This window comes from Hippopotamus amphibius, chromosome 8, assembly GCF_030028045.1.
Source record: "Hippopotamus amphibius kiboko isolate mHipAmp2 chromosome 8, mHipAmp2.hap2, whole genome shotgun sequence".
Classification (NCBI taxonomy): Eukaryota; Metazoa; Chordata; class Mammalia; order Artiodactyla; family Hippopotamidae; genus Hippopotamus; species Hippopotamus amphibius.
In genome coordinates, this window is record NC_080193.1 from 37108964 (window position 1) to 37181052 (window position 72089).

The 72089-nt window shown below is 41.7% G+C and overlaps 1 long non-coding RNA gene across 1 annotated transcript; it reads left to right on the plus strand.

Annotated features, from left to right (window-relative positions):
• Positions 1 to 8988: 8988 nt before the first annotated feature.
• On the plus strand, positions 8989 to 52053 carry LOC130859506 (uncharacterized). The gene is made up of 4 exons (XR_009055215.1): positions 8989 to 9234; positions 13296 to 13335; positions 13439 to 13573; positions 51790 to 52053. It is a non-coding gene; the product is annotated as an uncharacterized LOC130859506 (long non-coding RNA).
• The last annotated feature ends 20036 nt before the right edge of the window (positions 52054 to 72089 follow it).

Consider the following 72089-nt stretch of genomic DNA (forward strand, 5'->3'; position numbering starts at 1 on the left):
TTATTGGCTCTGTAAGTCCAGAGGCAGATCTGCTGCCATCCACCTGGTGAACTGCTTGACGGGCGACACTGCCCAGTTCCACTTGAGGGGGAGGGAGATTGATGGACGCTTCATCCATTTTCCAATGTTGATAGATTTCCTGATTCACTCACTTGGGCCAGACATGCATCTCCTGCTAGGCAGTAAAAATGTCAATAACCACTCTCTTTTTACTCTTCTTCTTTCCAAGCTGGAGACAAGCTTCCATTAAATCCTTAACCCGTGCTTCTTTGATTAAATCAAATTTACAGCCACTGGAGAGGGACAGGATTTCAGCCATATTCACCTTGCCCTCAGTGAAGTGCTCTGGACTTGGCTTTTCAACAACTCTCAGTATTTTCTGCCTCACATATCAGTTTCCATGCAAGGCCAAGGGCAGGTCCTTGGCTAAACTTTGGACAAGGCAAAGCTTTTTCACCTTCTCTGTGAGCCCTGGGTCCCCAAGACACAGGAGGGGGTGGTGGCGTTCCAGTGAAGATGACTCATTTGGAGGGAAGGCGGGTGGCATCTGCCTGAGAGTGGGTGACATTGGAGAGAAGGTGGGTGACAACTGGGGGAGGCCAGAATCACTGACTTTTTGGTCATTGAATTTAAAATCAACCATATCTAAATTTCTGAAATCCTCTAAGAAACAGAGCTGGTAGACTAATTTATACTTGAATATTAAGGACTAATGATAGTTACTGTTATTTATTCATTGCTTACTCCATGTCAGTCACTATGCTAACCAACTTACGCATGACCTCATCTAATACTTCCTATAAGCCTATGAAGAAAGTACTATGATTATCCTCATTTTACAGAGGAGGAAATGCAGCTTAAGAAGAGGATAAGTAACCTTCCCGAGGTCACACACCAGTGAGTGCTGGAGCCAGGACTTGAATCCCTAAACCTGACTCCACAGCTCGTTCTCTTGCCCTCTGTCCTGTGGTGTAATTGTAAGTACTTTGGGAAAGAATATTTGTATACACACACACACACACACACACACACACACACACAGTAAAACCTTGGATTGTGAGTAACTCTTGATAAATGAGTGATGTCTTCCAATACGAGTAGTACGTGTTGCCGAACGTCACATGATCACAAGTGAGCCAATGGTTCTTCTCTCCTACTTGCTGCAAGATTTCTCCAATTCTGCTTAGAGGAAACTGTGGCCTGACTGCATTTTTGGACAGACTTAGAGGGGCTAGCTTGTGAACAGGCGCTGCCAGTGGTGGATGAAATTGTGTCCTTGGGGGAGACCATGGGACTGGAGGTGAACGAGGTCGACATTCAAGAACTGGTGGAGGAACATGGCCAGGAGCTGACCACCGACGAACTGATGGATGTGCATCGTGAGCAACAGCAAGAGGTTACGGAGATCTTGTCTGCAGAGGAGGAGGAGAAAAAGGCCGAGGAATCCCTCACTTCAAATGGGATTAGGGAGATGTGTAAAATGTGGGAAACAGTGCAAAATTTTGTAGAAAACACCACCCGAATAAGGCTGTAGCAGTGCGAGTCACGAATCTGTTTAACAACAAGGCAATGTCACATTTCCGCAAAATCCTCAAAAGGAGGCAAAAGCAAGTGTCATTGGAAAGATTCCTTGTTAAAGTTGCACGAAAAGAAAAAGATTCCATTGAGTCAATGGGTCGCAGTGATTCTGTTAGTGAAAGTTGTCCTGTACAATAACCCTCCTTTCTCTTATCTCCCTCACACCAGCCACGAAGGTTTTAAAAGGTAAGTGCAGGTTAATTTATTTTTCTTTATATTTTGTATTTTCCTTATTATTTTGTATTATATTACTGTATTGTAATCATTTTTATATGAATATTTTTGGGTTGTGGAACGAATCATCTGAGTTTTCATTATTTCTTATGGGGAAATTTGCTTTGATACACAAGTGCTTTGGATTACAAGCATGTTTCCGGAATGAATCACGCTCGCAAACCAAGGTTTTACTGTATATACATATCTCTATATATCTCTATATATCTATATACCTAAGTTATTCAGTTTTATACATATATAATATTATATATAAAATATAAAATACATTTATAAATATATATAAATATAAAACTGAATAACTTAGCCCTACATCTGAAATTACTACAACGCTGTAAATCAACTATACTTCAATTAAAAAAAAGTGAACTGAAAAAAAAAAAGAGCTTTTTATATCATTGCTCCAAGAAATGGTTGCATATTTTTTTATTGGAATATAATTGCTTTACACTCTTGTACCAGTTTTTGAGGTACACCAAATTCAATCAGCTGTATTTATACACATATCCCCATATTCCCTCCCTCCCTCGACTCCCCCCACCCTCCCCGTCCCAGCCCTCTAAGGCATCATCCATCATCGAGTTGATCTCCCTTTGTTATGCAGCAACTTCCCACTAACTATCTATTTTACAGTTGGTGGTATATATATGTCTATGCTACTCTCTCACTTCGTCCCAGCTTCCCCTTCACCCCACGCCCCCCCAACCTCGTGTCCTCCAGTCCATTCTCTGCATCTGCATCCTATTCTTGTCTTGTCACTGGGTTCATCAATACCATTTTTTGTTTTTTTTCTTTATTAGATTCCATATATATGAGTTAACATACGATATTTGTTTTTCTCCTTCTGGCTAACTTCACTCTGTATGACAGACTATAGGTCTATCCACCTCATTACATATAGCTCCATTTCATTCCTTTTTATAGCTGAGTAATATTCCATTGTATATATATGCCATATCTTCTTTATCCATTCATTTGTTGATGGGCATTTAGGTTGCTTCCATGTCCTGGCTATTGTAAACAGTGCTGTAATAAACATTATGGTACATGTTTCTTTTGGGATTATGGTTTTCTCTGGGTATATGCCCAGGAGTGGGATTACTGGATCATATGGTAGTTCCATTTTTAGTTTTTTAAGGAACCTCCAAACTGCTTTCCATAGTGGCTGTACCAATTTACAGTCCCACCAACAGTGCAGGAGAGTTCCCTTTGCTCCACACCCTCTCCAACATTTGTTGTTTCCAGATTTTGTGATGATGGCCATTCTGATCGGTGTGAGGTGATACCTCACTGTGGCTTTGACTTGCATTTCTCTGATGATGAGTGATGTGGAGCATCTTTTCATGTGTTTGTTGGCCATCTGTATGTCTTCTTTGGAGAAATGTCTATTTAGGTCTTCTGCCCATTTGTGGATTGGGTTATTTGCTTTTTTGGTATGAAGCTGCATGAGCTGTTTGTATACTTTGGAGATTAATCCTTTGTCTGATGCTTCTTTGGCAAGTATTTTCTCCCATTCTGAGGGCTGCCTTCTTGTCTTGTTTATGGTTTCTTTTGCTGTGCAAAAACTTTTAAGTTTCATGAGGTCCCATTTGTTTATTCTTGATTTTATTTCCTTTATTCTAGGAGGTGGGTCAAAAAGGAATCTTGCTTTGGCTTATATCATAGAGTGTTCTGCCTATGTTTTCCCCTAGGAGTTTGATAGTGTCTGGCCTTCCATGTAGGTCTTTAATCCATTTGGAGTTTATTTTTGTGTATGGTGTTAGGAAGTGTTCTAATTTCATTCTTTGACATGTAGCTGTCCAATTTTCCCAGCACCACTTATTGAAGAGGCTGTCTTTTCTCCATTGCATATTCTTGTCTCCTTTGTCAAAGATAAGGTGCCCATATGTGCTTGGACTTACCTCTGGGTTCTCTATTCTGTTCCATTGATCTTCCTTTCTATGTTTGTGCCAGTATCATACTGTCTTGATCACTATGGCCTTGTAGTATAGTTTGAAGTCAGGAAGCCTAATTCCACCAACTCCATTTTTCCTTCTCAAGATTGCTTTGGCTATTTGGGGTCTTTTGCGTTTCCATACAAATCATAAGATTTCTTGTTCTAGTTCTGTGAAAAATGCCATTGGTAATTTGATAGGGATTGTGTTGAATCTGTAAATTGCTTTAGGTAGTACAGTCACTTTCACTATGTTGATTCTTCCAATCCAAGAACATGTATGTCCCTCCATCTGTTTGTGTTGTCTTTGATTTCTTTCATCAGTGTCTTAAAGTTTTCTGCATACAGATCTTTTGCCTCCTTAGGCAGGTTTATTCCTAGGTATTTTATTCTTTTTGTTGCACTGGTCAATGGGAGAGTTTCCTTAATTTCTCTTTCTGCTCTATATACCAACAACAAAAGAGCAGAAGGAGAAATTATGGTTGCATTTTAAAAGGGTCAAGAATAAGGCTAAGGAGTAAAGCAATAGTAGTAGCTCTGTGATGGGGGGTGATCAAGACCTTTTTAGCTGGAAGGTCTTTACACACCTGTCTTTCAAATCACACCAAACTTTTGATGCAGTTTGCTGTCTATTGATAAGCCCCAGTCTATGATCACATCCAAGGTGGAGTATGCCACCTTCATTCTTTTTTTTTGTTTGTTTTCTAAGTTGAACTATAGTTGATTTACAATGTTGTTTTATTTTCAGGTGTACAGCAAAGTGATTCAGATGTGTGTGTGTATATATATATATATATATATATATATATATACACACACCTACACATACCCTCTCCAGCACTTTTTATTTGCAGACTTTTGATGTTTTTAAAAATTTTATTTATTGGCTGCATTGGGTCTTCCTTGCTGCATGTGGGCTTTCTCTAGTTGCGGCGAACAGGGACATACTCTTCGTTGTGGTGTGCGAGCTTCCCATTGAGGTGGCTTCTCTTGTTGCAGAGCATGGGCTGTAGGCGCGTGAGCTTCAGTAGTTGTGGCACATGGGCTCAATAGTTGTGGCTCATGGGCTTAGTTGCTCTGTGGCGGCATGTGGGATCTTCAGGGACCAGGATTGATCCCATGTCCCCTGAGTTGCCAGGCGGATTCTTAACCACTGCACCACCAGGGAAGTCCCCAGACTTTTGGATGATGGTATCATCCTCAATCTTGGTTCTCAGATGTGGAATCAGAGGAGCTAAGATTCGCTTTAAACAGGTCATGAACAGGGTGAAAGGAATGAGGAGAGATGAAGAGGAGCCCGGTCACCAGCCTTCATTCTCTGAATTTGCATTTCCCCCACCACAGTGTTGGTGCATTTTCATACTTTTAAAAAATCAGCATTGAGCCAGATTCTTCAATGTGTGATTATATGAACATCCTTCCAAATGGGTGTGACCACTAGGGTAAGAGTAGGATGTTAGCTTTGCACAGGTGGCCCTTTCTGGGAGGGCATTTAGAGCCCTTGCTTGTGCAAAGAGCCTTGCACAAAGGGGAGCCACTGGGCAGTGGTGATGGCCCTCCCCCTTCCCAACCACCCTGGCAACCTCATAGTGGGGAGTCTCTACCAGCAAGAATTAGGAAACAGATAACCTAAGAAGCTCCCTCCTAAGTACCTCTGGGTGCATTAAGTCATTTGCCCCTGCAGGATGATAAAGGCCCAGGTGGTGAAAATGCAGAAAGGATCAAAGGAGGACCCAGACTTAGTCTAGGCTGAGATGCCGGGGCAGGTGGTGAGTGTGGGACTAGGGCTGCATCTGGTGGCAGGGACCGAGGGAGAGGAACCCAGATGTTGACTGTCCCTGTGTCTACATCTGCTGCCACCTTACCCTTGAAGCAGCCCTGGCCTGAGGTGAGCAGCCAGCCATGGAGCAGGGGGGTCAAGGGTTTGGAGTGGACCTTGCAGACGGCCATCTCTCTCTGTGTCCTGACATGTCCTTTCCTCCAAGTATGTACACTGTGGCATCTCTCCGTCTTCTTATAAGGACCCTGGTCCTATTGGATTAGGACCCCACACTGCATGCATGATGCATTATGCACTTGCATTATGCACTTGCATTATGACCGGCATAGGGTTGTGCACAAGGACCTCAGGCCAAGCAGTGTGGTGGGGGGGACTCTGCTGGCCTAGCCTTGCATCCTGGCATAGGGCTGAGCCTGCACAGAGGAAGGGAACGCCTTTTCTGATTTTCCTACAAGTCTTGTGTCCTCACCCTGCTATGCCCCACCCAGAATGGCCTTGACTCAGAGGAGGGGCCTTGATCTAATTTACCCAAAGATTTCTACCTAGGCTAGCTCTGATCCTGGGTTTGGGCATCCCAGACACCCTCCCTTTGGTATGGGATCCCAAGAAGTGGTGGGAGGCAAGCAAGGGGTGTGTCCACAGCTGATGTTGGTCCCTAGGTGGAATGGTCGTTCCTGAAAAGGAAGGAAGATGTGTGTGGAATTGAAAAATGTGAACTGCATGGGTCGTAGTCTGCTAGGGCTGCCATAACAGAACACCACAGACGGGGGTGGGGGTGGGGGGCTTAAATGACAGGAATTTATTTTCTTACAATTCTGGAAGCTGCAAGTCCAAGATCTGCTTGCTGACCGGGTTGGTTTCTGGGGAGAGCTCTGTCCTCACCGGGCAGATGGGCGGCTCTCTCTGTGTCCTGACATGGCCTCTCCTCCGTGTATGTACATTTTGGCATCTCTTCCTCTTCTCGTAAGGACACAGGTGCTGTTGGATCAGGACCCCACCCTTACAGCCTCATTAACCTTGATAATCTCCTTGAAGGACTGATCTCCAAATGAAATCATGTGGGGGAAAGGGCTTCAACATATGATTTGGTTTGGGCAGGGGTGGAGGGAAGAGGGTGGGGGGTACACAGTTCAGTCCACAACAGCGGAGAATGCCTACAATTCTGTTAGTGTTTTCCTAGTATCGGGGGTGTGTGTGTGTGTGTGATTCCAACTAGATTGCAATCTTTCAAAGCAATGCCTGCGTTTGAAAAGTAATTTTTAAAAATTTTATCCCTGTCCTCCTAGAACCCCAACTTTTCACCAGAGGGCCAAACACAAGAGGCACTAGATAAATGTGTGTGAACCAACCCCCAGTGAAGCTTCCTGGTAGATACATGTTGCCAAGGCCAACCCTGACCGTTCATCCGTGACTTGCTCAGTAAGAGACAGGGGAGGACCAGGCTGGAGAGAGGCTCTGATTGGTTCACTCCTTTTTTTTTTTTTTTTAATTTTTATTGGAGTATAGTTGTTTCACAATGTTGTGTTAGTTTCAGGTGTACAGCAAAGTGATTCAGTTCTACATATACAAATATCCACTTTTTTTAAAGATTCCTTTCCCATATGGGTCATTACAGAGTATTAAGCATCGTTCTGTGTGCTCTACAGCAGGTTCTTATTAGTTATCTATTTTATATATAGATTGGTTCACTCTTTGAAGGAAGGGATGGAACTTTCAGAAGGGAAATGAACTCTCATTTCAGTCAATTCACACTCCAATCTCACTTTGTGAAATAACATTATTTATTCAATAGCCTTTGGAATTCGCATGCTGCGTATTTAATGGGTCCAATTATGCTCTTTATGGCATGCCCGTGAAACATGCCATTTTCACCACTTGAATGTTGCTTTGACATGCTCTCTGATGCTATCGTACTCCACAGGGGACTGGGTCTTCCCAGCCCCCAGACTCCAGTAACGAGAAGGATGAGCAGAGTGGGAAGCTTTCACCCATCTGCCCAATTGTAGAATCGCCACCTACAAGAGGTACTGAAGGCTGTGGACCTTTTGCCGAGTCAAAGACTGTTCATTTTTCATTTTGCTAAAAATGAAAGCTTATTTTTCCTGATGGTAAAAAAAATTGATACTGCTTAAAACGTGCAAACAATGAAGAATGGTGTAAAAACTAGTAAGATGACTTGTAATTCTGCCACCCAGGGACAGCTTCTAGAAGTTTAATGTTACCATTTGATTTTCTTCCCAAGATCATGCATATACATGGGTGTGTCCACCCCATTTTTTCCTAATAGAATTGTTTTATATATGTTCTAAATGGTTTCCCTCCCCTCACTTTAAAAAATCCTTTTATTGTGCAAAATTTCAAAGATAGACCTAAAATGGACTGCATAATGTATTGAATCTCCCCTCACGACTAATCTTTTTTAAAAACTTTAAAGTATCATGGATTTACAATATTATATCAGTCTCAGGTAAATGACACAGTGATTCAATATTTATAGATGATATTCTATTTAAATTTATTGCAAAACAATGGCTATATTTCCCTGTACAATATATCCTCATTGCTTTTCTATTTTATACATGGTGGTTTGTACCTCTTAATCTTATACCCCTAACTTGCCCATCTCTGTTTCCTCTCCCCACTGGTAATCACTAGTTTGTTTTCTATATCTGTGAGTCTGTTTCTGTTTTGTATGTACATTCATTTGTATTATTTTTTAGATTCCACATATAAGTGATGTCATACGGTATATGCCTGTCTCTTTCTGACATTTCACTAAGCATAATATTCTCTAAGTCCATCTATGTTGCTGCAGATAGCAGAATTTAATTCTTTTCTATAGTTGAGTAATATTTATTTGGCTAATCTTGTTTCATCTGTATTTCAATTTACCCCCACCCAAGATTATTTTGAAGCAAATCCTAGCCATCGTATCATTTAATCAGTAACTATTTCCCCCTAAAAGATATAACGATACCCTTCAGAAATAACAATATCCTTATCACACCTAAATAATTAACAGCAGTATCTGAAAATCCTCAAATATCCAGTCACTGTTAAAATGTCTCTAATTGTCTTATAATGATTGTTTGAATCAGGATCAAGGTGCATACTTGCAATTGGTTGCTTTGGTTATGTCTCCTCAATCTTTTTCATGCATAGTTTCCACCTCGATTTTTTTCTCCTTACAGTGTTCTTGTTGAAGAAACTTGTTCATCTGTTCTATAGAGTTTCTCAGTCTGGATTTTGCTGATTTCTTCCCTGTGGTGTCATTTATAATGTTCCCCTCAATTGCTAGTTAGATCTCAAAACTTGATCAGATTCAGATTCCATTCTTATTAGTCAAGCCTACTTCACAGATGTTATTGTGTACACCCCTCAGGAGGCTTGTAAATTCTGGTGTGTCTCATTTTGTAATGTGACCCAGATCTATTATTAGGGACTGAATTACGTCTCTTCCTGCTCGTGTTCATAGGTTGAAGTTCTAACCCACCGTACCTCAGAATGAGGTTGTATTTGGAGACAAGGTGGTTAAGTTGAAATGCAGTCAGGTGTCCTTATACAAAGAGGAGGTATGGACACAGACACATACAGAGGGATGACCACGTCAGGACACGAGGAGAAGACGGCCATCTACAAGCCAAGAAGAGAGACCTCAGAAGAAACCAGCTCTGCTGATGGCTTGATCTTACTTCCAGCCTCCAGAATTGTGAGTAAATAAATTTCTCTTGTTTTAGCCACCCAGTCTGTGGTACATTGTCAGGGCAGCCCTAGCAAACTCATACATCTATAAATACATTAGACAATATGAAATGGTAATACTCTAATCCTACCGTATCTTTTTTGTTTATCAACTAAATATCAGCTAAATACTTCTGTAAAAATAAATTTCCCCTCAACCACTACCACAGGCGTAATCAGCACCGGAAGAGCGAGATAAATGCTTGACTCTCTTCCTTTATGTCCCAGTTTTCAAAATAATGGGTTGGTTTCCTGTCATCTCCTCCAAGTGATTTTTTTTCTTTTTTGTTTTTAGTATCAAATAGATTAAAAAATATTTGATGTGTTTCAGTGTACCTTTTTGGAACATAATGTATTATAAACATCTGTCTATGTCAATATAATTCTAAATTATTAGTTTTAGTGACTGCATGGTTTTCCCCTTACATGAATATACTGGGATTTATATAACCATTTCTTACTGTTGGACATTTACATTATAACCCTTTTGATTTAGCATTTCATTCAAGTTTAGTCTTGCTCTCACAAATAAATATATTTTTCCCTGAAGCAAGGTAGTACTTTCCCTAATTTATTTGAAAAGGTGAAATTAGTAGATTAATTTTTAATGATGACCATGCTATGAAAGGCAGTCTGGTTAGTTGAGTGGCCTTTTTATTGAAGCTTGAAAGATCTTTTCTAGTCTGTCTATTTAAAATATTCATACCATGGGTGAGGGGAAAACCTCTTTTTTTTTTCCTCGAGGTTTGAAGTTCTTCATCAAGGACGAAAGATAAAACAAAAGTGGCAATTAAGCTCAAATAGTAATTAAGAGTAAAAAATGATGGTGGCAAGTTACCTTTTGATATTTCTATATTTGCTTGAATGTTTTCATTTTTGAAAATCAGTGTTCTAGCTTTAAAAGAAATCATTGCTTCCTTTGCTAATCCTCCCTAGTGGTAGGAGCCATCAAGTTCATGGCCAACTTTGTCCATCAATGTGCGGGTGAGGGCAGCTCTGGGTCAGGTGGCCGTCCATCCTGTTGTGCCTGGATTGTTCTCTTCATACCTGTTCTGAAGTAAATCCTCATAATGTCCCCTTTCACTCTCAAAAGAGTCTTAGTGTGGACAAGAACTTATGTAATCACCTAGACATTCACGGTTCTGTTTCCTTCTACTTATTTGGATTTCTTCATGTCCCAGCTTCCTCAAAAACAAGAGAGGGACGTGAAAGAATAAGCTTCTTCCTGTCCACCCAGACTTCCCCTCTCTCTGTGGTCACCTTGCCGTAGTTAGTTCCCCTTTTCTTGCTCATTTCTCATTTAAGCAAATTTCTGCTGTCTCCATCCATCTACCCTATTTTTTTTTTTTTATTATAGACCCTTCAAAAGGGCACAAAGCTGTCAGAGCAGAGAGAAAATTGCTGTGTAACTGAGATCTGAATAGGATTTGGCCCAGATGGGGAAACAGATGCCAGAAGAAGCACTGTCTGAGCCAAGGCAACACAACTGGATAGTGACAGGGCAGGACAAGGACCAGGGTCTCTGAGTTTCTTTGCCAACTGATCTTGGCTAATTTGTCCTTTTAAAAACTGCTGGGGTCTTTGGCAAATTTGATGTTTTGAGGAAGGTGGGACCCTACCTCTCTTCTCCTCACTTTTGCCATCAGGTGGTGAATTGGAATGAAAACAAACCTCACATCTAGTTCTGCTACAGGTGCTACATTTATTACCAGGTTATATTTACTAGAAGCAGGCACAGAAGAGTTCTATAACTTCTTCCTGTCTGCTCACATCAAGTCCACACCCAATTCTTAGGCTCTTTGACAAGCACCTTGCATAAAAGGTCCACTGAGAGGCAGAGGCAACAGTATTATGATGGTAGAATCAGAACTTTCTAGCTGGGTCAGGTGATACCATCTTATCTTGAGGGTTATGGGAGGACACAGTCTAGACCTGGAACCACAGGTGAAACCTATTGGGTTTGACAGATTATTTCTCCCAGGGACATGAACTCCCATCAGTCTTTCTAGCCAACCATGTTCCTTGAGCACCATTTATTAAACCAGTGAAAATGTATTTCTAATGTGGGGAAAGGTGGTTCACAGCAGCCTGCAATCTAGTCCTTTCCTTTGGGCAGGGTGCTGGGATGCCTCTGGGAAAGGAAGAAGGAAGGTAAAAGTTCATGTAAACATGCTAATTACAAGCCACTCATGATAACATTAATGGTAACTAACAGGGGAGTCCTTACCTGTGGAATGTTTTTAGCAGGATATACCTGGTCTGTGTAGGGTTGCTTATGGTAAGGAAACTTGAAACTATGGATTTATGATGCATGACTCCCTGGAAAGCGTCAAATAGGCTAGGTGACAATTTGAGTGTGAAAATAGAGATGTTTCTAAACTAAGCATCTCCCTTTTGCATGAGTGATGCAGCTGCATGTCATACTTAGAGACCCCAATGTGCTTGTTAGTGTAACAAGAAAGGATCTGGGGAGCTTATGCTGGGGAGCCCCAGACCTCTCTTTGCTTTACTAGTGCCTCACAATCGCTTGTATTTTTGAAAGACAGAAATGACACTTTGTGCTCTCTCTCATTCTTTAGGCTAAACAATGCACTGTCTGGTACAGATATAGAGAAAAGCTTCTGAGAGGCAAGACCTTACTCAGTTCTGAGGTGTGGATTGATTGATTAATTGATTGATTTTTACTGTGTATTTTTTAAAATAAATTTATTTATTTATTTATTTATTGGCTGTGTTGGGTCTTTGTCACTGCAGGCGGGCTTTCTCTAGTTGTAGCCAGTGGGGGCTACTCTTCATTGTGGTGCTCGGGCTTCTCTTGTTGCCGAGCACGGGCTCTAGGTGCTTGGGCTTCAGTAGTTGCAGCACGTGGGCTCAATAGTTGTGGCTCACAGGCTCTAGAGCGAAGGCTTAATATTTGTGGCACACGGGCTTAGTTGCTCTGTGGCATGTGGGGTCTTCCTGGAGCAGGGATCGAACCCGTGTCCCCTGCACTGGCAGGTGGATTCTTAACCACTGCACCACCTAGGAAGTCCGTTTATTGTATATTTTAAAAAAATATATTTTATCGAAGTATAGTTGATTTACAATGTTGTGATTGTTTCAAGTGTATAGCAAAGTGATTCAGTTATCTATCTATCTATCTATCTATCTATCTATCTATCTATCTATCTATCATCTACCTAATCTATGTATATATATACATTCTTTTCCATATTTTTTTTCCATTGTGGTTTATCACAGGATATTGAATATAGTTCCCCATGCTATACAGTAGGACCTTGTTGTTTATCCATACTGTAGATAATAGTTTGCATGTGCTAACCCCAAACTCCCAATCCATCCCCCCCTCACCTCCCTCCCTCTTGGCAGCCACAAGTCTGTTCTCTGTGTCTGTTAGTCTGTTTCTGTTTTGTAGATAAGTTTATTTGTGTCATATTTTAGATTTCACATAAATGATATCATATGGTATTTGTCTTTCTCTTTCTGACTTATTTCACTTGGTATGATCATCTCTAGGTCCATCCATGTTGCTGCAAATGGCATTATTTAATTCTTTTTTATGGCTGAGTAATATTCTGCTGTATATATGTACCACCTCTTCTTTATCCATTCATCTGTTAATGGACATTTAGGTTGCTTTCATGTCCTGGCTATCGTAAATAGTGCTGCAATGAACATTGGGGTTTACGTGTCTTTTCAAAATACAGTTTTGTTCTGATATATGCCCAGTAGTGGGATTGCTCGATCATATGGCAACTCTACTTTTAGGTTTTTGTGGAACCTCCATACTGTTCTTCATAGTGGCTACACCCATTTCCATTCCCACCAACAGTGTAGGCAGGTTCTTTTTTCTTGGAGTTTGGATTTATAATTAGATGGTTCAAATGTTCTTCAACCACCCGTGGGTATAGATTAGAGTTAACTCGTGTACATATATACGTCATGCTGTTCATTTTGGGATATTTTAATGCATTTTACAGACAAAATAACTTTACCAACACAGGATTATTTCTCTTATGATCGCTATAGATGGTGATGAACAGGAATGCTGATCGCATTAGCATTGGCAGTAAGTACCAATTGCTTTGTGATTGTTCTGTGCTGAGCACATTACATTACATATATTAGCTCTAGTGTAATAAACCTGAAAGGTCTCTGTTCTTATTTTACAGGTGAAAAAACTAAGTTTCAGAGAGCTTTGTCACTCACCCAAGGTCACATTAGTGTGATCTCAAGTCTGTTGTACCTAAAGCCTTTGGATCTGCTACAACACTGAACTGCTCCCCATGCTGACACAAAGGACTGAGGTGAATGGGAACTGTGGTTTATGATAATTTTAGCATCACAGTGGCTTTAAGGAAGTTAACTGTGCACTTCATTGCATAGTCAATATGACAAATAATGGTGATGGCTAGATGCTTAGCAACATTATCCTGCCAAGTTCAGTGGGACCACAGACCTATCTACATGGAAATTTCATTCAGAATTTTGAGAGTTGAGATCTGAGCTGTTAGATAGCAAAGGTAGAGGAGTTGTAATGACAGGTGAGACAGTCCACCAAAAATTCTCCTTCCTGGCACCTTTGACCTTGACAACTTCCTTTACCACGCCTGGCTAATACTGGAATGAGGAATAGAGGGGAAGTACTCCAACAGGGCCTGGCAGGAAATGGGGTCTGATATTGTGATTTGGGGGGATTAGCTTTGCATGTAAATTCATGAACACATTGGCAGCTATATCATCTGGATGGGTTCCAGCCCCTTCATTGGATAAGACGTTCTGTGGGGCAGGGAGTTTCTTGCAGTTACTGCCATTGCATGTCCAGTGCTCTGAATACAGCCTGTTGTGGGGCTGGTATTCAATAAATATTTATCAAATGACTCATCTCCCCAGACAGATGTTTCATTCTGGGATGAATGTTTGTGTCCCTCCCAAGTTCCAGTGTCAAAGTCCTCAGTCCCAATGTGATGGTATTAGGAGTAATTAGATTTGAGAAGTAATTAGATGTATTTATTTATTCATTCATTCATTCATTCATTCATTCATTTGGCTGAGTAGGGTCTTTGTTGCTGCACGTGGGCTTTCTCTGGTTGCTGTGAGTGGGGGCTACTCTTCATTGCAATGCGTGGGTTTCTCATTGCAGCGGCTTCTCTTGTGGAGCACAGGCTCTAGGTACACAGGCTCCAGTAGTTGCAGCACATGGGCTCAGTAGTTGTGGCACATGGGCTTAGTTGCTCCACAGCATGTGGGATCTTCCTGGACCAGGGATCAAACCCATGTTCCCTGTGTTGGCAGTCAGATTCTTAAACACTGCGCCACCAGGGAAGTCCTGGTAATTAGATTTATATTAAGTCATGAGGATGGGGCTCTTCTGATGGTATTAGTGCCCTTGTAAGAAGGGAAAGAGACATGAGAGCTCTCTCTCCTTCATGCTCCGAGGAAAATTGTAGGAGGACATAGCAAGAAGGTGGCAGTATGCAGCCTAGACTCTTACCAGACACATGCTGGCATCTTGATCTTCAATTTCCAGCCTCCAGAGCTGTGAGAGGTAAGTGTCTGCTGGTCAAGCCACCCAGTCTGTGGACTTTGTATAAAGCCATCCAAGTGAGTACACATTTTGGACATCAAAATTCTTCTACTCAATGCAGTGAAAGCCCATGAGAACAGGACTTGGCTGCCGCCACTTCAGATGTCTGTTAATCTTTTCTTCCAGCCTGGACAGTAGGCAGGTCATGTGCAGGCTGCAGCCTTCTCCAGGGTCTCCCAGCTGTGCCTGCATTTGGGGCACCCCTGACCCTCTGAGTGCTGGGGGAATTTGTGAATGCCTTGCCAGAGGGGTGTGTAACTGTGAGCACAGACCCAGGCAGGCTGGCAGAGTCAGACTGCAAGTGTGGGTCCCATGTTCCCAGCTGCTTCAACAGCATCACTGGAGGAAGGCTTATTTGGGGTGGAGATGGAGTGACCTTGCTCCCAGTAAATAGCAATCCTGCTTCCCTTTCTCCATCCCCCTTCCATTTAATTTACAGCCTGTGTAATGGGGAGAGAGGGCAGGGGAAGTAAAACCATCGATAAATGTGCCTTACTTCCTTGAGGCGTCAAGCGACATAATAGAAAAGGCTTCATCTTCAGCCCAGGGTCAACACCTGTGTGTTCGAAGCGGAGCGTAATTTGATGCGATAACCTTTCTGGCTCACAAATGACAAGTGAGGTCGATTGTATGTTTTGCACTTGATTTTAAAGCTGTGAAGGGCAGAGGGTTGGGAGGCTGGATGAGAGACAGTCACACGTCTAAACTTCTCTCTTGTTGCCAGTGGACCCAGACCCTCTCTTTCTGGGTGATGTGTCCTGCTGGGACCTGGAAGGTCTGAATGACTTGCTTTTGGATCCCAAGGCTGTGTTGTCACCAGCTCTCATTTAGGCCAGTGATAAAATGGCCACATGACTCATTTTCCAAACATGGAGACTTTTGAGAATGAAACAGAGTGTTAATTACATGGGACAACAGGTGAAACCAGGACTGTCCTTGGCAAATTGGGATGGATGGGTGCCTTGGCCAGTGACCTCTAACATTTAATACCTGTAATGAAAGCTTCAGGCCATCTTCTTATTTTCAGAAATTTCCATTAACCAGTGCCGCAAAGGAGAAAATCTTCCTTATGGGCTCACCTAGGAACTTTGTTCTTCTAACAGATATTGACTGACGATCTCCTCTGGGGATGCAGTCATAAACAAGGAAGCCATGGTCCTTGACCTTGTGATGCTTACAGTCTAATGCATGTGTGGTCTCTGATGCATGAATGGTGGCCATGCAATGTGTTAAGTGCTTTGACAAACAGTAGTGAAGCTGGAGACAAAGAAGGGGCAGTTCCCCAGGGAAGGTGGTGGGTGGGGGTGGGGCAGCAAGGGAGGGCTCCCTGCTCCAGGGCTATGGAGGGACTTCTGTGTTAGCCTTTGTGTAGAGGGGGATGAAGAAGTAGTAGTAGGCACCGTTCCTTTCTCAAAGAACTTGCACTCTTGTGTTGGTGGTGGAGTAAGCTGCATGCAGTAAACAATCCTGGTTGATTCACACTGTTTACAGTTAGAACCAGTCCGAATTCTATTAGCCATTTCATGGTATGTCCTTAAATGCACTGAGACTTCGGGGTGGGGATGAGAGCATTCAGAAAGGCCTCAGAGGCAGATAGCCAAGCTTAGGAGAAAGATGCGAGTTCCAATCCTGACCATCAGCTTGACTTAGTGCCACGCAGCAAGATGCCCGGCCTCTCCAACAGCAGTAATAGCTACCAGGTGCCTGCTGGGTGGGTCCTAGCTTGGCCCCTTACGCACATTATTGGTCATCCTCTGAGCAACACTCAAATAGATGCTCTTATCTCCATTTTAGAGTTGATGCTCAAAAAAAATGTGACCTGCCAGTGATCACATTGGAGGGAATAAGTGGTTTATATTTGAATTAAGTTGATGTCAAACCTCTGCTCACATGTATTCCACTATCCCAGTGGGTCTCAAACTGTGAACCAGGACCAGCAGCTGCCTCATCTAGGACCTTGTTGGAAATGCAAATTCTTTTTTTCCTACTTCATTCTTTTTATTTTACTTCAATCAATTAATGTATTTAAAATTTATTTTATTGAAGTGTAGTTAATTTACAATGTCGCGTTAGTTTCAGGTGTACAGCAAAGTGATTCAGTTATACATAGATCACATTCTTTTTCCTATTCTTTTCCATTATGGCTTATCACAAGATATTGGATATAATTCCCTGTGTTCTACAGCAGCACCTTGTTGTTTATCCATTTTATATATAATAGTTTGCATCTGCTAATCCCAAACTCCCAGTCCATCCCTCCCCCTTCAGCCTTGGCAACCACAAGTCTGTTCTCTATGTCTGTGAGTCTGTTTCTGTTTCATAGATAAGCTCATCTGTGTCATGGTTTAGATTCCACATGTAACATGGTGTTTATCTTTCTCTGTCTGACTTACTTCACTAAGAATCTCTAGGTCCTTCCACGTTGTTGGAAATGGCATTATTTTTTTCTTTTTAATGGATGAGTAATATTCTATTGTGTATATGTGTGTGTGTGTGTGTAAAAATATATATCTGTTATCTATATGTTAATCTCTGTATCTCTCACATCTTCTTAATGCAATTGTCTGTTGATGGGCACTAGGGTTGCTTTCATGTCTTGGCTTGTCAATAGTTAGACAGCTGAGTATTTGGAACATAGTAAGTGGAAGGCTGAGAGAGGGAGGAGAGCCGTCTGCCTGGGTGGGTGGAGGGGGGCTGTTGGATGACTGGGCACCGCACAACCAGCTGCTGTTGCTAGCAGGGCACGGAGCCGTCCTCCCATTGTCTTTAAACTTCATCCTTTCTCATCTGTAGGAGATGATCCTGATCATTATTATTGGTGAGACACCTGTTCAGTGTAATGTACGTGCAGTTCACCGCAATCAGCAATGAGCAGCTCCTTGTAATTGGCTCATAAGAATGACAAGGTGTTGAAAGCACAGTTAAACCCTTTCCAATTCACATGTGCCATTAGCAAGAGCTCATTAAAGATGTGAACCAAGGGAAAGTGTAAATAAAGAAGCCTGCTCTCTGTAATTACAGCTGTATACCTGATCGCCTCCTTCCAGGGCTCGGCTGAGAGGGGCTCTGGGTTCCCCCACCTCCTGGCCCCGACGTCTCTGCCTCCTTATTTATGCCATTTCTTAGGTTGTGCATCTCTCTTGAGCAGCTGGCGGGCTAGGATGCAGCTTACACAGCGCCAGTGATGCGTGTACAGGGCCCAGCCAGGCAGCACTGGCTGGGGCATGGCAGTCCCAGCAGAACCCCTTCCCTGCTGCCTCCTGGGGGCACAGCCTGGAGCCTGAGCTTGGGCTGAGTGACCTTGCAGGTCACACGATGTGGAGTTCCCTCTGCCTGCCTTCCCTGTTGTAAGAAAAAAAAAAAGAAGGTTAAGTGATAGCCAAGATTACCAAAAAAAAGTGCTTCTTTTTTTAATATAAAATAGATAACCAACAAGGACCTACTGTATAGTGCAGGGAACTATACTCAATATTTTGTAATAACCTATAAGGGAAAAAATCTGGAAAAGAATATATATATGTATAACTGAATCACTGTGCTGTACACCTGAAACCAACACAACTTTGTAAATCAACTATGCTTCAATTAAAAAAATGTGCTTAATGTACAGTCAAAAAACATCTGCTGAGCAATCCTACATGTCAGGCTCTGTTTTGGGATATCCTGCTTTGATTTCAGCACTTTTCTAACAAGTGGTGTTCTGGAGGCCATCTGACTACAAAGGCAATTCAGTAAACCCAGCTGCATGGTGTGATTCAAGGTGCAGAGAAAGGTGTTTTTTTTTTCCCCATTCAAGTGACTTTAATTTTCAGTAATATTCATACTTAGGATTTTTTTTGGGATTTAGCATATTTTAATTTTATTTTTTTATCTTTATTGGAGTATAATTGCTTTACACTATTGTGTCAGTTTCTGCTGTACAACAAATTGAATCAGCCACATATATATATATATATATCCCCATACCCCCTCCCCCTTGAGCCTCCCTCTCAACCTCCCTATCCCACCCCTTTAAGTCTTCACAAAGCATCAAGCTGGTCTCCCTGTGCTCTGTATTAGCTTCCCACTAGCCATCTATTTTACATTTGTTAGTGTGTATATGTCGATGCTACTCTTTCACTACGTCCCAGCTTCCCCTTCCCCTGGTGTCCTCAAGTCTGTTCCCTATGTCTGCATCTCTATTCCTACCCTGCCACTAGGTTCATCAGTACCATTTTTCTAGATTCCGTAAATATGTGTTAGCATATGGTATTTGTTTTTCTCTTTCTGGCTAACTTCACTCTGTATGACAGACTCTAGTTCCATCCACCTCACTACAAATAGCTCGATTTCATTCCATTTTATGGCTGAGTTATATTCCATTGTATATATGTGCCACATCTTGTTTATCCATTCACCTGTTGATGGACATTTAGGTTGCTTCCATGTCCTGGCTATTGTAAATAATGCTGCAATGAACATTGTGGTACATGTATGTTTTTGAATTATGGTTTTCTCAGGGTATATGCCCAAGAGTGGGATTGCTGGGTCATATGGTAGTTCTATTTTTAGTTTTTTAAGGAAACTCCATTCTGTTTTCCATAGTGCCTGTATCAATTTACATTCCCATAGACAGTGCAGGAGGGTTCCCTTTTCTCCACATTTCTCCAGCATTTATTGTTTCCAAATCTTTTGATGATGGCCATTCTGACTGGTGTGAGGTGATACTTCATTGTGGTTTTGATTTGCATTTCTCTAATGATTAGTGATGTTGAGCATCTTTTCATGTGCCTCTTGGCCATCTGTATGTCTTCCTTGGAGAAATGTCTATTTAGGTGTTCTGCCCATTTTTGGATTGGCTTGTTTGTTTTTTTGATATTGAGCTGCATGTGCTGCTTGTGTATTTTGGAGATTAATCCTTTGTCAGTTGCTTCATTTACAAATATTTTCTCCCATTCTGAGCATTGTCTTTTTGTCTTGTTTATGGTTTGCTTTGCTGTGCAAAAGCTTTTAAGTTTCATTAGGTCCCATTTGATTATTTTTGTTTTTATTTCTATTGTTCTGGGAGGTGGGTCAAGAAGGATCTTGCTATGATTTATGTCATAGAGTGTTCTGCCTATATTTTCCTCTAAGAATTTTATAGTGTCTGGTCTTATATTTAGGTCTTTAATCCATTTTGAGTTTATTTTTGTGTATGGTGTTAGGTAGTGTTCTAATTCCATTCTTTTACATGTAGCTGTCCTGTTTTCCCAGCAACACTTATTGAAGAGGCTGTCTTTTCTCCATTGTATGTTGTTGCCTCCTTTGTCTTATATTAGGTGACCATATGTGTGTGGGTTTATCTCTGGGCTTTCTATCCTATATTGATCTATATTTGTCTTTTTGTGCCAGTACCGTACTGTCTTGATTATTGTAGCTTTGTAGTATAGTCTGAAATAGGGGAGCCTGATTCCTCTGGCTCTGTTTTTCTTTCTCAAGATTGCTTTAGCTATTTGGGGTCTTTTGTGTTTCCACACAAAGTTTAAAATTTTTTGTTCTAATTCTGTGAAGAATGCCATTTTTAATTTGATAGGGATTGCATTGAATCTGTAGATTGCTTTGGGTAGTATAGTCATTTCCACAATTCATCAGTGTTTTATAGTTTTCTGAATACAAGTCTTTTGTATCCTTAGGTAGGTTTATGCCTAGGTATTTTATTCTTTTTGTTGCAATGGTAAAGGGGATTGTTTCCTTAATTTCTCTTTCTGATGTTTCATTGTTAGTGTATAGGAATGCAAGAGATTTCTGTGCATTTTGTATCCTGCAACTTTTCCAAATTCATTGATCCATTCTAGTAGTTTTCTGGTGGCATCTTTAGGATTTTCTGTGTACAGTGTCATATCATCTGCAAACAGTGACAGCTTTACTTCTTTTCCAATTCATATCCCTTTTATTTCTTTTTCTTCTCTGATTGCTGTGGTAAGGACTTCCAAAACTATGTTGAATAAGAGTGGCGAGAGTGGACATCCTTGTTTTGTTCCTGATCTTAGAGGGAATGCTTTCAGTTTTTCACCATTGAGAATAATATTTGCTGTGGGTTTATCATATATGGCATTTATTATGTTGAGGGAGGTTCCCTCTATGCCCATTTTCTGAAGAGTTTTTTATCATAAATATGTATTGAATTTTGTCAAAAGCCTTTTCTGTATCTATTGAGAAGATCATATGGTTTTTATCCTTCAATTTGTTAATATGGTGTACCACATTGATTGATTTGCACATATTGAAGAATACTCGCAATCCAGGGATAAACCCCACTTGATCATGGTGTATTATCCTTTTAATGTGTTGTTGAATTCTTTTTGCTAGTATTTCATTGAGGATTTTTGCATCTATGTTCATCAGTGATATTGGTCTGTAATTTTCTTTTTTTGCGATATCTTTGTCTGGTTTTGGTATCAGGGTGATGGTGGGCCTGTAGAATGAATTTGGGAGTGTTCTTCCTTCTGCAATTTTTTGGAAGAGTTTGAGAAGTATAGGTGTTAGCTCTTCTCTAAATGTTTGATAGACTTCACCTGTGAAGCCATCTAGTCCTGGACTTTTGTTTGTTGGAAGATTTTTTATTACAGTTTCAATTTCATTACTTGTGATAGGTCTGTTTATACTTTCTAGTTCTTCCTGATTCAGTCTTGGAAAATTGTACCTTTCCAAGAATTTGTCCATTTCTTCGAGGTTGTCCATTTTATTGGCATGTAGTTGTTTGTAGTCTTTTATAATTCTTTGTATTTCTGTGGTATGTTGTGATTTCCCCCTTTTCATTTCTAATTTTATTGATTTGTGTCCTCTCCCTTTTTTTCTAATGAGTCTGGCTAAAGGTTTATCAATTTTGTTTATCTTCTCAAAGAACCAACTTTTTAGTTTTATTGATCTTTGCTATGTTTTCTTTGTTTCTATTTCACTTATTTCTGCTCTGATCTTTATGATTTCTTTCCTTCTACTGATTTTGGGTTTTCTTTGTTCTTCTTTCTCTAGTTATTTCAGGTGTATGGCTAGATTGTTTACTTGAGATTTTTCTTGTTTCTTGAGATGAGATTAAATTGCTATGAACTTCCCTCTTAGAACTGCTTTTGCTGCATCACATAGATTTTGGGTCATCATGTTTTCATTGTCATTTATTTCTATGTATTTTTAAATTTCTTCTTTGATTTCTTCAGTTATCACTTGGTTATTTAGTAGTGTATTGTTTAGCCTCCACATATTTGTGTTTTTTACAGTATTTTTCCTGTAGTGGATTTCTAATCTTATAGTGTTGTGGTCAGAAAAGGTGCTTGATATGATTTCAATTTTCTTGAATTTTCCAAGACTTGATTTGCTACCCATGATGTGATCTATCCTGGAGAATGTCCCATGTGCACCTTAGAAGAAAGTGTATTCTGCCACTTTTGGGTGTAATGTCCTATAAATATCAATTAAATCTATTTGGTCTATTGTGTCATTTAAAGCTTGTGTTTCCATGTTTATTTTCTGTTTGGATGATCTGTAAATTGGTGTAAGTGGGGTGTTAAAATCCCCTGCTATTATTGTGTTACTGTCAATTTCTGCTTTTATGGCTGTTAGCATTTGCCTTATGTATTGAGGTGCTCTTATGTTGGGTACATAAATATTTACAAGTGTTATATCTTCTTCTTGGATTGATCCTTTGATCACTATGTTGTGTCCTTCCTTATCTCTTTTAACAGTCTTTATTTTAAAGTCTATTTTATCTGATATGAGTATTGCTACTCCAGCTTTCTTTTGATTTCCATTTGCATGGAATAGCTTTTTCCATCCCTTCACTTTCAGTCTGTATGTGTCCCTAAGTCTGAAATGGGTCTCTTGTAGACAACATGTGTGTGGGTCTTGTTTTTGTATCCATTCAGCCAATCTATGTATTTTGGTTGGCGCATTTAATCCATTTACATTCAATGTTACTATTGATATGTATGTTCTTATTACCATTTTCTTAATTATGTTGGGTTTGTTTTTGTGGGTCTTTTTTCTTCTCTTGTGTTTCCCTCCTAGAGAATTTCCTTTAGCATTGTTGTAAAGGTGGTTTGGTGGTGCTGAATTCTCTTAGCTTTTGCTTGTCTGTAAAACTTTTGATTTCTCTGTCAAATCTGAATGAGATTCTTGCTGGGTAGAGTAATCTTGGTTGTAGATTTTTCTCTTTCATCACTTTAAGTATATCCTGCCACTCCCTTCTGGCCTGTAGAGTTTCTGCAGAAAAATCAGCTGATAACCTTATAGGGTTTCCTTTGTATGTTACTTTTTGCTTTTCCCTTGCTGCTTTTTAATATTTTTTTCTTTGAATATAATTTTTGTTAATTTGACTAATATGTGTCTTGGTGTGTTTCTTCTAGGGTTAACCCTGTATAGGACTCTCTGTGCTTCCTGGACTTGGGAGACTATTTCTTTTCCCCTGTTAGGGAAGTTTTCTTCTATAATCTCTTTGAATATTTTCTCAGATCCTTTCTTTTTCTCTTCTTCTTCTGGGATTCCTATAATTCAAATGTTAGTGCATTTAGTGTTGTCCCAGTGGTCTCTAAGACTGTCTCCAATTCTTTTCATTCTTTTTTCTTTATTCTCCTCCTTGGCATTTATTTCCACCATTCTATCTTCCATCTCACTTATTCATTCTTCTGCCTCAGTTATTCTGTTATTGATATTTTCCAGTGTATTTTTCATTTCAGTTATTGTGTTATCTCCAATTGTTTGTTCTTTAGTTCTTCTAGATCTTTGTTAAACATTTCTTGTATTTTATCAATTCTATTTCTGAGATTCTGGATCACCTATACTATCATCACTCTGATGATTGCCTATTTCCTCTTCATTTATTTGGTCTTGTGTGTTTTTACCTTGTTCCTTCATCTGTGATGTATTTATTTGTGGTCTCATTTTCCCCCTTCCTTTGGATGGGTGGGATTGTGTTCCTGTCCCACAGGGTGTTTGGCCTGAGGTTTCAAGCACTGGAGTTTGTAGGCTGTTGAGTAGAGCTGGGTCTTGGTGCTGAGGTGAGAACCTCTGGGAGACCTCATTCTGATGAATATTCCTTGGGGACTGGGGTTCCCTGTTAGTCCAATGTTTTGGACTCAGAGCTCCCACCTCAGGAGCTCAGGCCTGACCCCGGGCTTGTGAATCAAGATCCCACAAGCCATGTGGAGCAGGAAAAGGGAGAAACAAAGTAGGAGGACAGCAGAACAATAGCAAGATAAAAAATACAATAAGAATAGCAAACTAAAAGGTGTGTTAGAAAAAATTTTAAAAAATAGGTGGAGCAAACAACTGGAAGGTAAAACAACTGCAATAGCCAGAGTGAAGAGGTGGGAAAAAGAAAAAAGGAAGAAAGAAAAAAGAAAAAGAAAAGAAAGAAACAAGAAAAGAGAAAAAGCCAGAAAAGGCCTTGGTTGTGGGGGTGGGGCTAAGGCAGGGGCAGGGTTTAGGCAGTGGGTGGGGCCTATGCTTAGAAAAGGCCTTGGGGGTGGTGGGGAATGGGGCTTAGGCAAATGCGGCAGAGGGGTTCAGGAATGCCTCCGGTCCTGGGGGCAAAGGACCAGGTCCAGGTACCCAGCAGGCTCCCTGGGCCTGAGTTGGTGGGAGAAATGCTAGGCATTTCCCCCAGTCCTCTGATCTCAGAGGGTCCCTCCCCCTTGGGCTCTCTTCTTCCCCCCACTCCCTCCTATTCCCCTAGGACTCTCACAGCTGCAGGGGGTACTGGAAGGCAGGAGACCAGACTCTGACATCCAACAGGCTTCCCAGGGCCAACTGGGCTAGGGAAACACCTGTGGCACTTCCCCAGATCTCCCAGTCTTGGAGGGTCCCTGTCTGCCTCTCTTCCTCTTTCCCCTCCCCTCACTCGCCTAGGTCCCAAGTGGCTGGAGGTGGCCGTCGAGTGTGAAGGACCAGCTCCATGAGCCCAGCAGGCTTCCCAGGGTTAGTGGGCAGGGGAAATATCTTCCCCGCCCACCTTGATCCTCCAATTCCAGAGAGCCCCCCTACCTGCCTCTCCTTTTCTCCCCTACTTTCCTCCTACACCCCTAGGACCAGTGTGACCTAGAGGGGCCCTTGGAGGACCGAAGACCAGGCCTGGAGGCACAACAGGCCTCCCGGTGCCAAGTGGGTAGGGAGATTTCCTGCAGCATCTCCCGTGATCCTTTGGTCCTATAAGGTCCCCACCCCCATGCCACTGTCTTCCTCTCTTCCTCTTTCCCTCTCCTCCCTCTCTCCGATGCCTGTAGGACTCACACAGCCAGAGAGGGCCCCAGAGAATGAAGGACAAGACTTAGGAGCCCAGAAGGCCTGCAGGGCATAAGTGGGTAGGGGAAAGGCCCTCTGCACCTCCCCTGGTCCTCTGATCCTGGAACGTCCCACCACCAGTCTGCCTCTCTTCCTCTTCCCCTGCCATGCTCCTATGCCCCTGGCACCAACACATCTCAGAGGGGGCCCTGGAGAGTTGGAGACCAGGCCCAGGAGCCCAGCAGGCTTCCCGGGCCAGTGGGCAGTGGAAATGCCTTCCACTCCTCCCCCAATCCTCTGATACCAGAGGGTCCCTCCCCTCTTCTGCCTCTCTTCTTCTCCCCACACTGTTTCCCTTCTACACCCCTAGGACCAACGGCCCAGAGGGGCCCTTGGAAGGTGGAGGATCGCCTGGAAGGAATACCCAGCAGCGCCTCCCCTGTTCTTCCGGTCTTGAGAAATCCCTTCCCACCCCCACTGTCTGCCTCTTTTCCTCTTCCCCCTTCCCCCTCCCTCCTACGCCCCTAGAACCCACATGCCAGAGGGGACCCAGAGAGTGAAGGACCAGGCTTTGGAGCCCCGTTGGGTTCCCTGGCTGAGTGGGCAGGGGAAAGGCCCTCTTGCCTCCCTGACCCGGGATCTCAAAGGCCACCCCCCTAAGTCTGCCTCTCCACCTCTTTGCCCCTCTTCCCTCCCTCCTACACCCCTAGGACCCAGGTGGGGGCCTCGGAGGGTGGAGGACCCCACTGGGGAGCCCAGCAGGCCTCCTGGCCACCTGGGCAGAAGAAACCCAGATGCCATCTCCTGATCCCCCAGACCCAGAGGGTCTCTCCAGGTAGGAACCTCCCCCCTCACCCAGCCACCCCTCAGGGGCACTGGTCCTGCCCAGCTCCCACTTCTCCACCCCCCTGACTTCCCCCACATCCTACCCAGTTGCTCAGGGGTTCCTCTGGTCTCCTTAGGCCTCAGGTCCCCCACTAGCCTCCGGCAACTTGTCTAATTATGGGGAGACGCGTGCTCCATGTCTTCCCATGCTGCCATCTTGACTCCACCCCCATCTTTTTTAATAAAGAGAAAAAAACCCAAACTCTCCCAAACAACAAAACATTCTAAAAATGACAGAATTGTCTCAGTGTGTCCTGAGGGGAAATTGGGGATTTTTTAAGGAATCCCTTGGGACTGAGATGAGTTTTGTATGGACTCCATCCTTCTGGCAGGTGCTCACTGGGGGCTGGGCCATCCAAGACTCAGTGGGTCTGCTCTGTGGTCTTGTGGTCCAGGATATGACTTTTTAAAATATTCTTTTCCATTATGGTTTATCACAGGATACTGAATATAGTTCCCTGTTCTCTGATAATCTGAAACTCCCAACCCATCCCTCCCCTCCTTGGCAACCACTAATTTGTTCTCTATGTCTGTGAGTCCGTTTCTGTTATGTAGTTAAGTTCGTTTGTGCCATATTTTATATTCCACATAAAAGTGACATCATATGGTATTTGTCTTTGACTTACTTCACTTAGTGTGATAATCTCTAGGTCCATCCATGTTGCTGCAAATGGCATTATTTCCTTCTTTTTTACGGCTGAGTTATATTCCATTATGTATATGGACCACATCTTCTTTATCTATTCATCTGTTGATGGACATTTAGGCTGTTTCCATGTCTTGGTTATTGTAAATAGTGCTGCTATGAACATTGAGGTGCATGTATCCTTTCAAATTATGGTTTTGTCTGGATATACAGGGCATGACATGACATTTAGTAGCACAGGTGCACTGTCCATGTATTGTATACGTTTGTGCTTTATACACAAAAAGAGTAAGATGTTTATCACCCCCTTCAAACATCTCAATTGCAATGCAGACATGTAGATGGAAAAATGATGACGGTGAAGATAAAGATTCACAGAGGGTGTTAGGGGATGCCTGCAGCTGTCCCTTATGCAGTTTCACTCTGTACTGGGCACCATACCAAGTACTTTAGACAACGTATTGTTTAATCCTCACAGCAAAGTACTTAGTTGATGGGGAAACTGAGGCGAAGGGGAGTGAAGTAAATTGTCCACAGAAGTGTCCATTCTTGGAGTTGATAAAAGGTCTGGGACTTTGGTTAATCCTCCCACTTCTGCTGATCACACCCAAATATTCCCGAGAGTTGGTGTCTGTTTTCTCCTTAATGACTTGCAGAGAAGAAGATTCTCCAGGTTTCATCCCTTGGCTTCCCCAGCATGGACCACACTGACTTGATGTCAGTGAAATTGGTGTCTGGTGGGTGCAGAGGGGCAGTGGTCCTGTCTCTGTACTGCAGCTCTGTCCTGGAAGGTGGGTGCTGGGAAGGTGGGTCCCCACATAGTTGACTGAGTTAAACTCTAACCTCAACATAAATGCCTTCAGTTATGCATTCTAGAAGGACAATGTCAAAAAAGTGAATAAAAGTCCTCTTTTGGGTGTGGAGAAAAGGGAACCCTCCTACACTGTTGGTGGGAATGTAAATTGGTACAGCCACTATTGAAAGCAGTATGGAGATTCCTTAAAAAACTAAAAATAGAGTTACCATATGATCCCAGCAATCCCACTCCTGGGTATATACCCAGAGAAAACTCTAATTCAAAAATATACATGCAACCCTATGTTTATTGCAGCACTATTTACAATAGCTAAGACATGGAAGCAACCTGTGTCCATCAACAGAGGAACAGATAAAGAAGATGTGGTCCATATACACAATGGAATATTACTCAGCCATGAAAAAGAATGAAATAATGCCATTTGCAACAACACGGATGCAACTAGAAATTATCATATTAAGTGAAGTCAGTCAGACAGAGAAAGGCAAATATCACATGATACCACTTATATGTGATATTTAAAAAAAAATGATACAAATCAACTTATGTACAAAACAGAAATAGACCCACAGACAAAGAAAACAAGCATGGTTACCAAAAGGGAAGGTGGGGGAGAGATAAATTAGGAGTTTTGATTTAACATACACACACTACTATATATAAAATAGATAACCAACAAGGACCTACTGTATAGCATAGGGAAATATACACAATATCTTGTAATAACCTATAATGGAAAAGAATCTGAAATGAATCTATACACCTGAAACTAACACAACACTGTAAATCAACTATACTCCAATTTAAAAAAGTATGCAGATGATTAAGATGTATAGCCCATTGATCTAACTCAAGCTAGCCAACAGTGAAGAGAAATACAATTCATATGTACCAAAGTGTAACAAAAACATGCCCCTTCCTCCAATTATTTCACTTCTAGGAATTTATTCAAAGGAAACAATCCCAAATGCATATGAAATTATAACTATAGTGGTCATGAAATTCTGCTTATAAAGGGAAATCTGAGAGTGCAAAACAATAAATTTTCAAATTTAAATTTCTTTTGATCCAGACATACTTAGATTTGCCAATGAACATTTACCTAGATCCTAATGTTAGCTACACAATGGTAAAAAGCTGGAAACACCTTAATTTTCACAGTGGGATTGGGTGAATAAAAACGTACTACATCTATACATGAGGTGCCATACAGGCATTAAATGATGATGAAAATGGACATGTAATGGTGGAAGAACAGTCTTCATGCTGTATGAAGTGAATAAAAATACAAGCCAAGGCAACTCATCTTTAAGGGGTATTTACTGTGTGTAGATAGGCAGTGCTCTAGGCCCTGAGAAGGTATTAATGAACAAAAAAGTGACCAAAAACCCTAACCTCATCATGGAGGTTACAGTCTAGTGTGGGGAGAAAGGTGATTTTATGGCCTGTTAGAAGGTTAAAGTATGACAGAAAGAAAATAGATCAGTCTAAGGAAGGAGGAGAATGCCAAGGGTGTGTGTGTAGGTGAGTGGAAGGGTTTCAGTTTGAAAAGGGGTGGTTTGGATAGGCTTTGGTGAGAAGGTAGCATTTGGGTCAAGATTGAAGCATGTGAAGGAGTGACCATGGGATGTTAGGAAGTGTCCCCACGTGGAGGGGGCAGTGCAAGGACCCTGGGACTGAATGTAACTGGCTGGTGCAGGGACCAGTGAGCAGCCCAGTGTGTCTGGAGTCAGGCAAAGGAGGGGTGAGGCCAGAGGTGAGGTTGGGATGGATCACAGAGGTTTCTGTGAGCCATTGCCAGGAATTCACATTTTACTTGGAGGGAAATTTTTCTGTGTTTAGAATATTCTAAATAGCTACACTGTCCAGTAAGGTAGCCACTAGCCCCTCATGGCTACTGAGAATTTGAATTGTAGCTACTTTGAACTGAGAGTGCTCTAATTATAAAACACACACTGGGCTTCAAAGGCCAAATTTAGTACACTTTGTACTAAATTTGTATTATTTAGTACAAAAAACAATTTAAAATAGCTTAATTTTTATATATGATTACACATTGAAATGGTGATATTTTAGATATATGGAATTAAATAAATGTACTGTTAAAATGAATTGAGCTGCCTTATTTTCCCTTTTTGAATGTGGCTACTTGAAAATGGAAAATTACAGATGCTCTCCCCTCCTATTTCCACTGTATGGCCTTGCTTTATAGAGAACAACGAGAAGGTGATTGCACTTGTACAGATGAGGCTTGGTAGCAGTCGGGACTCTGGTGATAGGGGCAGAGGTGAGAAAGGGTAGGAGTTGGGAGATGAGTTACAGAGGGGAGTCTGGGGGTGGGGGAGAGGGTGGGGGTGGGGGAGAGGGCAGGGCTGGGGAGTCAACTTGGAGGGGCTATTTCAAGCCCTGAGCCTGGATAAGGACTCCCAGGGAAGACAAGAGGGCTGAGTTCTGGGTGCTCCAGTCTTGAGAGGCTGGAGGAAGAGGAGAAACTGCAAAGCAAGCCAAGAGCAGATGGGGAGGAGGGAGCTGGTGGGCTGATGTCCTACGAGCAGAACCAATAAAGAGCTTTCAGGAGGCAGGAGAGGGAAAGCGAGGTAAATGCCAAGGAGAGCATGGTTTAAGGAGTGGGCTGAAAATTGACTCTCGGAGACACAGGGAGGTCTCTGGGGCCTTGATAAGAGCTCTTTTGGTGGAAGGCTGGTTGGAATGGCTGAATGCAGACCCACCAGTGAGGAATTTGGAGACAGGGAGTGCTACAATTTTTCAAAGAATTTTACTGTAAAAATGAGCAGAAAACTGGGAAGATAGAATTAAGATTAGGCTATGCACCCAAATGTCAACAATTGCATCCCTGGGATGATGAATGTGCTTCCTAAAAAATTTGTTGTAGTAATTCCTGTAATAAAAATAATTCCTGTAATAAACATGTTAATTTTGAACAAAAATGTCCCCAAATCAACAGTGGAGTTTGTACAATTTCTTAATAGTCAAACCCTCTAATCAGCTCAGTTCTTAAACAGGGAACTGGGGGTTGGGAGCCCCCCCCCATGGATGTTTTCAAATTTCCCTTAAAAAATGGGGTGGTCTTATCTTTTTACCTGGGTTGAGACACAATATTGAATTTCTCCTTAAGTTACTAGGATCCATTTTGTGCTTGCCTCTCTCTAGAACAGACCTGAACAAATTGATCTATCCCCTGTCAATGAAAGGCTTTTAAAAGGATCTTCTTACCACTTAGTCTTTTAGTGTGAAAGTCAAGGGGGAACTTCCCTATGTCAAGGTTATCCCCATGTGACCTGTATTTAGGAAAGTATGTGATGCAGCCACTGTTTTTACTTGAGAAGTGATTATTATTTTATTTATTTTTTATTTGGCACACGGGCTTTGTTGCTCTGTGGCATGTGGGATCTTCCTGGAGCTGGGATCGAACCCGTGACCTCTGCATTGGCAGGCAGATTCTTAACCACTGCGCCACCTAGGAAGCCCCTTGAGAAGTGATTATTAACAGTAAAATAGTGAAGGCTACTACTCACTGAGCGTTCAACGGTGACCAGGCACAATGTTGAAAGCTTTAACTACAGTTGTTCATATAATCAGTATAGCAAACCTATGTGTTAGATATTCTTATTATGTTCCTTTTAATGGCTAAGGCAGCTAAAGCTCAGAGATCACATAGCTGGTAGGGCCAGATTTGCCTGGTCAAAGTTCAAGTCCCAATCCACTCTCAAGAGTGTACAAAACCATGTGAAAACTCCTTTCTGCCCATCCAGGCCCTACAGATTGCTACCTACAAGTAAGTGAGGAGACAGAGCAGTGGGAGTCCCATTGGGACAGCCTCTTGGAAACTTTCAATCAAGACTGGAATGAACAAAAATGTATCTTCTTACTGAAGGAAGAGTTTTTCTACCTTCTGAGCTTAAAACCTAGTCAAGAAAAGTGAGCAGTAGGAGGAAGAATCAAGATGGCAGAGTAGGAGGACATGCGCTCACTCCCTCTTGCAAGAGCACCAGAATTACAACTAACTGTTGAACAACCATTGACAGAAAGACACTGTCTCACCAAAAAAAAAACACCCCACATCCAGAGACAAAGGAGAAGCAGCAATGAGATGGTAGGAGGGGCGCAATTGCATTAAAATCAAATCCCATAAATGCTGGGTGGGTGACTCACAAGCTGGAGAACAGTTATACCACAGAAGTCTTGAGGGTTCTGAGCCCCATGTCTGGCTTCCTGACCTGGGGATCCAGCAATGGGAGGAGGAATCCCCAGAGAATCAGACTTGGAAAGCCAGTGGGATTTGATTGCAGGACCTCCACAGGAGTGGGGGAAACAGAGATTCCACCCTTGGAGGGCACACAAAAAAAAGTGTGTTTACCAGGACCCAGGGGAAAGGAGCAGTGACCCCATAGGAGACTGAACCAGACCTACCTGCTGGTGTTGGAGGGTTGCCCGCAAAGGTGGGGGGCAGCTGTGGCTCACCAGGGAGACAGGGGCACTGGCAGCAGGGGTTCTGAGAAGTGCTCATTGTTGTGAGCCCTCCCAGAGTCCACCATTAGCCCCACCAAAGAGCCTGTAAGCTCCAGAGTTGAGTTGCCTCAGGCCAAACAACCACCAGGGTGGGAACACAGCCCCACCCATTGGCAGACAAGCAGATTACAGTGACACTGAGCTCCACCCACCAAATCGGATTAAAGTTTTACTGAGCTCCACCCACCCAGCCCAACACACCATCAGTCCCTCCCATCAGGAGGCACCCACAAGCCTCCTAGACAGCTTCCTCCACAAGAGGACAGACAGCAGAATCAAGCAGTATCAGCAGTATTTCATCTTGTGGAACTGAAAATCACAGCCACAGAAAGATAGAGAAAATGAAAAGGCAAAAGACTTTGTACCAGATGAAGGGACAAGATAAAACACCAGAAAAACAACCAAATGAAGAGGAAATAGGCAATCTTCCAGAAAAAGAATTCAGAATAATGATGGTAGAGATGATCCAGGATTTGAAAAATGATTGGATGCAAGGATCAAAAAGTTGCAAGAAAAGTTTACCAAAGACCTAGAAGAATTAAAGAGCAAACAAACAGAGATATGCAACACAATAACTGAAATGAAATATACACTAGAAGGAACCAATAGCAGATTAACTGAGGCAGAAGGACGAATAAGTGACCTGGAAGACAGAATGGTGATCATCACTGATGCAGAAACGAATAAAGAAAAAAGAATGAAAAGAACTGAAGGCAGCCTAAGGGACCCCTGGGACAATGTTAAATGCACCAACATTCGCATTATAGGGGTCCCAGAAGCAGAAGAGAGAGAGAAAGGACCTGAGAAAATATTGGAAGAGATTATAGTTGAAAACGTCCCTAAGATGGGAAAGGAAATAACTACCCAAGTCCAGGAAGCACAGAGAGTCTCAGGCAGGATCAACCCAAGGAGAAACATGCCAAGACATATAGCAGTCAAATTGACAAAAATTGAAGACAGAGAAAAGGTACTAAAAGCTACAAGGGAAAAACGACAAATAACATACAAGGGAACTCCCATCAGGTTAACAGCTGATTTCTCAGCAAAAACTCTACAAGCCAGAAGGGAGTGGCATGATATATTTAAAGTGATGACAGGGAAGAACCTACAAGCAAGAATACTCTACCCAACAAGGATCTCATTCAGATTTGAGGGAGAAATCCAAAGCTTTACAGACAAGCAACAGCTAAGAGAATTCAGCACCACCACACCAGCCTTATAACAAATGCTAAAGGAACTTCTCTAAGCAAGAAACATAAGAGAAGAAAATGACCTACAGAAACAACAAAACAATTAAGAAAATGGTCATAGGAACATACATATTGATAATTACCTTGAATGTAAATGGACTAAATGCCCCAACCAAAAGACACAGACTGGCTGAATGGATACAAAAACAAGATCCATATATATGCTATCTACAAGAGACCCACTTCAGATCTAGGGACACATACAGACTGAAAGTGAGGGGATGGAAAAAGATATTTCATGCAAATGAAAATCAAAAGAAATCTGGAGTAGCAATACTCATATCAGATAAAATAGACTTTAAAATAAAAAATGTTACAAGAGACAAGAAAGGACACTACATAAAGATTGAGGGATCAATCCAAGAAGAAGAGATAACAATTATAATATATATGCACCCAATATAGGAGCACCTCAATACATAAGGCAAATGCTAACAACTCTGAAAGAGGAAATCAACAGTAACACAATCATAGTGGGGGACTTTAACACCCCACTTACACCAATGGACAGATCATCCAGACAGAAAATTAATAAGGAAACACAAGCTTTAAATGACACAATAAACCAGCTGGATTTAATAGATATCTATAGGATGTTACATCCAAAAACAGCAGATTACACGTTCTTCTCAAGTTCACATGGAACATTCTCCAGGATAGATCACATTTTGGGTCATAAATCAAGCCTTGGTAAATTCAAGAAAATTAAAATCATATCAAGCATCTTTTCTGACCACAACGCTATGAGATTAGAAATAAATTACAGGAAAAAAACTGTAAAAAACACAAACACACAGAGGCTAAACAATACATTACTAAATAACCAACAGATCACTGAAGAAATCAAAGAGGAAATCAAAAAATACCTAGAGAGAAATGACAATGAAAACACAATGATCCAAAAAGTATGGGATGCAGCAAAGGCAGTTCTAAGAGGGAAGTTTATAGCAATACAATCCTACCTCAAGAAACAAGAAAAATCCCAAATAAACAACCTAACCTTACACCTAAAGAAACTAGAGAAAGATGAGCAAACAAAACCCAAATTTAGTAGAAGGAGAGAAATCATAAAGATCAGAGCAGAAATAAATGAAATAGAAACAAAGAAAACAATAGCAAAAATCAATAAAACTAAAAGCTGGTTCTTTGAGAAGATAAATAAAATTGATAAACCTCTAGCAAGACTCTTCAAGAAAAAGAGGGAGAGGACTCAAATCAATAAAATTAGAAATGAAACAGGAGAAGTTACAACAGGCACCACAGAAATAAAAAGCACCATAAGAGATTACTACAAACAACTATATGCCAATAAAATGGACAAACTGGATGAAATGGACAGATTCTTAGAAAGGTATAATCTTGCAAGACTGAGTCAAGAAGACATAGAAAATATGAACAGACCAATCACAAGCAATGAAATTGAAACTGTGATTAAAAATCTCTCAGCAAACAAAAGTCCAGGACCAGATGGCTTCACAGGTGAATTTTATCAAACATTTAGAGAAGAGCTAACACCCAGTCTTCTCAAACTCTTCCAAAAAATTTCAGAGGAAGGAACACTCCCAAACTCATTTTATGAAGCCACCATCACCCTGATACCAAAACCAGAGAAGGATACTACAAAAAAAGAAAACTACAGACCAATATCACTGATGAATTTAGGTGCAAAAATCCTCAACAAAATACTAGCTAACAGAATCCAACAATACATTAAAAGGATCACACACCATGATCAAGTGGGGTTTATCCCTGGAATGCAAGGATTCTTCAATATACACAAATTAATCAATGTGATACACCATATTAACAAACTGAAGGATAAAAACCACATGATCATCTCAACAGATGCAGAAAAAGCTTTTGACAAAATTCAACACCCATTTATGATAAAAACTCTCCAGAAGGTGGGCATAGAGGGAACCTACCTCAACATAACAAAGGCCATATATGACAAAACCACAGCAAGCATCATTCTCAATGGTGAAAAACTGCAAGCATTCCCTCTAAGATCAGGAACAAGACAAGGATGTCCACTCTCACCACTCTTATTCAACATAGTTTTGGAAGTCCTTGCCACAGCAATCAGAGAAGAAAAAGAAATAAAAGGAATCCAAATTGGAAAAGAAGAAGTAAAACTGTCACTGTTTGCACATGACATGATACTATACCTAGAAAATCCTAAAGATGCCACCAGAAAACTACTCGAGCTCATCAATGAATTTGGTAAAGTTGCAGGATACAAAATTAAGACACAGAAATCTCTTGCATTTCTATACACCAACAATGAAAGATCATAAAGAGAAATTAAGGAAATAATCACATGCACCTTTGCAACAAAAAGAATAAAATACCTAGGAATAAACCTAACCAAGGAGGTAAAAGACCTGTACTCAGAAAACTATAAGACACTCATGAAAGAAATCAAAGACGACACAAACAGATGGAGGGACATACCATGTTCTTAAATTGGAAGAATCAACATTGTGAAAATGACTATATTACCAAAAGCAATTTACAGATTCCATGCAATCCCAATCAAATTACCAACGGCATTTTTCACAGAACTAGAACAAGAAATTTTATGATTCGTATGGAAATGTAAAAGACCCTGAATAGCCAAAGCAATCTTGAGAAAGAAAGACGGAGTTGGTGGAATCAGGCTTCCTGACTTCAGGATACACTACAAGGCTACAGTGATCAAAAAGACAGTATGGTACTGGCACAAAAACAGAAATATAGATCAATGGAACAGGATAGAAAGCCCAGAGATAAACTACGGTCAACTAATCTATGACAAAGGAGGCAAGGATATACAATGGAGAAAAGGCAGCCTCTTCAATAAGTGGTGCTGGGAAAATTGGACAGCTACATGGAAAAGAATGAAATTAGAACACTTCCTAACAGCATACACAAAAACAAATTCAAAATGGATTAAAGACCAAAATGTAAGGCCAGACACTATAAAACTCCTAGAGGAAGACATAGGAAGATCACTCTTCGACATAAATCACAGCAAGATCTTTTCTGATCCACCTCCTAGAATAATGGAAATAAAAACAAAAATAAATGAGTGGGACCTAATGAAATTTCAAAGCTTCTGCACAGCAAAGGAAACTATAAGCAAGACAAAAAGACAACCCTCAGAATGGGAGAAAATATTTGCAAACGAATCAACAGACAAAGGATTATTCTCCAAAATATATAAACAGTGCATCCAGCTCAATATCAAGAAAACAAACAACCCAATCAAAAAATGGGCAGAATTCCTAAATAGGCATTTCTCCAAGGTAGACATACTCATGGCCAAGAGGCACATGAAAAGCTGCTCAACATCACTAATTATTAGAGAAATGCAAATCAAAAAGACAATGAGGTATCACCTCACACTGGCTAGAATGGGCATCATCAGAAAATCTACAAACAGTAAATGCTGGAGAGGGTGTGGAGAAAAAGGAATGCTCTTGCAGTGTTGGTGGGAATGTAAATTGATACAGCCACTATGGAAAACAGTATGGAGGTTCCTTGAAAAACTAAAAATAGAACTACCTTATGACCCAGCAACCCCACTGCTGGGCATATACCCAGAGAACACCTTAATTCAAAAAGACACATGCACTCCAATGTTCATTGCAGTGCTATTTACAATAGCCAGGACATGGAAGCAACCTAAATGTCCATCAACAAATGAATGGTTAAAGAAGATGTGGTATGTATATACAATGGAATATTACTCAGCTGTAAAAAGCAATGAAACTGGGACATTTGTAGAGACATGGATGGAGCTAGAGACTGTCATACAGAGTGAAGTGAGTCAGAAAGAGAAAAACAAATATCGTATATTAACACATATATACGGATATAGAAAATGGTACAAATCAACCAGTTTGCAAGGCAGAAATAGAGACACAGATGTAGAGAACAAACATATGGACACCAAGTGGGGAAGGCAGGGAGGGTTGGAGGGAGAATGAATTGAGAGATTGAGATACCAAATTGTACAGTCTAAATATATTCAGTTTATTGTAAAAAATAAAAAAAAAGTTAAAAAAAGAAAAGAAAAGTGAGCAGTAATGTCCATAACCTTGGCCTGTGATAAGGTTTTGGCAAATTCAGTCTGCAGTGTCATTGTGAGGGGTGAAGCCCCCATTTATCTACATCAAAGGGAGGTGCATCTTAGCAATGGGAGAAAATGTCTTCAAAAAAATTCTTCAAGGAGAAAAAACAAACAAACAAACCAAAAACAAAAGAAAACAAACAAACTCCTTCAGGTTGTGTATCCAAAAATTACACCTCTGGTAATTTTATTCCCCAAATAAATGACCCTCGTACTGTTGAGTTCCATTAAAAAATGTCCCTTGTGAACCCTCCTACACTGTTTGTGGGAATGTAAATTCGTGCATCCACTATGGAGAACAGTATGGAGGTTCCTCAAAAAATTAAAAATAGAACTACCATGTGATCCAGCAATCCCACTCCTGTGCATATATCCCAAGAAAACCATAATTCGAAAAGATACATGCACCCCTATGTTCATAGCAGCACTCTCCACCATAGCCAAGACATGGAAACAGCCTAAATGCCCATCAACAGAGGAATGGATAAAGAAGATGTGGTATATACATACAATGGATTACTACTCAGCCATAAAAAGAATGAAAATGCCATTTGCAGCAACATGGATGGACCTGGAGATGATCATACGAAGTGAAATAAGTCAGACAGAGAAAGGCAGATACTGTGTGATATCACCTATATGTGGAATCCAAAATATGACACAAATGAACTTATCTATGAAACAGAAACAGACTCACAGACACAGAGAACAGACTGGTGGTTGCCAAGAAAGAGGGATTTGGGGGAAGGATGGACTGGGAGTTTGGGGTTAGCAGATCCAAACTATTTTATAGAGAATGGATAAACAACAAGGTCCTACTGTAGAGCACAGGGAACTATATTCAGTATGCTATGATAAACCATAATGGAAAACAATACATTAAAATAAGAATGTATATATGAGTATAACTGAATCACTTTGCTGTGCAGCAGAAATTAACACAACATGGTAAATCAACTATAGTTCAGTAAAAAAGAAAAAAAGTCCCTTGTTATTACACAGATTTGACTGTTTTGCCAGCTGGCGACATCCCTACAAAGTGTAAAAATTTTGTACAGTAAGTTCAATAAATAGAATAGATACTTCCTCTAGTCCCCACTTTATGAAGGCGTCCCACACAATTTGGAGCTGATATGTGTTTAGCACGCTGACTGGCCATAATAAAGGCTCGGTAAATGTTAGCCGACATTAATAATAAATTCATACTAGATGACTGACATAATTAGCCTACCAAACACCGGTCTCAGCATCACACCCTGCTTTTTGAGCTGAAATACCTTCTTTGTAGGCAAATTGTGCTCGGGAGTTGTTTAACAGTTTTATTCTCTTAAGTAGGTAAATATTTTTCTCATAATTTGATTTACTCTGTAAGATGAGGCCAGTTATCTGGTCCCTTCAATGGAGGCATCAGTTTTGTATACCTAAATCCATATGGATGCAACATTAGTGGAGAAAATCTGAATTGACCAAAGGTGTTCTAGGTTGCAGACTGCAAATGTACTTAGGTGTGTAAAGAAAGTAGGATTTCTTTATGTTGCCCATAAATGCAGTGTTCCTCTAAATGAACTAAGTCCTTCTAGGTTTAAAATAGCCTGGCCTGATTAATTCGTTAGGTAACATATTCAAATCCTTAATCTCCCATCTCCTCTCCAAGGTGGCATCTGGTATCCTCGGGTGAAGGAAAACATCTTGGATCCCTGTCCCTCGACTGATGCCCACTCCCCGTCCACTCCCCACCATTGCCCCCTCGGAGGTCTCCTCTCCCCAGGATTCCCTGGGTCAGAAGGAGTGGCTTTCCCTTCCTTTTCTGATTGGATCTCCCTTTCTTACAGAAAAGTGCTGATCTGAAGTCTCTCAGGCGTGGCCCCTGAGGTATCAAATAGATTCTAAAGAAATGTACTCAGCCATAAAAAAGAATGAAATAATGCCATTTTCAGTGACATGGATGGACCTAGAGATTGTCATACTGAGTGAAATAAGTCAGACAGAGACTGACAAATATCATGATATCCCTTATATGTGGAATCTAAAAAAATGGTACAAATGAACCTATTTACAAAACAGAAATAGACTCACAGACGTAAAAAACAAACTTATGGTTACCAAGGGGGAAGGCAGGGAAGGAGGGATAAACTGGGAGATTGGGATTGACATATACACACTACTATATATAAAATAGATAACTAATAAGGACCTACTGTAGAGTACAGGGAACTCTACTCAATACTCCATAATGACCTATATGGGACAAGAATATAAAAAAGAGTGGATATATGTATATGTATGTGATATATATGTGACTCACTTTGTTGTACAGCAGAAACCAACACAACATTGTAAATCAACTATACTCCAATAAAAATTAATTAAAAAATGTAGCAAGTCCTCTCTCTTTTTTGCAATGCCTGACTTCTAAGCCTATTGTTTTGTTAAAGAGGTTGTGGCCTCGCCACCTTCTGCCCTTTAGCAGGGAGCCGGAGTCCAGGAAATGGGGGGTTGCAAGTGGAAAAGGAGGAGATGGGGTTAGAATGCCTTGATGGAATATTGACATGATATCATCCCTGTAACCGTGCCTTGGAAATGCGAACCTGGCCGTCCAAATGGCCGCATTAACTTGGGGAACTGCCATCTGTAAGTAACATGTGAAAATGGAAGGAAGTGCAGATGGTTCCTAACTGCTGTCACAATGGCGGGCTCGTGGAATTAACGGTGAACAATGACTAGAGTGCTGATGGGTGCTACTTGGAACACCAGGAGCTGCAGTGAACAAACTTAGTCATCATCATAAAAGAAAGAATGACAAGAGATGTCAAAGTTTGTGTTCACTGAAGTTCCCATATGGATCCAAGATTGTTGCTGTGATTATTTCTGCTCCACAGGGACCATCTGCTTTCTCATACCAGCATCACTTAACATCAAAAGGACAGGGTGTCAGCCTTAAATTTGGAAAAAAATGAGTAGCTAGAACTAATGAGAAGGGAAATGTTGATCTTCATTTATTAGTTTTCATTCTCCCAGTTATTCAGATAGACCCCCTGCTTACCTTTGTCCCTCCAACTCTGGTACCTTCGTCCCTCCCTCTCTCTCCCTCCCCACCTCCCTCCCTTCTGTTCTCTTTCCCTCTGCCCTTCCCTCCTTTTCTTTTTTCCTTTCTTCTATCATCCTGTTCCAAACGCTCTGACTGATCTAGCCCACTCATCCCCTTCCCTCTGGTGTGCCTGTTACAGGTGGTCATCACTATACAAGTTAGCATTTGACTTAAAAAAAAAAAAAAAGAAGGAAACTGATAGGAAACTGATGCTCAGCAAGGCTGCCACTGAAGCCCTGCCCACAGCCCACACACTGACTCCAGAAGGACACAGATGGCTGTCTTTCCTTCCAGGGATGACACACCCAAAGCCCCAGTGGGCCTTGTGCATTTCTCCTTCTCTTGAGGGCTCACCCCTTCTCAAGTTCAAGTGGTTCTGGTGGGACTAAGCCCACCTTCCAGCTGCAGGGGTGAGTCTAAGACCTAAGTGGCCAGATGGTCAACTTTGAGGAAAGGCTGAAATGGACCTTGGCACCGAGGAAAGGAGACACAAGAGTCAGGAGCATGGGCTAGGGTCCAGGTGCTAATGTTTGACATCCTGGATCCAGCTGTACCTGAACTCACCCTGTGAATTTCCCAGTTATGTGAACCAATTAATAAAAAGACAATGAATGGGGAAAAAAAATAGCACTATGCACTCATGTTATTTTAAAAAATATTTCTAATATTTTAAAGTCATCTTCTCAATGGGGCAAACTGCTTCCACTGAAAACAATCCAGTGTTTTGCTTCTTTGCTCTTATTCTTTGGCATTAGTAAATGTTAAATTAATATTTCATGACTGACTAATAATTATGAGAATAAGAATAATAGTTGTTTTGAAATGTTGTGGTCTGAATAATGTTGAGGGCAGAGCTTTGGTTTTTGGCTCTTGTTTTACCTCTGTTTTTTGTTAGGTCCTTTAGTGAAATGAGATGAGTTTGGTGTTAAGTTTGGAGTTTTGCCATCATAATTTTCATCTCTTAATCTAATACTGCTACTGCTCAATGACTGCACACTTACTTTGAGCCAGATATGTTCTCCTACTTAATTCTCAAAATAGACTTTATGACACAGGTAATACTCCTTCCGTTCTGTAAATGAGAAAACAGGCCTCCGGGGAGCTTACTAACTTTACTTTTAAGTCATCAAATAATAAAATTAATGTTATGCTTCAAAGAGTATTCTGAGATTGCACAAATATGATCATGTGTCATTTTCAAGACAATCTTCATGAGGGAAGTTATCTTTGTCCTCATTTCACAGATGAGAAAAATGAGGATCTCAGTGAGCTTAGTGACTTCATTAGTCAAGTAAGGACTGTGCTCAAATTTTGTGCCCAGATACTGTGTGGGAAGCTGAGGGTACAGCGATGGAAAAGTCATACAGGGTTGTCAGCTGTCTGGAACTTAGAGCCTGGCAGGAGAACCTACAGTCTAGTGATGGGTGATTGCATCCTGGTTCATTCCAGTGTACGCACTCAACCGTGGTGGAGCTCAGCGAGTGAACCACGTGCAGGTGATTGACTTTGTAACCTGGTGCTGCCCAAAGATACTAGCAAGAGTGACCCCACCCTGGGCCCTTTAGAGAGTTTTGCTTTAGAGTGTTGTGTATCACAGACACACAATGTAAGTTTAATTGAAATCACATGGTGCCTTCTGTCTCTTGGTACTCAGGACTGGCATCTAGTGACTTACAGCCTTTAAACGCACCATCTCACGACTAACACCATTCAGGCTCCCGGGAAACGCTCCTTCATAACTTTTGTGTTCCACCCTCAGCCTAACAGTCGGCCGTGTTGAAAGGTAATGCAGATCCGTAGGCTGTGCCACTGCAGATTTTGAAGATGAACACTGCTTTGGGAGACAAGGAGGATTTGAGTTGCAGAAGCACTTGATGAAGGAAAAGAGAAGCTAATTAAGTTGTCAAATTTTCCCTTGAAGACAGACTAATTAAATTGTCAAATTCTCTCTCTCAGAACATGTGAATACAGCAGGGTCTTGCAAAACAAATTGTCATTTTCCGCTAATGTTGACACCCATTTTCTTTCTTCTTTTCATGTTCCAATTAGAAGGACTCACCAATTAGGCCAGTATTCACAAACATTGCACATGATGGCTGAGGAATGTTTTGCAATATTGTATGTACGTCTAGATATAACACTGTAAAATATGAGACTCTCCTTTATGTTGGCATTTGGATAGGTAGAGAATGTCAGAATTGTAAATAATTTTATACTTAGATGAATCGTCTTAAAGATTTAATTAAATTTTAAAAAAGTTTAAAAAGAATTTTAAGTACATTTGATTTTAAAAATTGATATTCATTCCTTATAATTTTATATTGCCTTCACTTTAATAGATACTTTTACCTGTTTTTGAAGAAAAAGAACTTTTTGGAAAATTTAGGAACAATAACTTAAATTTTTCAGTGACATGCTTGAAGAAAATAGATTCAAATTTTGTATACATTGAATACAATTCTGTCTTGTTTTTAAATTCTTTATATCATTACTGATAATAGAAGCCAAATCATGTATAAATGTTTAACATATGATTTTAATAAAATAAAATGAAGAGAATTAGAAAAGTAGAAAGGGGCAGGGTTGGGGGTGAAGTGTGGGGGCTTTGCATGTTCAACCAGTCAGAGCTATTTGGAGATATGTGATCACACTGATTTTTTAAAAATTGAAATATACTTGATACGCAATATTATGTTAGTTTCAGGTGTACTACACAGAGACTTGATGTTTGCATACATTATGAAGTGATCACCATGATAAGTCTAGGAACCATCTGTCTCCACGCAAAGTTATTACCATATTACAAACCACATTCCTTACAGTGTATTTTACATCCCTGTGGCTTATTTATTTTATGACTGGAGGTTTGTACCTCTTAATCCCCTTCACCTGTTTTCCCTCCCCCTCCCCACTTGTTTGTTCTCTATATTTGTGTTTTCATATTGTTTTGTTTTGCCTGTTTCATTTTTTAGATTTCACATAGAAGTGAGATCATATGGTATATGTCTTTCTCTGACATGCTTCACTTAGTATAATACCCTCTAGATCCATCCATGTTGTAGCAAATGGCAAGATTTCATTTCTTATGGCTAATATTCCATCGTAGATATATACCACAAATTTACCAATTTATCTCTTGTTGGACACTTAGGTTTCCTTCCATATCCTGGCTATTGTAAATAATACTGCAATAAACATTGATGTGCATATATCTTTTTGAATTAGTGTTTTTGTTTTCTTTATGTAAATACCCAGAAGTGAAATTGCTGGATCATATGGAAGTTCTAGTTTTAATTTTTGAAGAAATCTCTGTACTGTTTTCCATAGTAGTGGAACCCATTTACATTCTCATCAACTGTGCACAAGGTTTCCCTTTCCTCCACATCCTTGCAACACGTGTTATTTCTTGTTGTTTTGATAATAGCTGTTCTGACAGATATGAGGCAGTATGTATTGTTTTTGATTTGCATTTCTCTGATGATTAGTGATGTCGAGCATCTTTTCATGTGTCTGTTGGCTATTTGTGTGTCTTCTTTGGAAAAATGTCTATTCAGATCCTCAGCCCATTTTTTTTTTTAGTTGGGTTTGTTTGTTTCTTTGATATTGAGTTGTGTGAGTTATTTGCATGTTTCGGATATTTACTCCTTATTAGATATTTTGTTTGCAAATATCTCCCCCCATTCAGTAGGCTGCTTTTTAATTTTGTTGATAGTTTCCTTTGCTGTGCGAAATCCTTTTAGTTTGATGTAGTCTGATTCGTTTATTTTTGCTTTTATTTCCCTTGCCTGAGGAGACAGATACAGAAAAATATTGTTAAGACTGTTGTCAGAGAATGTAATGCTATGTTTTCTTCTAAGAGTTTTATGGTTTCAGGTCTTACATTTAAGTCTGATCCACTTTTGTATATGGTCAAAGTAGTTCAATTTGATTTTTTTGCATGTAGCTGTTCAGTTTTCCTAACACTATCTTTCAAAGAGGCTGTCTTCTCCATTGTATATTCTTGCCTCCTTTGTCATAGAATAGTTGACCATATAAACGTAAGTTTATTTCTGGACTCTATTCTGTTCCACTGATCTATGTGATTTTTTGTGCCAGAACCATAGTGTTTTGATGACTGTATTTTGTATCATACTTTGAAGTCAGGGAGTGTGATACCTCCAGCTTTGTTCTTGCTCAAGATGGAGATGAGTTAGGGGTGCAAGGATGGTTCAATATCTGCAGGTCAAACTGATATCACATTAACAAATTGAAGAATAAAAGCCATATGATCATCTCAATGGATGCAGAAAAAGGTTTTGATGAAATTGTGCATCCATTTATGATAAAAACTCTCAATGCCATTGGTATAGAGGGAACATACCTCAACATTACAAAGGCCATATATGACAAACCCACAGCTAACATCATACTCTGGTGAAAAGCTGAAAGCATTTCCTCTAAGAACTAACTCTTTGTTGAAATTCTTGCTGTGTTCATCCATTTGTTCTCCTTTGTTTGGTGAGCATCTTTTTAACCATTACCTTGAACTCTTGATTGGGTAGATTGTTTATCTCCACTTTGTTTAGTTCTCTTCCTTCCTTCCTCTCTTTCTTTCTTTGTTCTTTCTTTCTTTCTCTTTCTTTTTCTTTCTTTCTTTCTTTCTTTCTTTCTTTCTTTCTTTCTTTCTTTCTTTCTTTCTTTCTTCTCTTTCTCTCTCTTTCTTTCTTTTTCTTACTTTCTTTCTTTCTTTCTTTCTTTCTTTCTTTCTTTCTTTCTTTCTTTCTTCTCTTTTTCTTATTTTTTTAAAAAAACACTGCACATCTTTCTTTTAAAAATTATTATTATTATTATTATTATTATTATTATTATTATTATTATTATCATCATCATCATCCATGTTACATGGCTTATGGAATCTTAGTTCCCCAACCAGGGATTGAATCTGGGTGCCCGGCAGTGGAAGCATAGAGTCCTAACCACTGGATCACCAGGGAATTCCCTGTTTAGTTCTTTCTCTGAGGCTATGTCTTGTTCTTTTGTTTGGAACATATTTCCGTCTCCTAATTTTGCCCAGTTCTGTGCTTATTTCTGTGTGTTAGGTAGGTCAGTTATGTTTCCCAGGCTTGGAGAAGTGGCCTTATGTAGGAAATGTCCAGTGGGCCCAGCAGCATGCTCCCCTCTGGTCATCAGAGGTATATGCTCTAGGGGTGCCCCCTATGTGGGTGTGTGGGCCCTTCTGTTGTGGTGGGGCTAACTACTGTGGGTGTGCTGGTAGGCAGGGCTGGCTCCTGGCCTGGTTGGCTGTGAGACCACACCTCATGCAATGGCCATGGGGCCACTGGAGGGCAGGGTAGGCTTCCTACATGGTTGGCTGTGTGGCCCAGGGGGTCCTGGGGTTGGTGCTCACCCCCTGGAGGGCAGAGCTGGGTCTCCAGCACTAACAGGCTAGAGGGAAGATTCCAAAACATTGTTTGCCAGCACTGGTGTTATCACAGTAGGGTGAGCGCCCCCAAAGGCTGCTGCCAACATCTATGTCGCCTGGGGGAGTCCCAGTTGCCTCCTGCCTCTCAGGAAGACTCTTCAAGATCAGCAGGTGTTTGACCCAGTCTCCTTTCAAACTACCGCCTCTGCACTGGGAGTGTGTGAGAGATTTTGCGTGCACCCTTTAAGAGAGGATTCTCTGTTTCGTATAGTCCTCCATTCTCTTTGTTTGCTTATGTTTTGGCTGAACTGCATGGCATGTGGGAATTTTCCTGATCATGGATCAAACCCGCACCCCTTGCAGTGGAAGCAGAGTCTTAACCACTGGACTGCCAGGGTAGTCCCTCTCCTCCAGTTTTCTTGAACATAAGCCCTGCTGGTTTTCAGAGCCAGATGTTCTGGGGGCCTCCTCTTCTCTGTGCAGGGCAGGTGAACCCATGTGGGGCTCAGACCCTTCACTCCTTGGGGCGGACCTCTGAGATTGTAATGTTCCTCCTTGTGTGGGTCCAGACTATTCTGTGTCTCCATTCCCCCTACACACTTCACTGTGGTTCCTTCTTTATGCCTTTATTGTGGAAAGTCTTTTCTGTTGGTCTTCAGGTCATTCTCACAGATAGTCGCTCTGTAAATAATGTAATTTTGGCACACACTGATTTGTTGAGGTCTTAGTAAGTCCTAGGATCCTTTCAGTGGTTTGAGTATCTGGAGCAGAACTGTCCAACAGAAACAGAATGCAAGTCACATATGTAATTTAAAATTTTATAGTAGCGGGACTTCCTAGATGGCACAGTAGTTAAGAATATGCCTGGAATGCAGGGGACACAGGTTCAATCCCTGCTCCAGGAAGATCCCACATGCTGCAGAGCAGCTAAGCCCATGTGCCACAACTATTGAGCCCGTGTGCCATGACTACTGAAGTCTGTGCGCCTAGAGCCTGTGCTCTGCAACAAGAGAAGCCACGGCAATAAGGAGCCTATGCACCACAATGAAGTGTAGCCCCCGCTCGCCACAGCTAGAGAAAGCCTGTGTGCAGCAATGAAGACCCAACACAGCCAATAAATAAATAAATTAATAAATTAAAATAAATAAAATAAAAAATAAAATAAATAGAATAAAAATTTTTTATAGTAGCTACATTAAGAAAGTAAAGAGAAACAAGTGAAATCAATTCTAATAATGTATTTTATTTAACCTATTGAGTAGTGACTAAAAATTACCATTAAAGAGTTAATTAATTTTTAATCATTAGTCTTAGAAATCTGATGTGTATTTCACACTGAGAGCACCTTTTCACAGGGACTGGCCACAAGTGGGTGCTCAGTGGACACGTGGCCATGGCAATCGTGGTGGACAGTGTGGGTCTGGGGCCTCATTTGGAATTCTGTGTCTGAGAAGCTTAGAGATTTATGACCCTTTGAAACCAGGATCCCATAAAGTAGTTCTCCCTAGCTTTTCTCCTGGGCTCCATGGTCAGCTCTCTTTTACTGCTGGCACAAAGTCAAATCCACAAGATGTGAGTGGCCACCGTGAATTTATTTCTCAGAGGATTTGCAGCTCCTACAAGGTGACAGACCAGGGGAGCCAGAGCCCTAACCATGGGGAAGGTAAAAACATATCCAGAAGTCCTTGGCCCACAGGTTTTTACCAACAATTTCTCCATATCCCAGTAATGGCTTTATGGGAGCCCCAAACTGGAAACACCTTATTTTCACAAGGAGGTTGGTTATCTCAAAAACATAATGTCCTGAAAGAGGGTCTTTAACATCTTCTTGAGTTGGAGAAAACGGTGCTTTTGAAGTGACATTCCAGAACGAATCTTCTGGTTCTGAAGAAAGTGAATATTTTCACAGTCAAAGAAGGTGTCAGGAATTTGAATTTTGAACTTGACTGCTTAGGAATAAAGATCAGAATTTCAACTAGGAATGTGCCAAATCCACCCGTGTCTCTCAGCATTGCTGTGGCCACCTCCTTTTTACACATTTAAATCTTTCTTCCCTACCTTTACTCATGTTCTGCTGAATGATAATATTCCCTGGAGGCTGATTTTGAAATAAACATAGTACTTAACAGCTGGCCTTTGGACTCAGGTAGATTTTTATTTTTATTTTTGTAGTGGGTTGATCATGGCAAGATATTTCCTCATGGCCAGGAATAAGATAAAAAGATATTTTTGCATATGTAAAGTGGGAAATAATCACAGTTCTTATCTTCTAAGTTTTCATTAGGATTAAAAGAAATAATACACACAATGCATTTAGCACAGGACTGCCCACATCAAGTTAAATAAATGTTGGCTTGTGTCAAAATCTCTTGCACATTGGCATCTACCTGGTCGACCAACTGTAGGCTGATGTCAATATACTTCCTTTTAAAAAATTTTTTTCTTGTTTTTATTTTTCTGCTTCTTTTCTACTTTTAGAAAAATTGTATTTATTTATTTATTTATTTACTTTAAGTTTTGGCTGCATTGGGTCTTAGTTGCAGCATGCAGGATCTTTCGTTGCAGTGCACGGGCTTCTCTCTAGTTGTGACATGAGGGCTCCTTGCTGTGGTACACAAGCTTCTCTTTAGTTGTGGGTTTTCTCTTCTCTAGTTGTGGCACACAGGCTCCAGAGCACGTGGACTCTGTATTTTGTGGCTCACAGGCTCTCTAGTTGAGGCATGCGGGCTCGGTAGTTGTGGCACCCAGGCTTAGTTGCACCGAGGCTTGTGGGATCTTAGTTCCTCGACCAGGGATCGAACCCACGTCCCCTTCATTAGAAGGAGGATTCTTTACCTCTGGACTGCCAGGGAAGTCCCTAAATCTACTTCTTTGTATATGGAGTTTGATTCCTGAGTAGAAATCTTGACATCCTGACAATATGATTCTCTCCCATTTGTAAGAAGGAGAATCACCCCAAGGTTCACCACGTTTTGCCACGTATTTATTTTTTCCTTTCCATTTTTTTCTCCTCCTCTTCTTCTCTTCACTATTATCCTCTCACTTTCTTTCTCTTTTTTTCTTGGTTATGACTTAGAGATGCTGGTGCCCTCAATGGACACAACCTCATCTCTCGGGGCAAGGCTCTGGAGACAACTCTCTTAAGCTGTGTCTTTGCATGTTTATTTCTTTTCTTGTGGATGATAGCCATGCAGTAATCCTGAGATGAGAGCTGAAACCTTCAATCAACCCACTTGGCTCAGTGTGGGTTTTCCAGAAATAGCCTCTGATGATGTGCTAGATGATGGTAATTGAAGGCAGGATGCTCTATTTATAAATTTGGTGCAGGGCTTGCCCACCCCATCATCCTGGGAACCAGCCTGGCCCCAGCCTCTTGGTGAGGCTGTGTAGATGCTCCTCCACAGGGACACCTGTGGCAGGTGTGACAGGGCACAGTGAAGTGGCTGCTCGCAGAAGAGACACAGTAGGAAGGGCCATCCAAATGAGTCATCTCAGTGAGGCCACAGGTGATTGGAAGGTTGCCAGATGGCACAGACAGCAGGGCTTGGGATGCTGAGGTCCAACGGGGACCAGAAGATCAAAGCCAAGCATGGGGGCAGGACTCAAGGGCCAAGTCAGGCTGCAGCCAGGTGTGAGGGAGCCCCAGGAACTAGAGGTCAAGGGGAACCAGTGGTCAGAAGTCAGGAGTGTAACTAGACATCAACGCTTCATCAGCTGTTTCCTGAGACAGGTGGCCTCCAGCATGCTTCCTACTGGGCAAGGTGCTGCTCATGGCATGTGGCAGATCAGAGCATGGAGGAGGGTGGAGTTATCGGATTGAATGGTATGGGATCAGATGAGGGCAGAATTTGACATTTTGGTGAAAGAATTGCTATTAGATGTTGTGATAGACTGAATGTTTGTGTCCCCCCCCACCCCAATTCATACGTTGAAGCCCTAAGCCCTCAATGTGATTGTATCTGAAGATAAGGTTTTTATGGAGGTAACTAAGGTGAAGAGAGGTCATAAGGGTGAGGGTCTGATCCTATAGGATTAGTGTCCTTATAAGAAAAGAAAGATCTCTCTCTCTCTCCCTTCCATGTGAGCACATATCCAGGAGGCAGCCATCTGCAAGTAAAGAACAGGCTCTCACCAGATCCGACCATGCTGGTCCTGATCTTGGATTTCTGGGCTCCAGGGCTGTGAGCAATACATTTTTGCTGTTTATAAGCCATCCAGTCTATGATATTTTATTATGGCGGGCCTAGCCCTAGGCTAAGACAGATATAAGGTTTGATTTTGGGGGCGTTTAGAGAAAGGAAATAACATGCACTTGGAGACTCAGCCAGCTGTCACAGAGGTCTGGTCAAGACTGGCATCCCTAGGAAGGAGATTTAGAAAAGCAAGATAAGGCCCCAGCACTGAAGAGATTTAGGAGACCACCAAAGGCAAAGCAAAAGCTCTCCCAAAGCAGCTGAGTTATCAGCATTGGGACACAGGATCCAAATAGCACAAGAGCAGAGGAACTTTGGGTGCCTCACTGAGGCTGGTCATGGCTCTTTACACTTGAGCTGGGAGACCTGAGATGGAAGGGTAAGAAGGGGGAGAGTAAAGTGGACCCAGGTATGGGGAAAGTAGGGTACAGATGTTGGGGGTGAGCAAGGCTTGACAGCCAAAATGTTTGCCTATAGATGAGTGAAGCACGTAGAAAGGGTGTAAGAGAGAGAAGCCCAGATCTGTGAATGGCTGGATCCTTCCCTTCAGGTTTGTTCAAATATCTCTTGATCATTGTTTGATAATATAAAATATCTGACTATGTGCATATGTGTCTATATATAATACAATTATAATATATGTATATAATATGTATGTATATATACACACATACAGAGCACAGATTATACATGTGTAGATACATATGTAGTGTATATATAGATTTATTTATTAACACATACGTATATACATAGGTTTCTGGTCTGGGCTCAGGGAACAGTTGTGGTCAGTGGATTAGTCCTAGTATGGGAAGCAGAACCTAGCTGATAGCATCCTGTTGGGGTCTACAGGACTGGGATCTTTTTTTTTTTTTAAGCTCTTTTTTGGAAAATAATTGCTTTACACTCTTGTATCAGCTTTTGAGGTACACCAAAGTGAATCAGCTGTATTTATACCTATATCCCCATATCCCCTCTCTCCTGTGACTCCCTCCCACTCTCACTGTCCTGGCCCTCTAAGGCATCACCCATCATCGAGTTGATCTCCCTTTGTTATACAGCAACTTCCCACTAGCTATCTATTTTACAGTTGGTAGTGTATCTATGTCTATGCTACTCTCTCACTTCATCCCAGCTTCCCCTTCGCCCCCCGCCCCCCCAACCCTGTGTCCTCCAGTCCATTCTCTGCACCTGCATCCTTATTCTTGCCCTGTCACTGGGTTCATCAGCACCATTTTTTTTTTTTAAGATTCCATATGTATGAGTTAGCATACAGTATTTGGTCTTTTACTTAGAGGTCAGAAGGTGGACTTTGTGTTCTCAGAACCTGAGTTTCCTGGCTGCTCTTCTGAAAGTCTGGGCTGGGGGCGGTGCTGGGAGTGCCTGATCTCCAGGCAGAGGGCGCCTGTGTGCACACACGTGTGGGCACCCGTGTGCAGAGCCTGCCCCAAGTCCATCTTTTCTCCTGGAAGATTGAGTGGAATTCCTTGGTTTGGAATGTCTCTGTCTGGCTTTAGGGTCCCAGCTACTCTGGGATTCTTCTGTCTATATGTCCAGGCCACCCTTCTGCTCCTGTTCCTGTTCCTGTCTCAGATGATACTGAAACTGAGCAGGACCCTGTGGGGCTCCTGGGCATGGAAGCCTTTCAAACAGTTGATAATCAGAGAAGGGAGGGGCTGCAGAGACAAGGGAGGAGCAGCCAAGAAACAATAGTGCAGCCTTGGGTCAGGGTCCTGATTGCATCTTGAGTGATACACATAACAATATCTTTGAACTCTTCTGCAGAACTAAAACCCCCAACAAATGGAAGATGTTAACGACTTGATGAAGCGTTCTTCATTCCAGAGAGAAGGTCACAGTTTGATAACTGTGAGAATCACAGAAGCTCATCAGGAGACCACCTGAGGCCAGATTGGAGGAGTGCAGGCCCTGGACACACCCTAATCCTTATCAGCAACCCTGCCCTTGAACCATTGCTATAAAACTCCTCACTTAATCCTCCCCAGGTTTGGACACAGTTTTGAGAGGCATGAGCCCTGTCTGCCCCCTTTACCTGGCAAAGCAATAAAGCTGTTCTTTTCTACTTCATCCAAAATTCTGTCTCAGCACCGGTGCACAGAGGCCGAGTTTTCAGCATCCATACAGCAGAGCTGGTTTACTGTGAGTCTACCACGCACCGAGCACTGTTTGGAGCATGCTCTGTGTATTAACGCATTTAATCCTCGTTGCCACTAGAGAGTCAGCATCTTTCACTCAGGAGAAGCCTGGGGCAGAGAGGTGCAGTGCCCTGGCTGAGGTCGTGCCGGTAACCCAGCCCACACCCTTGGGACTTGCAGGATGAAGAAGCAGCCAGGCCCACGGGCCCCTGTTCCTCAGTCCCTCCTGCCACTTCTCAATCCTGCTTTGTTCTCTGCCTCACTTTATGGGGACTAGGGATCTGCCTTCAGACTAAGTGGCTGCAGGGGGGATGATGAGGGGAGCAGAGTGGTCTCAAATGGCCCCTTGGTACTGAAAGGACGGAGGGAGACAGGGCCACAGTGAGTCCTTATTTAGTGTTGGAGTCATAAATAGGAATCACAAAGGAGGTATCATCTTACAACTCAAATTGGAATAACTTTAGTTGAATCTTGCTATGTGTGTACACCAATGCTTTCCATTAGCAGACACAGGCTGGGAGAGCCAGACTCTGCCAAAAGCTGTGGAGTAGCCCACAGGCACCAGCACCACTGAGGAACTTTTGTCCATTTTGGGAAATAGGACTTGGGTTTGAATCCAGCTTGACCCTGCACTTGCTGTGGGAACGTGGACAGTGACTCAAGCACTCTAAGCTTTAGTTTTCTTATCTGGAAAATGATGATGAAGACAGCCTAAGGGTGCTCTGAAGATGGGTTGATCTGTGGATGTAGAGCTCAGAGCCCCGTCCTGGGGCATGGCAGGTGCCCACAGTGGACATCTGTCCTATCTGCCTGTCCAGCATCCATTCCCCTGTCTATATTCCATCTGAATCCCCCTTTGGAATTCCTGCTCCCCTGTCTTTTGACTCAGAGGTCAGCAAATGACCCTGGGTTGGCCAATCAGAGTTACAGAATCTGGTCCAGGACTGGGCACGTGACCTAATCCAGGACAAACAGCACTCAATTCCGAGACTTTCACTGGAATGACTTGGACAGAGAAGACTTGGCCAGGAGCCTCTGGTGGCCGTCTGGGGCCCACATGAATAGAGCTTGCCTGAGAACAAAGCTGACAGGTGAGAGAAGAGAGTTTAATGGATATAAATCCATCCGAAGAGAAAGAGACGGAGCCTGATGGCATCCTTGGACCCAGGATCCAGCTGTGCTGCAGTAAGATGTGCCTCTGCATTTCACAAGGACACAAACCAACAAACTCCCATTTACTAGGTCAGCCATTCACAATAGAAAGTGTCTTGGTCCAGTCAGTGCTCAGTACTATTGACATGGGAGAGGGCTGCTCAGGGAGAGATGGGAGCCCAGTGCCCTTTCTCTCCACCCTGCCCTCAGCATCTCTTTCCTCTTCCATCTGGCTGTTCCCACCTTATAGCCTTTTATAATAAACCAGTAACCTAGTAAATAAACTTTCTCTGAGTTGCGTGAGCTGCTCTGGTAAATTAATTGAACCCAAGGAGGGGATCATTGGAACCTCCTATCTATAACCCATTGGTCAGAAGCACAGGTGACAACCTGCACTTGTGATTGGTATCTGAGGTGGGCGGGGCGGGGGGGGCAGTCTTGTAGAACTGAGACCTTAACCTGTGGAATCTGATGCCGTGTCCAGGTAGATAGTGTCAGAAATGAGCTGAATTGTAGGACACCTGGCTGGTGCTGGAGCATTTCTTGTTGATGTGGAAAAATCCATACACACACTTTGGAAATGGGTGCAGAACACTTAGCAGCCAAGCTTGATATGTTAAATGAAGCATCCCAGTCCACTCTTAGCATCACAGGGAAGAACAAACCTGACTCCATGAGAGCTGTTTCTTTTACGTTAACCTTTGTATTCTATTGCTTTTGCTTTGAATTAAGAATGTTGCCTTTAGCCTGAAATATACAGGACAGCCCGGTTCTCAAGGCTCTGACCTTTAAGGGAATAACACTTTTCCATTCACATAGAGAGAAAACGTTGCAGAACAGAGAATAATGTTTGTCTTGTTGTAGGTTTACAGGAACATCTTGTCCTGACCTAGTGGACAAAGGCTTCGACACCAAGAAGTTTGCAACAACCAGCCATGCCCCTCCCTCACCTTGCCTGTAAAACTGCTTTGGTAAAACCCTTTGAGGAGTTTGGGGTTTTGGGGGACATGAGCCACCCGTTCTCCTTGCTGGCCCTGCATTAAGCCTTTCTCTGCTCCAAACTCCGATGTTTCCATATGTTTGGCCTCACTGTGCATCGGGTAACAGTTTAACCATCATTGTCACCTTGGGTAGCCTTGGTCAACCATTTCTTTTCCTGGTCTCATCTCATTTTCCCATCTGTAAAAGAGGTGGTCATTCTAGGGAAATTTCCAAGGCCTTGCAGGTGAAACATTCTTACCTCATTCAGGGGAACTTATGGACCCATTTACAGGCAGTAGAAATTATTCCGGCAGCGCCTCTAAAGACCTGCTCTCTTGGGCTGAGTGCCCCTTCCTTCTGTCTGTCAGTGTCTGCCCCACTGTTCTGCTCCGCTCTGTGTGCTGCCATGTGCATGGCCAAAGGGGCCACCAGGGCTGAGTGGACAGGACGTGACCATCCCATTGCCCGTCCCTGATTAGCATGGTTGTGTCCCTTAATCCAGATGCCAGGCATAAAGTAGGTATGATGGCTGGCCAGCTGGTAGGTTGGTTGGAGCCGTGTCAGGGACAATTCCAGCTTGAACCACGAAAGCCTGGAAGGTGGCAAACTTTGGCTTGTTGCCTGCTCAGTGGGGACGGAGAACAGGAGGAGGGGGCCACCCAGGCCAGGCAGACAAAGTGACTGACGCATCCATTACAGTGCCAGGCTTTCACGCTGTACCTTGCTGTTGCCGTTGTTTATTTGCTTGGCCGGCGGAGACTGTACGAATCAAACGGCATGACACCCACGTCGGGGGTACACGTGCTGATGATGACAGTCATGGGAGGGACTGGAGAGAAAAGGATTCTGGGGACAGACAGGTTGAGACTGAGAAGGTGGATTCCTCCCTCCCACTAATGACCCTGAAATTGACTCAATGATCCAGAAACTCTAAAAGGAAAGCCATTCGTCACAATGTTGTCAGGGTAAAAAAAGAGTGAAAGAAAAAGCCATGTGGATCATTTTGGAGCTGATTCCACACACATGCCCATTCTGCACGCCTGAGTGCCTGGGCCAAGCTGCCTGGTGTAATTATTGTTTGTCCTGCATGGGATTAAGGCAGGCAAACCACCAGCACATCCAAGTGTCAGCCAAGGGCCAGTGCCCAGCTGAGGGAGTGTGGCTCTCATTTTCTCTGTGGGAAAGGACTGAACTTCCTTACAGTGGTCTGGCACCTGTCTGGTTGAACCACCATCCCATCAGCTTTGAAGGTTACTGACTACGGCTGCCAACAGTGAGGCAGAAAGGGCCCCAAAGTCACTTCTGGGACAACTCTAGGTTGAGAGGGAGAAAAAATGTTCAAACAGCAATGGTGGGGCTCCAGGCATACCTCCTGCTTGGGGGCAGGAGTCTGCTGTGCTTTACTTGCTTGTCACCCCAGGAGACTATAAATTCACAGAGGACAAGGCTCTTATTTTCACTTTGCAACACCAGTAACAATAACAAGAACAATAAAAACAATTAAAAAAAAATTTAGTTTGTTGAAGTCTAGTTGATTTACAGTGTTGTGTTAATTTCTGCTGTACAGCAAAGTGATTCATTTATACATATATATACACATCCTTTTTCATATTCTTTCCCATTATAGGTTTATCACAAGATATTGAATAGAGTTCCCTGTGCTCTACAGTAGGACCCTGTTGTTATCCATTCCCTAAATAATAGTTTGCATCTGCTAATTTCAAACTCCCAATCCACCCCTCCCACCAACCCCCTCCCCCTCAGCAATCACGAGTCTGTTCTCTATGTCTAAGTCTGTTCCTGTTTCATAGATAAGTTTATTTGTGTCATATTTTAGATTTCACCTATAAGTGATATCATACGGTATTTGTCTTTCTTTGTCTGACTTACTTCACTTAGTATGATAACCTCTGGGTCCATCCATGTTGCTGCAAACGGCATTATTTTCTTCTTTTGTACAGCGGAGTGGTATTCCATTGTATATCTCCATTGAGATATATATATCTCACATATTCTTTATTCATTCATTTGTCGATAGATGCTTAGGTTGTTTCCATGTGCTGGCTATTGTAAATAATGCTGCTGTGAACATAGCAGTGCATGTGTCTTTTTGAATGATGATTTTTCTCTGGATATACACCCAGGGGGTGGGATTGCTTGGATCATATGGTAGCTCTATTTTCAGTTTTTTGAGGAACCTCCGCACTGTTTTCCATAGTGGCTACACCAATGTATATTCCCCAAAACAGTGTAGGAGTGTTCCCTTTCCTCCACACCCTCTTCAGCATTTATTATTTGTAGACTTTTTAAGAATAGGTGCTCTGACTGGTGTGAGGTGATATCTCATTATAGTTTTGATTTGCATTTCTCTTAACAGTTAGCAACGTGGAGCATCTTTTCATGTGTCTCTTGGTCATCTGTATATCTTCTTCAGAGAAATGTCTTATAAGAGTTTTTATTTCTTGATCATCGACTATCAGCCATGTTCTATGCTAAACTCTTTACATATCTTAACTCTGATCTATATGGTAGATTAACACTTTTTTGAGTACTTTCATTTTTAAAAAGGTTTTATTTTTTTCTTCAGATCATAATTGTTTTACAATGTTGTGTTGGTTTCTGCTGTACAACAAAGTGAATCAGCTGTATTTATACATATATCTCCATGTCCCCTCCCTCTTGAGCCTCCCTCCCACCCTCCCTATCCCACCCCTCTAGGTCATCACCAAGCATCAAGTTGGTCTTCCTGTGCTCTGCAGCAGCTTCCCACTGGCTATTTTACATTTGGTAGTATATATACATCAATGCTACTCTTTCACTTTGTCCCAGCTTCCCCTTCCCCACTGTGTCCTCAAGTCCGTTCTCTATGTCTGCATCTTTATTCTTGCCCTGCCACTAAGTTCATCAGTACTATTTGTTTTTCTTTTTTCTCTTTTTTTAGATTCCATATATATACATTAGCATATGGTATGTTTTTCTCTTTCTGACTTACTTTCCTCTGTATGACAGACTCTAGGTCCATTCATCTCGCTACAAATAACTCAATTTTGTTCCTTTTTGTGGCTGAATAATATTCCATTGTATATATGTACCACATGTTCTTTATTCATTCATCTGTCAATGGACATTTAGGTTGCTTCCATGTCCTGGCTATTGTAAATAGTAGTGCAATGAACATTGTGGTATGTGTATTTTTTTGGTTTTTTTTTGTTATAAATTTATTTATTTATTTATTTATTTTTTGGCTGCGTTGGGTCTGCGTTGCTGCACATCCGCTTTCTCTGGTTGCGGAGAATGGGGGCTACTCTTCATTTTGATGCATGAGCTCCTCATTGCGGTGGCTTCTCTTGTTGCAGAGCAAGGGCTGTAGGCACACAGGCTCAGTAGTTGTGGTGCACAGGCTTAGCTGCTCTGCAGCATGTGGGATCTTTCTGGAGCAGGGATCAAACCCATGTCCCCTGTGTTGGCAGGAGGATTCTTAACATCTGCGCCAATTAGGAAGTTGTGTGGTACATATATCTTTTTGAATTATGGTTTTCTCAGGGTATATGCCTAGTAGTGGGATTGCTAGGTCACGTGGTGGTTCTAGTTTTAGCTTTTTAAGGAACCTCTATACTGTTCTCCATAGTGGCTGTATCAATTTACATTCCCACTGACAATGCAGGAGGGTTTCCTTTTCTCCACACCCTCTCCAAAATTTATTGTTTCTAGATTTTTGATGATGGCTATTCTGACCAATGTGAGGTGATAGCTCATTGTGGTTTTGATTTGCATTTCTCTAATGGTTAGTGATGTTGAGCATTTTTTCATATGTCTGTTGTCCATCTGCATGTCTTCTTTGCGGAAATGTCTATTTAGGTCTTCTGCCTATCACTTTTTGAAGACAGGGAACCTGAGGCTTCAAGAGGTGAAGTACATTGTCCAAAGCTGTGTGTGGCCGAGTTGGTATTCAAACTCATACACTTCTCATTTTCCCAAGTGCCATATTCCTGACTTCAATGTTACACTAAGTACTAAATATACATGTGTGGAATAATGAATACATAAATTCATGGACCATTTTTTTCCCTTTTCTACAGCACTTCTATGGCTGAACGGTGTATTATCTTCTGTTTTCCAATGGCAGGCAGGGTTGGCTGTTGGCAAAACTTGAAAACTCACCCTCTCCTTTTCCTGTGTCTTACCTCTTTTTTGAGCTGTTGTTCTGGACTTAGGAGCAAGACAGAATAATGGATAAAATAACGTAAAACTTTGGATCTCAACAGAGATGGATGTGAATCCTGGCTCCACCAAATGCTCTGCTGAGTTAGTTAACCTGTCTGAGCTTCAGGTTCCAAATGCTCTGCTGAGTTAGTTAACCTGTCTGAGCTTCATGCTTCCCACCTATTTAATAACAGCCACTGCCACTGCCAGCCGTGGTGAAGATTTGCTGGTGAGGGTCTGGTGGCTCGGTGCATACAAATGGTAGATGGGTGCTGGGCTCAGAGAAGAACTCACCAAGTGGAAGTTCCCACCTTCTTTCCCTCTAACACCCCCATTTTTCTCTCTGCTTCCATCTCCAGGAACACATGCTGGGGTCCTTGTCCCTGGAAAGGTGAAATGCTGCAAAAATGAAATTCTGCAAAACTGCAAAACTCAGTTCTCTGAACTTTAGTCACTTAAAATTTCACACACAAAGCTTGGGAGATGTTCATTCAGTCCAATTCAGTTCAGTTCCACAAACATGGACCCCTTGCCCCCGAACTTGGCATGGCGCTAGCCCGGGAATGCAGAATTCCTGTCTCAAGATGCTCACATTCAGGTCCTGAGATGAGGGATAGATATTTAGGTGAACAATTTGAAACCTGGTCCCCTTGAGTGCAACACAGAAGTGTGTATAAAGCCCCACGTGGCACAGGGAAATTGTTGCCAAAATTCGGCCTCTGTTCAGTGGTGCTAGATTAAATCTCATAAACAGCATTTTGGGTGAAGTAGAAAGAAATGGCTTTATTGCTTTGCCAGGCAAAGGGGGCCCCAGCCGGCTAATGCCCTCCAAACTGTGTGTCCCAACCTGGAGTGGGTATTGAGAAGCCTTATACATGTTCGAGGAGCCAGGCGTGATCAGCTCTAGGACATTCTTCTGATGGGCTGGGGGTGAGGTAATCAGGAGTCAGCATCATCAACCTTCTGCTTCCAACCTGTCTGGGGTCTACGTGCTTATGGGGAACATACAGTTAACTTCTCTCACCTGATGGGGGTTTCAGTTTCTTCAAAGCAGCTCAAAGGACATGGCTCAGAATATTATCTGCAGCCCTTGAGGAGGAACTAAGGTCCTTGGGTTTGTTTAATGGCTAGAGTATTATTACTTTGTCTTACTTGACTTACTTTCTGCATTTTCTCACTTCTCTGATTAAATTTACTCTTTGACTAAAGTTTTTCTGTAGACAAAAGGCAGGCAGAGATGGGTGGGGGTGTATTCTGGGAAGGCCTCAGAGGGTCCTGCTTGGTTACAAAATTAGGGTGGGTGGAAGGGCAAGTGTCTGGGTAAGGCTTCTTAGAGGAAGTAATGAATACGGTGACTCGGGGAGGATGAATAGGTGTATGCCTGGGAGGGAAGAAAGTGGGAAAGGCTTTTTCAGCACCAGAACCAGACAGTGAAAGAGGCAGAGAGATGGTGCTCCTTGTTGAAAGGACTGGAGAAAAATTTCATAGTATTATATGCTGAATTATTGGGTTGATCTCCACAATGTACTGAACTTTAGGACAACTGGAGAACACCCTGGACCAGAATGTAAATCCTCTTGGATGATATGAGCCTCTGCTAATTTAGAACTCATGAGTCCCACCCCTTCCCCAACCATCGCCAGTGGTTGATGCTGGGATAAGGGTTACATTATTTTGTAAATCTTCCCCCCACCCCCCTTTATTTTTCACAGATAGTACTGCAAGGTGATTCATTCTTTTATTAAAAAAGCATTTTGTGATAGCTCTTGGACTGTGCCAGACTCTGTGTGTGTGTGTTGGTTCTGCAGAGCAGGAGCCGATAAACATTCTCTTCGGTGCAATGGGAGAGTGCGTGTTTACGGTGCTTATGACAGAGGTTTATGATATTTATTACAGATGTATTATGATGTTCAGTGCAGGTAATTATAATGCCGTTGGCACCCACTAGAACATAGGGCCCCAGAGGGCCGGACATGAGTCTACATCTAGCAGTACTCACAAGACTGAGCAGAATCTTCAGTGCTTCGTGGAAAAATCTTTCTACATAATTCAATTCAATCTGTAGGCTAATTGCCTTACCTACTCACAAAACCAGGTTTTGGAAAAAGGAGGTGAGGAGGTTTCAGTGGGTGAGTGGGAAGTAGTGTTTATTAGGTACCTACAGTGGGGGCCTCTTAAAGCTAGGATTTTATTTAACAGTGAACAAGAGACTCAGAGAGGTTAAGTGACTTGCCCAAGGTCACACAGCCTGGAAGTGTGCCAGCTAGGATTTCAGTCTAGCTTGGACTGACTTGAGAGCCTGACTCTTAAGGTACATTGGGAAGGTGGGCCCTGTTGTAAATGTGCATTGCGAGGTCAGAGACACTAGCCCCACATGGTCAGTGAGCACTTGAACTGTGGCTAGCGTGACTGAGATAAAATTTTACTTCTTTTTGGAATATTAATTAATTTAAATTAAAAACATAAAAAAGATACTCTATTCAGGTATTGAGCTGAATGTTTACAGAAACTTGGGTATGTGAATCTACTCTTCCCAGTGTAAATCTGACAAACTCTAAATACAGATCAAGGGACTTCCCTAGCAGTCCAGTGGTTAAGACTCTGAGCTCCCAATGCAGGGGATGCTGGTTTGATCCCTGGTCAGGGGACTAAGGGCCTACATGCCTCGATCCACAGCCAAAAAAAAAAAAAAATACTGATCCAAAAAAATTGTTTTAAATTTAGTGCCTATTTATTTATTCATTTATTTATTTTGGATGAAAAAATTGAAGTGTAGTTAATTTACAGTGTTGTGAGGATCAAGCACTTCTGATGCAAATTTAGTGTCCCCATTGGGGTGTCCTATAAGTGTAAAATACACCCCAGATTTTGGAGACATACTGGTTACACGTTGAAATAATGATAATATTTTTAGATATATTGGATTAAATAAACACTGTTTTAAAGATTCATGTCATCTGCTTCTTTTCACTTTCTTGATGTGGCTATTAGAAATTTTACAGTAAAGTATGCGACCTGAATTCAATTTTTCCTGGACTGTGCTGTTCTAAGCCAGAGTTTTAAATAAGTGAATGAACTTTGTTAACTCATCAGGGTTCCTGTATGTAGAACAAGACAGTAATCAAACACTTTCCAAAAACACATTCCATTTTTGATTTTTCTATCTTAGCTGAACTGGCTAGCCCTCACGTCATCAGAATTGGGGAGGCCTTTATTGTGCACAGAAGGTAACACCACTTCACGTGGTACTTTTCAGATAGGCCAGGGGTCTATGGCAGCAAATGTATAACAAATTAAAGGAGTGATCAGACAGGGAGGTGAGAGGAAGAAAAGGAAACTGATGATGACTCTCGCTGTGGGCCTAGAGAGAGATTTTGGCAGCAGCTTTGAAAACCAGGTGCTTCACGCCCGTGTGCGCACACACAAGAGCCCAAATCCAAAGCCTCGCAGCCCTGCTGCTCTGAGAGCATAACTGATTCCATAAACAATTTAGGCTTCACTATTCCAGCTGATTTGAGGGCTTTATTTTTGTCTGAGTCTATTATTACCAAGGTTTTCTGTCTGACTTTTCCATTACTACTCTATTTGTGAAGCTCAGATTCAATATTTGAAGTCTGAATTTTCCTTTCTTACTAAACTTTACTGACAGAGTAATACAGATGGATTTGAGGGGAGACGGGAAAATGAGATGAGGTACGCTTTGAAGTTAATGAAGAAAACACCAATGATATTGGGTGAGGGTTATTTTGATAATTTGGGGGAAAAAAAGAATTGTAGTTGGTATTTTGATTTCCCTTTGAGGCTGTTTTTAGTACTTTTCTGAGGTGCTTGCCTCTACAGCATTATTAAAGCTATTGCTCAGGATTTTAATGTCTGCACTTTAATGGTTTCCTCCCTCTCACCCCTGCCCCAGCCTCAGGAGAGAGGGAGGGAGAGAGAGGGGGAAGAGTGTAGTGAATTAATCTTGGAGTAAAGATGACTTTAGACCCTTAGCATTGGCTGATGTTTTTGGAGGACATAATTATCTTCACTGAGGGTTTAAATAGCCCATAACATTGCTAATTATTAGAGAAATGCAAATCAAAACTACAATTAGGTACCACCTCACACTAGTCAGAGTGGCCATCATGAAAAAGTCTACAAAAAACAAATGCTGGAGAGGGTGTGGAGGAAAGGGAACCCTCCTACACTGTTGGTGGAAATGTAAATTGGTGCAGCCACTGTGGACAACAGTATGGAGGTTCCTCAAGAGCTAAAAATAGAGTTACCATATGACAGAGCAATCCCACTCCTTGGCATATATCTGGAGAAAACCATGGTTTGAAAGTATACATGCTCCCCTATGTTCATTGCAGCACTATTTACAGTAGCCAAGAAATAGAAGCAAGCAAATGTCCATAGTCAAATGAATGGATAAAGAAGATGTGGTCCATATACATGATGGAATATTACTCAGCCGTAAAAAAGAGTGAAATAATGCCATTTGCAGCAACATGGATGGACCTAGAGATGATCACACTAAGTTAATTAAGTCAGAAAAAGACAAATACCATATGATATCACTTATATGAGGAACCTAAAATATGACACAAGTGAACTTATCTATGAAACAGAAACAGACTCACAGATATAGAGAACAGGCTTGTGGTTGCCAAGGGGGAGGTGTGTGGGAGAGGGATGGGTTGGGAGTTTGGGGTTAGCAGATGCAAACTATTATATGTATGTATAACTGAATCACTTGCTGTACACCAGAAACTAACACAACATTGTAAATCAACGATACTTCAATAAAATAAAACAAACAAAAAGCCAGCTGGTGTTTTAGCTGCACTTTGTGCACTGAATGGGGACTATGATGTCCCCATTGCTGTTAGTGTTGAGAAATCAGGGGATCACCAAATGTCTGAGAAGACCCTCGTGAACGTCAGTATCAGTTCGCATTGGAAACCTGTGGGAACCTCTGGACTGACAGTGTTGCCGAGACAACTCCTTATTTACTTGTCCATCCATCTATGCATTTTCTTTTCTAAATTGAAGTATGGTTGGTTTGCAATATTGTACTGGTTTTAGCTATATAATGTGGTGATTCAATATTTTTGTAGATCATGCTTCATTTAAAGTTATTACAAAATAATGGCTGTATTTCTCTGTGCTGTACAACGTCCTTGTTGCTTATCTGCTTCACACACAGTAGTTTGTATCTCTTAATCCCATACCCCTGTCTTGCCCCTCCCACCTTCCCTGCCATTTGAACAGCATGGATTGATCTAGAGAGCATTATGCTTAGTGAAATAAATCAGACAGAGGCAAATATTGTGTTGTCACTTATATGTGGAATCTAAAAAATAAAACACACGAACATATATATCAATCAAAAATTAACCAGTAAATCTAAGAAGGAATTGGAAAATTCTTTCGAGCCAAATTTGAGGATTATAACCCCGGAAGAGCATCTCAGAAAGCTCTGAGAACTGTTCTGCCTGTTACAAGTCAAGCACAGTTTATATAAGTTTTTGAGAGAAAGGGCTGTACATGAAATGATGTGTTATTGACAGTTTACATAATCCAGATCTAAGCATCATCCTGGTGGGTCATGAGACCTCTTACAAGATCCAGAAAGAAGGGTATGTTTAAGGAGTTATCTTGTTGGTGCTGGGAGAACGCTGCCCTTTATGGTTGAGCATGTATTTCTGCTGATGCGGGAGGTTTGGTTGGTGCATGATGCAGACACACAATATACAGTGAGGAGGCCAAAGGGCAGAGAGGAATTTTTAAGTTTAAATTTTTCTTGTCTTGTCATAAAATATGAATTTGATTTCACATATATAATAAAATGCGACAATTTCTGTATTGCTTCTCTAGAAGATTCCAGAGAAACTGTTGGTTAATTGCAGGGAAAGCAGTGCTACCAGGTGAAACCTGAACTGCACACGTTGTAAGGAAATGATCACATGTTGGGGTTGGATGTGGGAGGTCAAGGCCTCCATCAAGGATTCTGCTGTTCTGGTTCTGCTCCTATCCTGGCTGTGGCTGGCAGGGTGTGTGTTGGGTGTTGCCTTAACTAAAGGCTCGCAAAGCTGCCTTTTGTATACTGGCCACTTCTCTGAAGGGCTCACCTTTGTAATAGCAGATGGTGCTGCTTCCTGCTCTATAAACCTGCATAGCTCAATCATTCCAGACCTTTACCACCCTGCTTATTCATTTGTTAACTCATTCATTTCTTTAAAATTTTTTTTATTTTATATTGGAGTATCATTATTGAAGTATCATTGATTAACGATGTTGTGTTAGTTTCAGGCGTACAGCAAAGTGACTCATTTACACATATACACATATCTGCTCTTTTTCAAATTCTTTTCCCATTTACGTCATTAAAGAATATTGAGCAGAGTTCCCTGTGCTATACAGCAGGTCCTTGTTGATTATCTATTTTAAATATAGCAGTGTGTACGTGTCAATCCCAAACTCCCAATCTATCATTCATTTCTTTATTCAATAAACATTTTACTGACTTCCTACTGTGTGCCAGATGATTTTGAGCACACAGGAGCATCTAAGAAATTTCTTGCCATATCTTGCTCTGAGGTTCATTTATTCACTTAATAAATAATGTAAAAAATTCAGTAGATGTACACTGAGCATGAACTGTGGTCCTAGGCCCCATTCAAGGCTTTCAGTTCTCCACTGAGTGTAGATTAGATTTTCTTACCTCCTCCTTTTCCCACCTCCTCATCCACTGTGTTCTTTTAATAGCCCCCAGGACATCAATTAGTCGACTCATCTTTATTTATTATTTTTTTGTTGTTGTTCATAGTAGCTTTATTTTTTAATTGATGTATAGTTGACTTACAATGTCTTGTTAGTTTCAGGTGTACAGCACAGTGATTCATATGTATATATGTAAATACATGTGTGTGTATATATATATATATATATATATATTCTGAAAAAGAATATATATTCTTCTTCCTTACAGGTTATTACATAGTATTGAGTATAATTCCCTGTGCTATACAATAGGTCCTTGTTGGTTATCTATTTTATATATAGTAGTGTGTATATATTAATCCCAACCTCCTAATTTATCCCTCCCTGCTTCCCCTTTGGAAACATAAGTTTATTTTCTGTGTCTGTGGATCTAGTTCTGTTTTTATTTTAATTTGTTTTTTATTAAAATTTTTTTTGGCCGTGCCATGTGGCATGCGGGATCTTAGTTCCCCGACCAGGGACTGAAACCATGCCCCCTGCAGTGGAGCACACAGTGCTAACCACTGGACCATCAGGGAATTCTCTTTATTTCTTTTTTTACATAAGTTCATCTGTATTTTTTTTCAGATTACACATATAAGTGATATCATATGATATTTGTCTTTCTCTGTCTGGTTTACTTCACTTAGTATGTTAGTCTCTAGGTCCATCCATGTTGCTGCAAATGGCATTATTTCATTCTTTCTGATGGCTGAGTAGTATTCCATTATATATATATATATATATATATATATATGCCACATCTTCTTTCTTTATCCATTCGAGTTGACTTCTCTTTAATATTATTGCTTTTAATTTACATTCTTTTAAAAAGTCTGATTAGAAAGATACATTGCAATTCAAACACATGAAAAAAAAGAAGTGAAAAACATGGAAAAGAATGAAATCAGAGGAATAGTTCTTACCCAAACTACATCCATGGGGCTCAGATAGTTTTCTAGAGATGGATGACAACTGTAGCTCTGTGTTTTCTTGAATGCCAGCTTAAGGGGAAAACATAATCCTTGACCCTGTCAGCTTTACAGGATTTATGGAATTCCATGAGGATAATCATTAACCAGGAGCCCAGGAGAGGCACAGACCCCTGGCACAAAAGCTTCCAGCAGGCCCTGCTAAGAGGTCCTAGGGTCCTCACTCCAAGGACCATATCATCAAAAGCATCCTCACGAGAATTCAGGGAGGAGTGTATTTTGTAGGATCATTTGTCTTGCAACCCTTGTGTTGGCTGAGGATACACCAGCTAACCTCAGTTCAACAAAGACAGATTGACATTGTACCAAATCTAGGACCCCCAGGCATGAAGAAGTCTGCTTTTGAACTTACTCTGAAGGTAACATACAAGCATATGGGAAACAGGAGCAATCTAAACCCAGATGCCCTCAGGGTGTGGCAGGTAGTAACTGTGCCTCATGTGTGACAACAGGGAGTGATGGGTCAGGACATTCTGGTCACACTCCAATGCCATACTCTACAAACTACTGTAAAGACCAAACTAAATACCCTCGAGGACCAGCCTCAGCCTCTTTGTGAGTTCTGAGGTAGATGGACTTAGAGTCTGTCATACAGAGTGAAGTAAGTCAGAAAGAGAAAAACAAATACTGTACGCTAACACGTATATATGGAATCTAAAAAAATGGTACTTGATAAACTCAGTGGCAGAGGAAGAATAAAGACACAGATGTAGAGAACAGACTTGAGGACACGGGGAGGTGGGGAAGGAGAAGCTGGGACAAAGTGGAAGTGTAGCATTGACATTTATATACTACCAAATGTAAAATAGATGGCTAGTGGGAAGCAACTGCATAACACAGGGAGATCAACTCGATAATTGGTGATGATCTAGAGGGGTGGGATAGGGAGGGTGGGAGGGAGTCTCAAGCGGGAGGGGATATGGGGATATATGTATACATACAGCTGATTCACTTTGTTGTAACAGCGGAAACAGGCACAACAGTGTAAAGCAATTATACTCCAATAAAGATCGAAAGAAAAAAAAAGTAAATGCACTGAAATTAGTCAGGCAAGTGTTCCTAAATATTGTTTTCTATAGCTGAACTATTGGTAAATACTGGGCAGAATGAATCCTTGCTCTTTGATAAGTACTGAGAAATCAGTAGGCACAAGCAGCCTTCTGATTGATAAGTCCTTGAAATAAATGTCACATACTGGGATCACATATGTTCCTGGCATAGTGTTATGCCCTGGAGTTACAATCGAGATAAAATATAATCTCTGCTTTCATGGAGCTTAAAGACATAAATGCAATAAGTGCATAAAATGGCGGTGATATATGCATAAGTATGTATCAGGGATGCAAAGAGGGGTGGGAGGCTGGCATTGAACTACTCTGTCTGGAGGTCAGGGGGTCAGGAAATCAGAGGGTCAGAGGGTCAGGGATCAGGGATCAGGGAAGGTTTCATCTAAGAGGAAGGTGGGATGCAGGTGGGGTCATGGTAAAATAAACACCCACCACTCCATAATTTGTTTCTAGTTGCTGCCCTGGGTGCCAAAGAAGGTGTGATGTGATTGAGGAAAAGCCATTTGGTGGCCGCCAAGGGCTCCTCCATGTCAACACTGACTGAAGCGGGAGAGGGGCCCTGGCAGCGTGGGTGAGCCTTTGGGCAGGCTGCGGGTAGGGAACCTTGGGGTCCACCCAGCTGAATGAGCTCCCTGCCCTTGTCTGGGAGATTCCCCACTTTATGGGTAAGTCAGAGACCACTTTCCATAATGGAAGCTAGAAAAGCAGATTCTCACGCTTCCTGCCTCCCTCACTGGGCAGGACGTGAAACTTAGGGTATGGTCAGTCAGGAGGTGGCTCAGGCTCTGATTGGCAAGTAGGGACCCCCAAAGGCCCCTAGGGCACTGGGTGGAGAGGGTGGGGCTATGGGCGGTGTGGGCGGGGCCAGCCCAGGTCCGCCATGAACTTGGACTTTGCTTCTACAGTCTCAGAGTGGTTCTCTGTCCTCTCCTCAGTGCTGGTTAATCATCCCATACACTTTTTTTTTCACCCAAATGGGATGCAAAATTCATTCAAAAAGTTAATAAAAGTGCTGCAATTTGGAAAGATGTTTTAGAATATTCCAACAAAACAAGTGAGAGATTATTAACTAATTGGGAGGTATATGAAATGTATCATCTTTTGACAACTTTATTTATTAAGGAAAAGAGAGGAAATTCAGATAAGACAGCAATGAATACAAAAATATGATAAAAATGAACTATGGAAGTAATAGACTTTTTTTTCTGACACCAAGAAACCATTTTGATACAGACTCAATAACTTTTAATAGGGAAGCTCTCTCCCTAAAGTAATGAGGGTTGGTTTCTGTCTGTTATAACCAAGAAGCATGGCTGATAGAATCTCCTCCCTTGTGTAGACGCGATGGTTGAATGGAAAGAAACTCATTTTTCTCATTGTTAAATGGGTACGATAAACAATACCCCCTTCAGGACAGGACTGGGAAGATTAAATGAGATCATATCTGGAAAGCTTAGGATGTGATTGTCACATGTAAATAACGCATGTTAACTGTTATAAATATTAATTTCTGAGTTTCAGTTTTAAATTTAATGAACAAATATTCAAACAAATCATTTAACCTCTTTGGCCTCACTTTTCTTTTCTGCAAACTGGAAATAATACCTGCCTCATCTAATTCATGATTAATGTCAATGCCCAGCAAGTTATGATGTGGGAAAATACTTTGTAAACGTATACAATTCTGTGTGAATATAATATGTTTCTATTCTTTTTATTAAGCTCATCACGTGATTCTTACCACCCATCCTCATCCCTGGTGACCCTCAGCTCATACTCATTTCATGTGATGGGTTAGTGGTGCTGAGAGGGAGAGAAGGAAAGACAGTCCAGAAAAATAATAGAAAAATTTTAAATCTTATGGAATTTAAAGTTTCACAACACTTTATTGCTCCTGTGAGGCCACAAGGAAATCTAATATCCCATCTTGATCTAGACTTGCAGAGTTTTATATGTCAAAAGTACTTAGAACACTTAAATCCCCCACCACCCCAAGAGGGCCGTGAGCAAAAGTCTGAAGTTTGTCCATGTACCTCCCTCCCTCACTTCTTTTCATCCTTCCTTCCTTCCTTTTTTTAAAAAATTTTTATTGGGGTATAGTTATTTACAATGTTGTGTTAGTTTCAGGTGTACAGTAAAGTGAATCAGTTATACATATATACATATATCCACTCTTTTCTTTTTCACCCTCTTTTCTTACCAGCCATGTGCCCAGATCTATAAATAGTTGGTAGCTTTTTCCTGGTGAGTTAGTTTCAAGATGTGCCCACGTGAGAAAGTTATCTTCAAGCTCAGAGGGCACATTGGAAGGCAATTAGGGCATCACCAGGAGGTTGTGTCTGAGCTGGGGATTGGCCAGGCCACGAGGGGGCATTCCAGGGAGAGGGGACAGCTTGAGCTGAAAATGGAGGTGTGAAGCCGGGGACTGTCCTGGGAACAGAACTTAGTGACTGAGACTTGCCAGGGATTAAGCTGGGGGAGGAGTGGGGAAGGCACAATGAGGTTGGCGGTAGAAGCAGAGTTCAGATTGTGCGAAGGGCACACTTACTTTGGAGGGTGATGGGGACTCAGGAGAGTGCTGTGGTCACTTCTGCATTCTAGAAAGAGTGACCCACAGCATGGAGGGTGTGCTGGAGGGGAGGACACAGGAGGCAGGGGGACCTACAGGAGCCTGGTGCTCTCTCTCTTCCAGGTTGCACAGGGTGGAGACTGGCAGCTGGGCATGGCAGGGGAGTGGGGAGGGGTTTAAGGTGTCTCAGTGTTATTCTGTTTGTGACTTCTTTTATGAAGCCTTCCCTACCTAGGAGTTAGAGGATAGACTGTATTATTTTTTTTCCTAAAAGTTTAACGTTTTGCTTTTCACATTTAGGTCTTTAATTCTTCTGGTTTTATTTTTGGGCCATTTGAGACAGAAATCAGATTTCACTGGTTTCCATTAAATTATCAAATGTTCCATCTGCTCAATATTATGTAACAACCTAAATGGGAAAAGAATTTGAGAAAGAATAGATACATGTATGTGTAGAACAGAATCAGTTTGCTGTACACCTGAAACTAACACAACATTGTTTATCAACTATACTCCAATATAAAATAAAAAGTTGAAAAAAAAAAAAAAAGAAAGATAGGGCCCTGTCCCCCAGTCTCTGTGGGAGGCTTGGAGCCTAACTTTTCCATTAAAGGCCGATTTGCAAGCCATAGGTTAATCACGTTGACCAACCTCATCCTAATGTCCTCCAATACTTTTCCACTAGTTCATCCCAGTACTTAAAGCTCCTCATTGGTTGGGACTTCCCTGGTGGCTAAGTGATTAGGAATCCGCCTGCCAATGCAGGAGACATGGGTTCAATCCCTGCTCCAGGAAGATCCCACGTGCTGCAGAGCAACTAAGCCCGTGTGCCACAGCTATTGAGCCCCTGTGCCACAACTACTGAAGCCCATGAGCCTAGAGCCCGTGCTCTGCAACAAGAGAAGCCACGGCAATGAGGAGCCCAAGCACCACAATGAAGAGTAGTCCCCACTCCCACAACTAGACAAAGCCAGTGTGCAGCAACTAAGACCCAACACAGCCAATAAATAAATAAATAAATTTATTAAAAACAAAACGAAAAAACTCCTCATTGGTTAAAACTCTCCTCCCTGTCATTTCCATGGAGTTGAGTCCAATATCTCTTGACTATTTCAATAGTCTTGACTTCTACTGCAATAGTCTTTTAATTTTTTTTTAAATGATTTTTTTTTTTTTTTGGCTGCATTGGGTCTATGTTGCTGTGCCCGGGCTTTCTCTATTGTGGCAAGTGGGGGTTGCTCTTCGTTGCGATGCGTGGGTTTCTCATTGCAGTGGCTTCTCTTGTGGAGCCTGGTGCATGGGCTTCAGTAGTTGCAGCATGTGGGCTCAGGAGTTGCGGTGCACGGGCTTAGTTGCTCTGCGGCATGTGGGATCTTTCCGGATTAGGGATCAAACCCGTGTGCCCTGCATTGGCAGGAAGATTCTTAACCACTGCACCACTAGGGAAGTCCCAACTGCAATAATCTTGAATAAAGTTTTCCTTGCCTGTTTAAAAAACAAGCAAACAAACAAATAAACCTTTAATCCTACAATATTACTCCCACAAAATCAAGTGATTCATGTATCAGAAGTCTTTTTGCCTTCTTCAAAGTACCAAATTCTAAAAAGAATACATGCATGTATATGTATAACTGAATCATTTTGCTGTACACCTGAAACTAACACTACATTAGTAATCAACTATACTCCAATATAAAATAAAAAGTTAAAAAAAGTATCAAATGTTCCAGCGCCACGTATTGAGTGATCCATCCTTTCCCTGTTGATTTGCAAAGCCAGCTCTGTCCTAGGTCAAGTGTACACATGCTTGCCTTCCCCATCCTTCGTGTTGCAGTTGAGGAAACCGAGTCCTCCAGGAGGCCAGCAGGTTGCTCAGTCCTGGAGGAGGTGGTGGCTGGACGGGGCAGCTCAGCCACATGGTCTGAGGTCTGTGGATTTCCAACCACACCAGTGAGAAGGGCGAATGCACTCTGCTAGCATTTTCTTCCTGTATATTTCTGTTTTTCCTCCCTTTCCCCTTCTCCCAACTTGTCTTCCTTCTTTCCTCCCTTCTTTTTCTCCTTTATCCTAGTTAGGCTTATGTTTCAGCACTGAGACCTATTTTTATGCACGACATAGCCATCAAAACACAGCTAGTCTTCAAGTGAATGTTTTATCAAAAATATGGCTGGATAGATCACATTTCCTCTTCATGAGCAGGGGCTGGTGGGGCTGGCCT